The 71,735-nt window shown below is 49.4% G+C and overlaps 1 long non-coding RNA gene and 1 pseudogene across 1 annotated transcript; one reads left to right on the forward strand and one right to left on the reverse strand.

The window, feature by feature from the left end:
* Nucleotides 1–3,824: 3,824 nt before the first annotated feature.
* LOC141975270 (gametocyte-specific factor 1-like) lies at nt 3,825–23,021 on the forward strand (annotated as a pseudogene).
* Nucleotides 23,022–57,321: 34,300 nt separating this feature from the next.
* Nucleotides 57,322–60,452, reverse strand: LOC141974848 (uncharacterized). Its single transcript, XR_012635825.1, has 3 exons — nt 60,403–60,452; nt 59,888–60,003; nt 57,322–57,467 (listed from the first exon to the last, which is right to left on the reverse strand). It is a non-coding gene; the product is annotated as an uncharacterized LOC141974848 (long non-coding RNA).
* Nucleotides 60,453–71,735: the final 11,283 nt, after the last annotated feature.

The following is a 71,735-nucleotide window of genomic DNA, read 5'->3' on the forward strand; positions in this document are numbered from 1 at the left end:
ATCCAGAAACACTCAGGTTTTTCTGCAGTTTCAATCTTGAGCTCTGAGCAGTCATACTGCTCCCTTACATACAGTGCAACTCTCCCACCTTTTCTGCCCTGCCTGTCCTTCCTGAACAGTTTATATCCATCCATGACAGTACTCCAGTCATGTTAGTTATCCCACCAAGTCTCTGTTATTCCAATCACATCATAATTCCTGATGTGGAACTCCCTCCTGCCCCCTATCTGCTGTTCACAAACTCATCCAATAGTGCCCCTGCACTGCGCAGATCTTTAGGCTTCCAGTCCACTAACCACATCCTAAGGTCTGGAGGGCAGATGTCATACAGCTGCCCCAACCCCACCAGGTTACACCCCTCCTCTGTGGTAGTGGCCCCTGTGCCCTTCCCACACCTACAGGGATATTCCCCCAGCAGATTGGCGACCTCCTTGTGACACCTGGGGTCTTGCGTACACCCCGGAATCGTTTCCTGTACGCCTTGGGGGTCAGTTCATACTTCAGCAGCAAAGCCTCTTTGAACACGTCATAGTCCCCCATCTCAATACCATCCATTTGGCTGAATGGCTCTATGGCCTTGGGACCCAGTAGGGGGGTCAGACAGTGTCATAACCATACAGCTAAGGGTAGCCTAGAATTCCTCCTTATCTATTGTTGGCCCATTCCCAGCTTCTGGCAAACAGAGGCTAGGTACACTTCAGAGCTTGGGTTTGCATCCCTGCTCATCCTGACTAATTCATGAATTAATCTAGTTCTTTTTTTAAACCCTGTTATAGTCTTGGCCTTCACAACTTCCTCTGGCAAGGAGTTCCACAGGTTGACTGTGCATTGTGTGAAGAAATACTTCCTTTTGTTTGTTTTAAGCCTGTTGCCTATTAATTTCATTTGGTGACCTCTGGTTCTTGTGTTATGAGAAGCAGAAATAGCACTTCCTTATTTAGTTTCTCCACACCAGTCATGATTTTATAGACCTCAATCATATCCCCCCTTAGTCGTTTCTTTTCCAAGCTGAAAAGTCCTAGTCTTCTCTCCCCTTATAAGGAAGCTGTTCCATACCCCTAATCATTTTTGTTGCCCCTTTCTGTATCTTTTCCATTTTCAATATATCTTTTTGAGATGGGGCGACCACATCTGCACACAGTATTCAAGATATGGATGTAGTGTGGATTTATATAGCGGCAATATGATATTAATTCTGTTAATGTTGCATTTGTTTAATCACTATACAGTGCCTAGCACAACAGATCTTTGTCCATGACTAGGGCTCCTGGGCACTATGCTAATACAAATAAATAATAACAATGATGATGCAGAATAGACCTGAGCTCTCCCTCTAGCTGGGCTGGCTCTGCTGAGTTAAAACGAGCAAAATGCAACAAATCCTCCCCCTTCTCATTTTTGTCACTACCGTCACAGCTCTGATTCCAATATACACACACACACCCACACCCCCCCAGGCCAGCTAAGGAGATGCCATTTTTAGCCAGTCACGTTTCAGAGCAAAAGCACATCATGGTACTGAAGTGACAACTTCCAGAGGCCCCAGCATGGGCCGGGCAGCTTAGTCTAAGCAGGGCAGCCCATAGCTCATGAGCAGACACCCCTCCCTACTTGCCCACACTCCCAGCATACATAGGGTTGCCAGGTGTCTGGTTTTTGACTGGAACGCCCAGTTGGAAAGGGACCCTGAAAAGGGTCCCGTTAAAAGTCCAGTCGGCGGTGCTGCAGGGCTAAGGCAGGCTGGTCCCAACCTGTCCTGGCACTGCGTTGCGCCCCAGAAGCGGCCAGCAGGTCCAGCTCCTAGGCGCGAGAGCCATGGGGCTCTGTGTGCTGCCCCCACCCTGAGCACCAGCTCCACACTCCCATTGGTTGGGAACTGCAGCCAATGGGAGCGGGGGGGGAGTTTGTCAGTGCTTGTGGGTGAGAGCAGCGCACCGAGCCTCCTGGCCCCCAGCCTAGGAGTTGGACCTGCTGCTGGCCACTTCCAAGTCAAGCGCAGAGCCAGGACAGGTAGGGAGCCTGCCTTAGCCCCGCTGACTGAGGTAAGCATGTGCCCCAACCCCCTGCTCCAGCCCTGAGCCACTCCCCCAAACCCAGAGCTCCGTCCTGCACCCCCAGCCCCACCCCAGAGCCTGCACCGCCAGCTGGAGTCCATACCCAATCCTGCACCCCAACCCCCTGCCTCAACCCACAGCCCCCTCCCGTACTCTGAATTCCTCAGCCCCAGCCTGGAGCCCCTCCTGCACCCCAAACCCCTCATCCCTGGCCACACCCCAGAGACTTCAGCCCCAGCCCTCACTCTCTCCCACACCCCAACCCCTTGCCTGAACCCACAGCCTCCTCCCACACTCTGAATCCCTCGGCCTCACCCCCCAGCCTGGAGCCCCCTCCTACAGCCCAAACCCCTCATCCCTAGCCCCACCCCAGAGCCCGCACTCCAGCTGGAACCCTCACCTCCTCCCGCACTCCAGCTCCCTGCCCCAGCCCAGAGCTCCCTCCTGCCTGAACCCCTCATTTCTGGCCCCACCCAGAGTCTGCACCCCCAGTTAGAGCCCTCCCATACTCCAATCCCCTGCCCCAGCCCAGCGAAAGTGATTGAGGGCAGGGGAGAGAGAGCCACCGAGGGAGGGGGAATGTAGTGAGAGGGGGGCAGGGTGTTTGGTTTTGTGCAATTAGAAAGTTGGTAACCCTAAGCATAAACAGCTCCCAGACCCTCAAGCTGCACTCCCAGAGTGCACTGCTCCCCTCTCAGCTGATGTCCCAGCATACACTGCTCCACCCCTGACCCACATTCCCAGCATGCACTGCTCCTGCCCTCGGCTGCTGTCCCACCCTGCACTGCTCCACCTCTGACCCACGTTCCCAGGATGCACTGCTCCTGCCCTCGGCTGCTGTCCCACCCTGCACTGCTCCACCTCTGACCCACGTTCCCAGGATGCACTGCTCTACCATCCAGGCTGTGCTCCATCCCCTGCCACCACTGCTGTCCCAGCCTGCACCATGGCCCCTTAGCCGCACTCCCCCATTCGCCCCGCCCTCCCAACACGGCCTGCTCCAATCCAAGCCCGACCCTGGGGGGCGCCAGCTAAACCCTGCGCCGAGTGCCCAGGCCCCTCCCGCCCCGCCCCTTCCGCGGGTGGGCTGACTTGAGCAGCCTCACTGGGGTGCCCGAGGGGAGTGGGGGTTGGAGCCTCGCTAGGGTGCCCGAGGTGAGGGGGGGTTGGAGCCTCGCTAGGGTGCCCGAGGTGAGGGGGGGTTGGAGCCTCGCTGTGGTGCCCGAGGGGGAGCGGGTGGGTTGGAGCCTCGCTGGGGTGCCCGAGGGGAGGGGGGGGTTGGAGCCTCGCTGTGGTCTCACGGCGCAGGACGCGGGAGCTTCGCGGTGCCTGCTCCGGAGCTCCAGGAGCCGCCTTCGCACTGAGACCGCGTGCCCCCGGTTCGGCGCAAAGTCTGCTGGGTAACGCCTCCTGCCGGGTTCCCCTCCCCTTCCCCGGGCCGGTAACCTATTCCCTCTTCCCTCCCCCTGGCCGGGTAGCCCTTCCCCCTCCCTCCCCCTCCCCCTTTCCCCAGCTGGGCCGGCGGGGTAGCAAACATATTTTCTGATGGGCAACCAAATCTGAGATTCAGGTTGTCTCTAGACTGTGCAGTCCTTTAAATTCTGTCTTATTTAGACTTATAATCTTGGGGGGAAGGATTTTTTTTTAGAGGACCGATGCATTCAAATTGTGTGAATTGCAGTGAAGACAGGAGAGAATCTAACTCTTTGTGTTGTTTGTTTTTGTTTTGTTTTAACTAAAATATCAGGAACCAAGTTCTTCATACAGATCATGAGCCACAAGGTAGGTGTAAAAGTGTTGACCTCTCAGGCAGGTGGAGGGGCTCAAGTGTGTTTTACTTTAAGTGTGTATAAGAAAAGATAACTGAGCTCCGCAAATACGTGGCTTAATTTTTCTTGGGAACTGGTTCTTTGAATCCTCTTAAATGTATTGGGAAAAGAGGATGTTTCCGACAAAAATCTGTGGATTTTAGCATCTTGGAGGAAACCTTTTCTCTGTGGAGCACAAGAATACGTGGTTCCCGGTACCCTACATTATACGTGGGCCCCCAAGAATAAGCTTGTATCCTATGCCTGCACAGCGTAGCTGTAAAGTCTACCACTTGCTGTAGTGCAGTTGATCTTTGACACTTAATAGCTGTGATGGATAAATTGAAATGACTTTAAAATTATTTCCAGTGCCTGGAAGTTGAAGCTAGAAAAATGCAGAATGGAAATAAGGTTTATTTTTAACAGTGAGGATAATTAACCATTGGAAAAATTACCAACTGTTGTAGATTCTCCATCAAATTTTCGAAAGACATCCAATTTTGATTTCAAAAAGATCTGCTCTAGGTCAAATGGGAATTAATTCCTGGCAGTCCTATGCCTTGTGTTCTACAGAAGGTCAGCCTAGATCAGTAGTTTTCAACTTTTTTTCATTTGAGGACTCCTAAAAAATTTTGAATGGAGGAGCAGGACCCCTTTGGAAATCCTAGACATAATCTGTGAACCCCCCGGGGTCTGCCGGTGGCAGGTTAAAAACCACTCCTAGATTATCATAATTCTCTTCTGGCCTTAGAAATCTGTGAATCTCCTCATTTTTCGTCTGTAGGGTTGATATTTTTAGGAGGAGAGTGACACTCAGAGACTGGCTCAAAGCGTCCTCCAACAAAGCTTCAGTTCTTTCAGCATCAGTCAAATGGATTTAGAAGGCAACTATGGTAAGTGTTTCTTTGCTGGCTTCTAATATTCATGCAGGGAACTGGCCTAGATGACCTCTCGAGGTCCCTTCCAGTCCTGTAATTCTCTGTTTCTATTCATGGTTCCTGCAAAGATACAGTGAGAGATCGCTTAGATCTTTGAAAGTATCTTAAACTTGGTTAAAGGAGGGAGTGGAGTAACTTTCCACTATAGGCATTAAGTTTGGTGAATATATGCTTCTGTGTATTAGAGCAGCAGTTCACAACTTCTTTCATTCTGGGACCCAAAACCAGGTGCAGCGGTGGTCTTGCAATTCAAAACCACACAAACGTTAGAGGCAATAAAGGATGATGTGGGTCAATATCACAGCAAGAAACAATACCTAGGTTTTTCAAGGGGGGTGTGAGACCGGCTGGGTAATATGTAGTTGTTGGGTCGGGGCCTGGGTGTTCTGAGACAAATGCTTCTAGGCAGTGTATTGGGTGCAGATACTCTACATCATGCCCCAACCTTTGTGAGCCAGGAAGGCTGGAGTGGGGGCGTAACTCAGCTGTGTGTGGTTCGTTTTATTAATTTAGTGTATGCAATCCGGCCAAGCCGCAGCGTTCTTATCAGTGATGTTCAAGGCATGAAGAGCTCCAGGAAGTTGCCATTTTGCAGTCCTCCACAGTGTGCATCATGGTTTGTGAGTTCCCACACTGACCTAGTGGACTATGTCCCCCAGCTGCAGCATGTCTGTGGTCTGGAGAAATGGATGATCCAACTAGCAGATCAAATTTGCTGTGTGGGGTACAAACTGGTTATAAAGCTACAGTCATGTCTTGTGCAGCCAGGGCCTAAATCAATTTCCTGGGGATCATCCCAGTGAAGTGACTGTTCTTATTAAGGCCCTGTCCTTGCCATAATTCATAATAGACTTTATTACCAGTGGCTGGCTCCAAAATGCGTTTTGCTACAGACGCAACATGGTTAATATCCTGTTAGTACTAGGGCTGTCAAGCAATTGAAAAATGTAATCGCGCACTTAAAAATAATAGAATACCATTTAAACATTTGTGGATGTTTTCTACATTTTCAAATATATTTATTTCAATTACAACACAGAATACAGAGTGTACAGTGCTCACTTATATTTATTTTTCATTACAAATATTTATACTGTACAAAAAACCAAAAGAAATAGTGTTTTTCACTTGACCTAATACAAGTAATATAGTGCAATCTCTTTATCATGAAAGTTGAACTCGCAAATGTAGAATTATGTACAAAAAAAATTGTTTTGTTTGAGAATGCAATGTAAAACTTTAGAGCCTACAAGTACACTCAGTCTTGCTTCTTGTTCAGCCAATTGCTAAGACAAACAAGTTTGTTTACATTTGCAGGAGAAAATGTGTCCATGCTGATGATGAGTTCTGCTCAATAACGATCCAAAGCAGTGTGGCCCACACATGTTCACTTTCATCATCTGAGTTAGATGCCACCAGCAGAAGGCTGATTTTCTCTTTTGGTGGTTTAGATCTGTAGTTTCCACATTGGAGTATTGCTCTTTTAAGACTTCTGAAAGCATGCTCCACACCTCGTCCCTCTCAGATTTTGGAAGGCACTTCAGATTCTTAAACCTTGGGTCGAGTATTGTAGCTATCTTTAGAAATCTCAGATTGGTACCTTCTTTGTGTTTGGTCATATCTGCAGTGAAAGTGTTCTTAAAATGAACATCATTTGCTGGGTATTCATCTGCGACTGCTATAACAGAAAATCTGTGGCAGCATGTGGGTGAAACAGTGCAGGGGGCGCACCGCTCTCCCCCAAGGAATTCAGTCACACGTTATTTAACCCATTATTTTTTTAACAAGTGTCATCCGCATGGAAGCATGTCCTCTGGAACAGTGGCCGAGGCATGAAGGGGCATACGAATGTTCAATACCTCTGGCATGTAAACACCTTGCAATGCCGGCTACAAAAGTGCCATACAAACGCCTGTTCTCACTTTCAGGTGACATTGTGAATAAGAAGTGGGCAGCATATCTCCCATAAATGTCAACAGACTTGTTTCTCTCAGTGACTGACTGAACAAGAGGTAGGAGTGAGGAGACTTGTAAGGTCTAAAGTTTTACATTGGGTTTGTTTTTGAGTGCAGTTATGTAACAGAAAAATCTATATTTGTAAGATGCACTTTCACGATAAAGAGATTGCACTTCAGTACTTGTATGAGGTGAATTGAAAAATGTGATTTCTTTTGTTTATCATTTTTACAGTGCAAATATTTGTAATAAATAGAATAGAGTGAGCACTGTACATTTTGTATTCTGTGTTGTAATGGAAATCAATATATTTGAAAATGTAGAATACACCCGAAAATGTTTAATACACACACACAATAGAATACCAATTGAAATGTAACTGTGCGATTCATTTTTTTTTTTTTTAATTTTTTTTTGAGTTAATCGCGTGAGTTAACTGTGATTAATCGACAGCCCTAATTAGTACCATGGTCAGGTAAGGGTGCTGCCCTCTCCAGAGGCCTAGCCAGGTATATGGTGTTGGTTTGATGCATTGGGGACTTTTTTCCCCCCATAGTAGTAGTTCATGGATGCATGGGCTTGGTGCTCTGGAACCATTGAATGAAGTTCAGGGCTTGTTTACGCTTCTGCTTAAGTTGATGTAACTTGTGTCGGTCATGGATATGAAAAAGCCACCCCCCTGAGCTGTCCGCACCAGCACTAAGTCAGTGGGACACACTCTCATTCTGTCAGAGCTTCCACCTTTCACTGAGGTGGAGTAATTATGCTGACAGGAAAGCGCTCTCTGGTCTTCATAGTGCGTTTACACTACTGCCCTACATTAGCGCAGCTGCAGTGAGTCTGGTGAAGACTAGCCCCCAGACCAGGACCCTCTTGCAGTGTGACTGCCCCTTGGGGCACACTCTCACTAGGACAAGCCTCCTGGGCTTCAGCTCCTCCTTGATCTGACCTCGGAGCATTCAGCATCCCTGTCGCATGCCATAAGCTCCCTGAAGTGAGCCACCTGAATAGGACAGCTGGGGAAACCTTACACACCCTCCAAAGGGGCCATGCACCCCCGACTTCAGCAGTCAGGAGTGACTCTCAGCCAGTGGTGTAAAACAGAAGGGTTTATTAGTCGTCTGGAACACAGCACAGAGCAGAATCTTGTTAGCACAGAAAGCAGGAAGTTACAGCAAAGTTCATCTTGAGGAGACCCAGAGCCATGGGTCTCTCCTCCTGAGTCCCAAACCAGGAGTCTGACCAGCCTCCAGCAGTCCACCTACAGTCACACCCAGTTGCCCCTCCTCCATCTTGTATGCTGTTCCCCAGGCAAACCGGTCACCTGGCCTCCACCTCCCTTTGTTCTCCAATTCCTCCAACTGGCTTGTGCAGAGGATGGGGCCCAGCAATCAGTTGCCAGGATACAACTATTGTCTGGGCCCAGGGAGCTAGACGGCACTTGCACCTTCCCTCTCGGGGTATCTGCAAAGGTCCCACACCCTTATCCCCCCACCTAGATACTTGTGCAACGCATAGGGAAAACTGAGGCGCGCACAGTATTCATACAAACACTAGGACATTTTCCACTTCGTCACAAGTAGCCATTTGTCCTAAGTACCTGTGTCAGTCTTTCTCAATGGCCTGTCCCTCAGATCCCCCTGACACTGTTTAGAAAGGCTGCAAGCTTTGGATTCACCAAGGGCAAGTGATGCCTGACCAACCTGATTGCCTTCCGTGATGAGATAACTGGTTCTGTGGATATGGGGAAAGCAGTGCATGTGATATATCTTGACTTTAGCAGAGCTTTTGATACGGTCTCCCACAGTATTCTTGCCAGCAAGTTAAAGTAGCGTGGATTGGATGAATGGTCTATAAGGTGGATAGAAAGCTGGCTAGATTGTCGGGCTCAACGGGTAGTGATCAATGGCTCCATGTCTAGTTGGCAGTTGGTATCAAGCGGAGTGCCCCAGGGGTCAGTCCTGGGGCTGGTTTTGTTCAACATCTTTATTAATGATCTGGATGATGGGATTAATTGCATCCTCAGCAAGTTTGCAGATGACACTAAACTGGGAGGAGAAGTAGATATGCTGGAAGGTAGGGAAGGGTCCAGAGTGACCTAGACAAATTGGAGGATTGGGCCAAGAGAAATCTGATAAGGTTCAACAAGGACAAGTGCAGAACTCTGCACTTGGGAAGGAAGGAAGGAAATCCCATGCTCTGCTCCAGTGTAGAAAAGGACCTGAGGATTAGAGTGGATGAGAAGCTGGATATGAGTCAGCAGTGTGCCCTTGTTGTCAAGAAGGCCAATGGTATATTGGGCTGTATTAGTAGGAGCATTGCCAGCAGATCGAGGGAAGTGGTTATTCCCCTCCATTTGGCACTGGTGAGGCCACACCTGGAGCTTTGCGTCCAGTTTTGGTCCCCCCACTACAGAAGGGATGTGGACAAATTGGAGGGAGTCCAGCGGAGGGCAACGAAAATTATTAAGGAGCTGGGGCACATGACTTACAAGGAGAGGCTGAGGGAACTGGGGTTATTTAGTCTGCAGAAGTGAAGAGTGAGGGGGAATTTGATAGCAGTCTTTAACTACCTGAAGGGGGGTTCCAAAGAGGATAGAGCAAGGCTGTTTTCAGTGGTGGCAGATGACAGAACAAGAAGCAATGGTCTCAAGTTGCAGTGGGGGAGGTCTAGGTTGGATATTAGGAAACACTATTTCACTAGGAGGGTGGTGAAGCACTGGAATGGGTTACCTATGGAGATGGTGGAAACTCCATCCTTAGAGGTTTTCAAGGCCCGGCTTGAGAAAGCCTTGGCTTGGATGATTTAGTTGGTGTTGGTCTTGCTTTGAGCAGGGGGTTGGACTAGATGGCCTCCTGAGGTCCCTTCCAACCCTGATATTCTATGATTCTAAGCTGGTCCCTGGTATCAAAAAGGTTGAAAAACACTGATTTATGTAATCAATCTGGCCCGTCCCCCTTACTTCCAGCTATCTAGAAAACCTCCCACAGTCCGTTGGCCCATGTTCCTTTTTGTGCATGCCCTCTGTACTCTGATACAAACGTGGATAAATAGCATGGAAGGTGTGAGGGGAGACACATTTGTGATGGCAAGAAAGCTGCTGCATGGACACAAACTGAATCCTGAAGAAGAGGTCTATGTGTGCTTGAAAGCTTGTGTGTCTCACTATCAGAAGTTGGTCCTCCCCTACCTTGTCCCTTCTGTGTAACTGTTAAGTGATTAAGGTGATTCATGCCTGTCTCTGGGTCATAGTATGGACTAGGAGGGAACATTTTCAAAAAGTGCCTGTGACTTAGGCCCTCACTATGTTCAGTGAGTGTTGGGCTCTTAAGCACCTGCCAACCTCTTCACTTTACAGGGCCAAGTGCACTGTAGTGCAAATTGCATCCTTTACTCCAGACATGTTTGTTTCAGTTTGATTTTTTTCTTAATCCAGCAGAGATGGCCTTGGAGTATGAAGGTAAATGCAAAAGGATTTACTTCAGAATGCCATGCTTCTGCCAATCCTTAGCATGTCACTACTGTACAACTAGCTAATTTGGTAGCTTCAAGGGTTTTTATAGTAATGTTTATTTCCAGCTCACTGTTCTGCATAAGTATAGTCATTAATATGTAGTGGCCACTCTGCACTACTGATTGCGCTTTCCTCATTTTTAATTGAATATTCCACTCACCCAAAATCCGAAGTGAATTTGGTTGGGTACACACAGTGATTGCCAACTTAGCAGTTTAGCATTTTTGTCTCGGCTATTAAAAATTGATGGCTTAACCCCGTTAGAGGGCAGCTCCAGTACCTAGTATGTTTCCACTCTTGTTAATTGTGTTGATGATGAACTTAAATCTTGTTTTACAGAATGTTTTTTCTTTTGTCTTTTTATTCCTTCTCTTCCAGTTGATGCTTTGGATCCAGAGAGGTTAATACAATGTCCCTATGATAAATATCATCAAATCAGGGCTTGTCGGTTTCCCTATCATCTTATAAAGTGCAGGAAGGTAGGATGGGATGTTAAGGTCTCTAATGCACTTGGGAAATCATATTTTGCAAATGCTAATGCATGGTGAGCTCAGTATGCTGTGCTGCCTTTTGCTAGAAGGATGCATTCACTTGCTATTAGGCTGGAAGAAGCCGTCTTTATTTCATATTTATATCGCTCATCCATTTACCACTTCGTAAAAGCATCCAGTTCATATTTAGTAATGCCCTTCAGATCAGTGCATTTACCCTGAAGAAAGGCGAAACAGGTTCTTCAGAATACCTAGAATTCCTATTCTCTTCCAACAGTTCACTCATGGGACCAGGGTATTTACTTCCCACTTCAGGCCATGGAGCAAATGCAGCCAGTGTTATATGGATGCCTTCTGGCTGGCCAAAGCAGAAGTGATCTGATGTTGCAGTTAATTCTTTACTTTGCAATCAGAGCAGTAGAGCTGCTAAGCTATCTTTTTTTTTATATTGCTAATAACTCTATTCAGTGTACATCTGTCTGCAAGTCCCTCTTCGCAGTCTTCTATCCTGGGCGAGAATGCTGTATATTTAAGAGGAGAATCTGCTCCTTTCTTTTGTCCTCTCAGTCTAGTATCTTATTTTAAGCTCTCCAGTGCTAGTGTATATTAGTTGTACTGGTATAAGCACACTTATACCGGTATAACTGCATCCACGTGTAAAGATGATGTCCTGGTCTGATTGTATTGGTGAGGAATCACGCCCCTAGCCAACATAGCTCTAGTAATATAAAAGCCATGCAGAGCAAGCCTGAGCAGTGGGTTCGTCCTCTTTGTATTCTTGCTCTTTTCTAAGGGTAAAGGCTCTTCATTCAGTGGGGGCCAGTAGTGCTCTTCTATGTCCGTACTAGTTTACCTATCCTGGCAAAATGCTCCCAACATAGATGTGGCCTCAGCTGGAACATTGAGTAACTTCCCTCCTGTTTCAGGAGGGTTAAATTAACTGCAAAGACTTCAGCTCTAGCGCAGGCAGAGACTTATCATAGAATATCGGGGTTGGAAGGGACCTCAGGAGGTCATCTAGTCCAACCCCCTGCTCAAAGCAGGACCAATCCCCAACTAAATCATCCCAGCCAGGGCTTTGCCAAGCCTGACCTTAAAAACTTCTAAGGAAGGAGATTCCACCACCTCCCTAGGTAACCCATTCCAGTGCTTCACCACCCTCCTAGTGAAAAATTTTTTCCTAATATCCAACCTAAACCTCCCCCACTGCGACTTGAGACCATTACTCCTCGTTCTGTCATCAGCTACCACTGAGAACAGTCTATATCCATCCTCTTTGGAACCCCCCTTTCAGGTATTGGAAAGCAGCTATCAAATCCCCCCCTCCTTCTTCTCTTCCGCAGACTAAACAATCCCTGTTCCCTCAGTTTCTCCTCATAAGTCATGTGTTCCAGTGCCCTAATCATTCTTGTTGCCCTCCGCTGGACGTTTTCCAATTTTTTCACATCCTTCTTGTAGAGTGGGGCCCAAAACTGGACACAGTACTCTAGATGAGGCCTCGCCAATGTCGAGTAGAGGGCAACGATCACGTCCCTAGCTCTGCTGGCAATGCCCCTACTTATACATCCCAAAATGCCATTGGCCTTCTTGGCAACAAGGGCACACTGTTGACTCATATCCAGCTTCTCGTCCACTGTCACCCCTAGGTCCTTTTCTGCAGAACTGTTGCCGAGCCATTCGGTCCCTAGTCTGTAGCGGTGCATGGGATTCTTCGCTCCTAAGTGCAGGACTCTGCACTTGTCCCTGTTGAACCTCATCAGATTTCTTTTGGCACAATCCTGCAACTTGTCTAGGTCCCTCTGTATCCTATCCCTACCCTCCAGTGTATCTACCTCTCCTCCCAGTTTAGTGTCATCTGCAAACTTGCTGAGGGTGCAATCCACGCCATCCTCCAGATTATTTATGAAGACATTGAACAAAACCGGCCCCAGGACCGACCCTTGGGGCACTCCACTTGATACCGGCTGCCAGCTAGACATGGAGCCATTGATCGCTACCCGTTGAGCCCGACAATCTAACCAGCTTTCTATCCACCTTATAGTTCATTCATCCAGTCCATACTTCTTTTAACTTGCTGGCAAGAATACTGTGGGAGACCATGTCAAAAGCTTTGCTAAAGTCAAGGAATAACACGTCCACTGCTTTCCTTTCATCCACAGAACCAGTTTTCTTGTCATAGAAGGCAATTAGATTAGTCAGGCATGACTTGCCCTGGGTGAATCCATGCTGACTGTTCCTGATCACTTTCCTCTCCTGTAAGTGCTTCGGAATTGATTCCTTGAGGACCTGCTCCATGATTTTTCCAGGGACTGAGGTGAGGCTGACTGGCCTGTAGTTCCCTGGATCCTCCTTCTTTCCTTTTTTAAAGATGGGCACTACATTAGCCTTTTTCCAGTCATCCGGGACCTCCCCCGATCACCATGAGTTTTCAAAGAGAATGGCCAGTGGCTCTGCAGTTGTATCCGCCAACTCCTTTAGGACTCTCGGATGCAGCACATCCAGCCCCATGGACTTGTGCTCGTCCAGCTTTTCTAAATAGTCCCGAACCACTTCTTTCTCCACAGAGGGCTGGTCACCTCCTCCGCACGCTGTGCTGCCCAGTGCAGTAGTCTGGGAGCTGACCTTGTTCGTGAAGACAGAGGCAAAAAAAGTACATTAGCTTTTTCCACATCCTCTGTCACTAGGTTGCCTCCATCATTCACACTTTCCTTGACTTTCTTCTTGTTCTCTAGTTTGTCGCTTACTTAATTTAAAAATAAAGTGGCTGAATTATTTAGGGTTTCAAAGCACTTACTCCCCAGGTCGGCTTCTTAGGGCAATTTCATCTGTGCATTGAAGCATGCCAGTGCTGACACTGCAACAGTTTCACTGTGCTTGTTCTGGGGCTGATCTTCAGTCAGATAAATTCAGGGCGTAGTTTAAATGTAAAAATAAACAAACATAGGCTGTATCATAAAGGATGCGTATGCTTTGCTGTTTTTCCACTGCTTTTGTGCTCAGGACCTGAACTAAGTTTGACTTTCCTTGTTTTAATTTTTTCAACCTATTTCAGGATGCAGATTGCACAAACCCTTCACTGGTGATTAGAAAACACAAGGGTTTGGGTGAATTCAGTGAGATAGCACATGCTTTTTCTGTTTCTCTAGAACCACCCTGAAATTGCAAAGCAGCTAGCCACATGCCCCTTTAATGCCCGCCATCAGGTTCCCAGAGCTGAGATCAGCCATCATATATCAAGCTGTGATGACAAAAGCTGCATTGAGGAAGACATTGGTGAGAAAATAGTAGACTCCTTTGGCTCTGTAAACTCACTTTGGGAACTCTTGGGCTAACGGAGTTCTAACGTAACTTTTGCTGTTAATGTTAGATTGTTTTAATGCTCTATTATTCCATAAGCAACCCTTTACCCGTAGTGCTTCATGATCCTGAAGCAGCAGGAGTCCTTGAAGGCTTGAGTTTCATTCATTCTGTGCCCATGGAAATTCTCCTAAGCATCTGAGAGGCAACTGGCTTGCATTACATGTGTTATCTGCCAGAGATTTTAGCATTAAAATGGGAACTGTGCATTATGCCATAAACTGTGTGTGTTGAATGAGATCTAGCTGGGAATCTGGATGGCTTAGAGAGGAAAGATAGTGGCCATGAGAGAGGTGGGTCTCCAGTGCAGATCTGACCTGATAGTGACCAAAAATCTTTATAGCCTGTCTAGTGGCATATGTGAAATAAATTGGTCTCAGTCCAGTTCTTAATGGACAAGTGTCTAGATCATAACAATCCTCACTTCTGTTACATCCTACTTGACTATCTTAGCGGAAAAGCCATGACTGAGCCAGGGAGGCTGAATAACTTTCCCAACAGGAGTTAGGTTCCTCCAGTTCAGAGTGGGGCAAGTTGGGGAGGGGACTATGGAGAAGCTTCCCTACCACTGCCCATGCTGTCTGCTCTGTGATGAGGAGTTCACTATCCAGGTCTGTCAGCCCAGCACCTAAATCACTTGGTTATGTGGGTCGTGTTCCAGTTCTTCCCCCCACTGATATCTATATGGCTATCACTACACTGGAAAACGTACCTATTCTCTGGCAAATGTAGAGTTGTACTGAAGATAGCAATGATGTGCATGTTAATGTAGACAGGGCTTAGAGCATGACAGTAGTGAAAAAACCCTGAGAAGATTTTTGTGACATGACAGTAGAAACACACCTGAACCCTCTCCCAATTCGTATGTTGGAGCAGCTGCACCATTGCTGGAAGGTGTGTGCAGAATTGTTTAGCTTTAGAAAAGGCCTAAAACAGGCATTGGCAAATGGGGGCCACATCCACCCTGCCAGATCATTTGATTTGGCTTGCCAAACATTCGGTGTTGTAGCAAACCTTTCTGAGTTAGACAATATATAGCCTCTTAAGGTATGGCCCACCAAAGGGTTCTCATGGATTTTGTATCCCTTTGCTACCTTCAAGATGCCCATCCCTGGCCTCAAGAGTTTTGCTCCTAAGACTAGGGGAGTACCTGATCAGCTTCCAGTGTATGCTGCTCCTCTCCAAGGCCTAGAGCTATTCTACAGCTAGGTCAAAAAATGATTAATGTACCTAAAATAGGATTTTATTTATCCAAAAAGATTTTCTCACTAAGACTCTTCTTTGCTTTAAGTGAGTCAGTCAAATAACTGCCAGGGAGAGAAGATGAACATTGTCAGCATGTGGCAGCCGCCTCCATGTGAAGAAGATTGGGATAGAGGTAAGGAAGTAGGTTGATGACACGGGCTGTCAGCGCCTGCTATTCCCTTCTTCTTGTCCCCAAAGAAGTCACATGGACTAGGAGAGAGAGGTCCCATAGATCCTTCTGCACAGATCATGTGTTGGGACACCCAATTATACTGTCCATGAACAAATTAAGTTCCCCTGCTTCACAGGCTCTTCCACATGCCTTCTATTCTTTACAGAACTTCTGTTGTTTTCCATATAGTCTGTTGCACCATCTGTGCTTTGATGAAAATGGAAATTGATGATAACCTTTACACTTTATATTTCTCAGTTAAATGTCTGCTCTGCTGTCACTTATGCCAAGCCGTAGAAAATTCTCATTCCGTTTTGTAAACCTAGCAGCGTCTCTGCCGTATTTCTTATTTGATGTTGCTATGACGCTTGCAGAAGTCACTCGGTACTGAGCCACAGTGATGTCTGTTTCCTTTTGGCAGATCTACAGGAGCAATCAAATTCTACTTTCGTCTGGGGCACGTTCAGTAGTGGCGTAAACAACAGGTAGCAAAAGGTGTATTTCTTGTGACAGTGCTTTCCATAAATGATGTGCTTTCAGACTACTTTGAACTCATGCTGCTGTGTTGTTGGGAAGATGCAATTTACTTTATGAATCCTATTTTTGGGGTGATGGTGGGGGCGTTCCCACTGGCATGACTCAACAGTCCTGTGCCCCTGGGTCAATGTTTCCTGTCTCCTTTTAGTGGCAGATCCATATGAGAGTATAAGAACATACTGTTGCTACCAGATAATGGTTACTCCTCTAGTTCTACTGTAGTACTATTAGTGCTGATGGCCCTGGGTTCAATCCCCACTGGTTCTGTATTTGTGGGGGGGGGTATTAAACACTAAACTGTTACGCTGGGCTTGATAGAAATGCAGACTGATGTCAGCTGTTAAGCAATTTAGGCTTAAACTTCTGACAGCTAATCTAATCTCTCATGGCCTGAGTTAGAAATAATCATTTTGTTGTTTGTGTAATCACAATGCGGGATTGGAAAATGAAGCATAATGTGTCTGGTCATTATCTCTGTCTCACCCCTGAACACCCAAATCATTGTACTGTGCCTTACCTGTCTAATCAGAGGTCATCAACATATGAACTTCTACAGCCTGTAACAGTGACATAGAATTGTAGGACTGAAGGGACCTCGAGGTCCTCTAGTCCAGTCCCATGCACTCATGGCAGGACTAAGTATTATCTAGACCAGTGGTTTTCAAACTGCGGGTCGTGACCCAGAACTGGGTTGCGGAATGAAGGGCACTGGGTCGCGGCGGCTCTCGTCAGCACTGCTGACTGTTAAAAGTCCCGTCGATGGTGCTGCCCAGCTAAGGCAGGCTAGTCCCTAGCTATTCCGACACTGCACTGTGCCCTGGAAGCGGCCAGCAGCAGGTCCAGCTCTTAGGTGGGGGGGGAGCCCCAGGGCTCCATGCGCTGCCCCCGCCCCGAGCACCGGCTCTGCACTCCCATTGGCCAGTTCCCGGCCAGTGGGAGCTGGGTGGGGCAGTGCCTGTGGGCGAGAGCCATGCGGAGCTACTTGCACCCCTGCGCCTAGGAGCCGGACATGCTGCTGGCCGCTTCCGGGGTGCAGCGTTGTCCGCGGTGCCAGGAAAGGCAGGAAGCCTGCCTCTGCACCCCAGCTGCACCGCTGACCAGGAGCCTCCCGAGATAACACCACACCCCTGCCCCAGCTCTGAACCCCCCCAACCCAGAGCCCCCTCCTGCAGCCCCAGCCCAGAGCCCTGACCCCCTCCCACACTCTGAGGCCCTCATTCCTGGCCGCAGCCCACACCCCAGACTCCTCATCCCCAGCTCCTTTGGATCGCGGGCATCAACAATTTTTTTTCAACTGGGTCACCAGAAAAAAAGTTTGAAAACCACTGATCTAGACCATCCCTCACAGCTGTCTGTCTAACTTGCTCTTAAAAATCTCCAGTGATGGAGATTCTGCAACCTCCCTAAGCAATTTATTCCAGTGCTCAACCACTTGGACAAAAGGAAAAACTTCCTGTCAAACCTAAACCGCCCTTGCTGAAATTTAAGCCCATTGTTTCTTGTCCTATTCTCAGTGGTTAAAGAGAACAGTTTTTCTCCCTTTTCCTTGTAGCAACCTTTTATCTACTTGAAAACCGTTATGTCCCTTCTCAGTCTTCTCTTCTCCAGGCTAAACAAACCCAATTTTTTTCAATCTTCCCCCATAGGTCATGTTTTCTAGACCTTTAATCAGTTTTGTTGCTCTTCTCTGAACTTCCTTCAATTTGTCCACATCTTTCCTGAAATGTGGCACCAATCATTGGACACAATACTCCAGATGACATTTAATCAGCATGGAGTAGAGCAGAAGAATTACTTCTCGCGTCTTGCTTACAACACTCCTGCTAATGCATCTCAGAATGATGTTGACTCCTATTTAGCTTGTGATCCAGTATGACCCTCAGATCCTTTTCTTCAGTACTCCATCCTAGGCAGTCATTTCCCATTTTGTATGTGTGCAACTGATAGTGGAGTACTCTGAATTTGTTCTTATTGAATTTCATCCTGTGACGGGTTCCCCCAGGGGTGCCACCTGGGACTGGGGTTCCACTGAGCCCACTGACTCACCAGCCTGGGCTCCCTCTCAGCACTGTGCTGCTGTCACAGGCTATAGACTGCTCCTGGACCTACACTCCCAGCAGCATTCACACAGGCAGGGACACACCCAGCTGCAGTTTCATGCAGGCTTTGGACAGCCACTGCATGATCCAGCAATAGAGAGGCTACAGCCAAAATAACCCCCAGTCTGGGACCCCAGAGCTGTACCATCCCGCCCTGATCAAAACCCCAATCAGTATGAATTTATTGCCCAGTTCGCCATTCCTTCAATGTGGAGAGGACAATGCATACTTGTGTTAACCAGGCTGAGATTTTTCCCCAGACACTTTGGTCACAGGCATACCAGTTTAGATAAAGCAAAAAAGTTTAACTACAAAAGAGAGATTATAAATGATTACCTCGTAAATAAACAGAACTGCAAACTATAAGCCGAAAATACTAGAAAGATTGGATATGAATTAACAAATTCTCACCCTGGCTGATGATAGTCAGGCTTGCAGATTCTTAAGGGACAAGCTGCATTTGTTTTGCAGCTTGGGATCTCCTACCCTGTTCCAAGACTTTTTCTTTTAGAGCTTCTCTCTGTGGAGTTGTGGGGAAGTGAAGAACAACCAACGATGTCACTCCTTGCCTTATATAGCTTTTTCATATGGCAGGAGCTCTGTTTCAAACTTGGTTCCCAGACCAGTTTGTGGAAAAATTCAGGTACCCCAAATGGAGTCCAGAAGCATGGTCTGGTCACGTGCCCTTGCAGAGTCATAGCAGCTATAACTTAGACTGGCCTTCCACAGGAAGGCTAAGCTATTCCACAGTCCATTGTCTTTGTTGATGAGCCATTAGCACTGTTTGGCTTCTTCACTGTTGTACCTGAAAGGCTGGCTGTGGGTGTTTTCCAGAGTAAGCCCCTTTGAAATACAGATACCTAGTCAATATTCATAACTTCAAATACAAAAATGATACATGCATACAAATAGGATAATCATATTCAGCAAATCATAATTTTTCCAATGACACCTTACATGACCGATCTTGTACAAAACATCATAATTATGCCATAATCAATGATCCTAATAATAACACTATGATGAATATGGAGTGTTGCACATCCTATTTACTTCAGACCATTTCTCCAGTTTGTCCAGATCATTTTGAATTTTAATCCTATCCCCCAAAGTACTTGTAACCCCTTGCAGCTTGGTATTGTCTGCAAACTTTATAAATGTGCTCTCTATGCCATTATCTAAATTGCTGATGAAGATACTGAACAGAAGCGGACCCAGAACTGATCCCTGTGGGACCCCACTCAGTATGCCCTTCCAGCTTGACTGTGAGCCACCTACTCTCTGGGAACGATTTTCCAACCAGTTATTCACCCACCTTGTAGGAGCTCCGTCTTGGTTGTATTTCCCTAGTTTGTTTATGAGGAGGTCATGCGAGACCATATCAAAAGACTTATTAAACTTAAGATACACCACATCTACCATTACCCTCCCCCATCCACAAGGCTTGTTACACTGTCAAAGAAAGCTATTAGGTTGGTTTTGCCACGATTTGTTCTTGGCAAATCCATGCTGACTGTTCCTTATCGCCTTATTATTTTCTAGGATTCGGCAATTTGATTGCTTAATTATTTGCTCCATTATCTTCTCGGGTACTGATGTTAAGCTGACTGGTCTGTAATTCCCCAAGTTGTCCTTATTCCCCTTTTTATAGATTTGGCGCTATATTTGCCCCTTTTCCAGTCCTCTGGAATCTCCTGTCTTCCATGACTTTTCAAAGATAATTGCTTATGGCTCAGATATCTCCTCGGACAGCACCTTGAATATTTTAGGATGTATTTCATCAGGCCCTGCTGACTTGAAGACATCTAACTTGTCTAAGTAATTTTTAACTTGTTCTTTCCCTATTTTAGCCTCTGATCCTATCTCATTTTCACTGGCATTCACTGTTAGACGTCTGCATGAAGTCTGCATGTATAGAGATGACTAGGGCATGTGTGCTGAGATGCCATTTACAGTTGAGGGCAGTGCAATACTGATAATCAAGCTTTAACTCTGGTTTTTCTTGCTGTCTTTGGCTTATTTCTTTCTTGTCTGGATGACTGATTCTGGGGATTTTAGTCAAAGTAGATGGCATCAACATGTTGCACACTTTTCTCTAGCCTTTGCGAGGAGAAGTAACTGTTCTGATTGCATGAAGGTTTGTTTAAATTAACATACTCTGTTGTCTTCAGTTTTAGAAAAATACTTGAATATTTATAGTAAAAGGTACTTGGCTAAAAGAAGTACACACGTGTAGGATAATTCGTATTTGATCTCTTTCAGCCATGGGTCCAGCGTAGTAATGGAACAGAAGAGTAACCTAATGTCAGGCATGAGAGCACCTAAGTCCTTACCATATAGCCTACCCTGGAAAAGCAGTAAGTACAACGGCTGGTGGTCTCCTCATGCTGTAAGCTGGGACCTACATGTTAGCTCAAAGTGGAACGGGATAACTTTTCTCTGTATTTTTATTCCGTGTGTCAGCATTCCCCTACATAAACTGAAATGCTTTTATTACCACCATCAGCAAGTGGAGATGGAGAGCTCTGTAACACAATCCTCCCTAGAAGCAGCTGCATTTCTGTAGTGGATGGAGTGTCTTCTGTATCCAGGTTTTATTTTGCTGTAGGTGGCATTGTGTCAAAGGTTGTCAGGCTCCATGTATTGCCCCCATTACTGTAGCATCTGACATTTAAATTGTTCACCGCTCTTGGTTGAACAAAAGTCGAGGCTTACAAACAGGGCTGAGTTTGGCACAGTGGAGCTCAGCACAGTTGTAGCTCTTCGGGTTCAGCTGCTACTGAAGTCAGTGGACGCTGTACACGTGTGCAGCAGCTGTAGCATTTGGTTGGTTTTGCAAAACTTGATTGAAATCTCAGAGCTAGGGTGTGTGTGTCCAGGAAAACCTACCAGTGTTACTTCCAAGGGGATGTAATCTAAACTAAAAAGGCCATTGTTTGGAATAAGTGTTCACGTAGGAAGTCACCCACTTAGTGGTGTAGTAATGTGTATTCCTGAGGGAATTCTGCATTAAAAAATTAAACATTCTGCACACAATATTTTAAAATTCTGTATATTTTATTTGTCAAAATAATAATATAATCACACCAGTTTCAATTATTTTGGTATCTTATTTCAAACTACCTGTCAGCCAGTATGTCTGTAACAATACAGACAGCAAAAAAGATTCCCCCAGGAGTAGAGAGTCAAAGAAACTCCTACAGCAACCCAGTTCCTGTTTCTCTGTTATGCTTTTGTTGGGCACCTGTCTGAGTGTGTCACACACATCAGCTGGGCCCATCTTGGGAGAAATCTCTGTCCCTCCAGTCTTAGGCATCCACACCCCCTACCCTCCCAGAGTCCAGCTGTGGGGGACTAAGGGGGTGCCCCAGACACCTGCACCCCCTACCACCCAGAACCCAGGGATCCAGAGGGAGAAACAGCCTGATGCTGGGTCCCAGGCTTGTACAGAGTTTCCTGCATGCCACTTTCTTCCTTCAGGACATGCTGGGAACTGCACCTGCATGGAAAAGTCCAGCTCCCCCTCCCCCTGGCAGTGTCATGTATTTGCAAGCTAGAGAGCCAGGCTCTGCTGGGTCCCGCATCTGCTACTGACAGCCAGCAGCTTTGCAGCACTAATTCTGCTCTGGGGGGAGGGGGGGAAATGAAATTATGTGCAAATTCTGCACTGTGTTGTGGCACAAAATTCCCCCTGGAGTAAATGTTGGTAATTTCCCCTATATACAAGCCTGGGTCTGTTCCCAATGGTGTCTATGGATGAGTCTATTGTAGTTGTTGGGGAGTGTGGGCTCAAGACTTGGCATTTTTCTCAGTCATCTGATGAGCTGAAATGGCTGTTATCCCTCCCAAAGTCAGATCCTGAGCTTCAGCTCCATGCCTTACTCTGAATGCCCTGTCTCAGCCCTTTGCTGCATGGCTGCCGTGCTTTCCTGTCCACCACATGTCCTGCTAGTGGAGGGGACGTGGATCTCCGATCCGCAGATGTCAGGCTGTGGGGACTGGAAACGGCTCAGAAAAGAGAAGCAAAAATTACCCAGGGTCTGGAATGGCTTCCATACAAGGAGAGACTAAAAAGATGACTAAGCGGGATGTGATAGAGGCCTATAAAATCATGATTGTTGTAGAAAAAGTGAATAGAGAAGCATTATTTACCATTTCACACAATACAAAAACCAGGGGGTCACCTGATCAAATGAATAGGCAGTAGGTTTAATACAAACAAAAGGAAGTACTTTTTCACACCGTGCACAACTAACCTGTGGAACTCATTGACATGGGATGTTGTGGTGACCAAAAGTGTAACTGGGCTTAAGCAAGAATTGGATAAGTTCATGGAGGATAGCTCCATCAATAGCTATTAGCCAAGATGATAAGGGATGTTACCCCATGCTTTAGGTGACTCTAAATCTGTAACTGCTTGAAGCTGGGAGTGGAAGAGAGGGGTGGATCACTCCATAATTGCTCTGTTGTGTTTACTCCCCTTGAAGCTCTGGTAGGGGCTACTGTTGGAGACAGGATACTGAGCAAGATGGAATATGATCTGACCCAGTATTGCAGCTCTTATGAGCTCTTGCCACATATGACTCTTCACAAGGTTTTGTTCTTTAAAAACTGATTCAGTTGCCCAGTGTCCCAAGAGCCCGATTCCCAAAGCATTGAGTTCAGGGTAACTATTATTAAACAGCCTGGTGGTATTCCATGCCATTTGGATCTTAGGGAGGGAGTTTCATGTACTTACACTATACTTAATTGAAAATCTTTTACCCCTTAAACAGCAACAAGCATTAACTGGAAGGAGGTGTGACCCATTGAGCATTTTTCTTGGTCCCCTTGTCAAACTGTAGCCTTGACGGACTGGCCATAAAGCTGTCCTGTTCCGGGGATGCCTGTGGCTTGAAAGAAAGCAAGATTTTGCAAGAGAATTCCTTTGAAGTAGCCATTAGTTTAAACATTAGGGAGGATTATGGTCTTTTACTTCTGAGTATATGACAGAGTTTCTGTGATCTGAGCATCTGTTCCCAGTGTGAGCCCCACTTGCTACAGAGACTGTCTCCTTGATCTTGGGCAAGTTACTTAAGCTCCCCGTGCCTCAGTTTCCCCATCTACAGAATGGAGGGATGGTAATACTTACCCTGCAAGTTAAGTATTACTAGTTAGCTGAGAAGATAAACATGCAACTTATAACACATCCTCAGATGAAAGGTGATGGAGAAGCACAAAATAGCATTATTACGGTTTACACTTTGGGTAGGAATTTGCCAGTTTAAAAAAAAAGGCCTCCACTTTTGCAGGAGATCCCCATTGAAATACACACGTTACTTGACGCCTGCTGTAAATTGCCAGGCAAAAGCGTGAATGAACTGAGAATGCAGCATCGTGGACAGTTATTTGCAGTGCAAAACACACTCCACATAAATGGGGGCTTGGTGTGAAGCTTATTTCCGTAGTTTATTTTTATCACTGTATTTTGAGCTAGTAGGTCAGGATTCATGTAACTGTAACTCTGAGGTGCTGAGCGATGAATACGTTTCAAAAGCATAACGTCTAATAGTCTGCTTGTAATCTGATTTAAGAAAAATCTGAAAATTGTAATACACTATGCTAATTGACTCCTTCTTTGCACCAAGCAGGGTATTTTTTTTTACCCTTTAAGTGCAGTTGTCCTGTCAAAAGCAGCCTTACATAAAACACATGGGCGGGGGAACAAGAGAGATGATTAATTCCCAAGTTTTCCTCAGGTGTTAGGCCAGAAAATTCATGATGATATTATTTATATCGTTGTTACAACCAGGATCTCATGGTGCTAAGGGCTGTACAAACAGAGAACAAAAAGACAGTCCCTTCCCCAAAGAGCTTAGAATCCAAGTAAGAATCTGAAAGTCATGCTGGCTTGTGCATTGCCAAGAATTAGAGATTCTGCAGCTGGAACTCAGTTTGACTAATCTGGCTATACGCAAGCCAGCTCTCCCTCTCAGCTTTGCTGGCTTTGCAGTGCTAGCAGAAGTAGTTTGGTCAGTAAAGTAAGCAGAAAAATAACAAACAAATGCACATAAGTGGCAGGTCAGAGTAAAGGGAACTGTCTAATATCCTCGCTTTTCAAGCCAGAACTAAACTTTAAAAATGTTCCAGTACTTAGAGCAGCAGTGAAGCTTGCATTTTGCCTTCAAAACACCTCTTTTGGACTCCTTTTTAAGCAGACCAGTTACGTACAACCAGATGCTTAATCACCTCCCATGATTAAAAAGCCAGGCAGCCCAGGATATTGTACCAATTTCACAATAAAATCTGCTGGGTGCATGTGTCTAGGGAGTACAGGGTGCGTTGTCGGCAGCCCTCTGCTTTTTTTTTATGCTGAGGTGCATGGATGGGAAATTGGTACTTGAAAAATGACTGCTCATCAGCTTTTGTTACGGTCATCACTATGAGCTGGCTGGCTGTGGTATGGAATAGTCGACCATTTCCAGATGCTGGACAGTAGGTGTCCTGATTTCAGGTGGAGAGTCCACAAGTATCATTGGACAGGTACTGGAACATTTCACAGACAAAACCTGCAATCAGTCTTGTCGCTGTATGGGCAGGCCACTTTGGGATTGTGTGCACCTGTATCTGATTAGATTTTCTAGTACATTAATCTTGTGAGATGAGGTTTTCTAAGGAGGATACTTGGGTGAAAGGGGGAATGGCTTAGCTCAGTGCCTGAAGGTCACAGCATTGATAAACACACACTGGAGATGAGTTCAGGTGTGTCTGTGTACATTTGGATTGGTTGAGAGTGAGCTAAAGCAGAAGGACTTACTCCAAGTCTGTGGTAGCGACCCTTAACGTGCCCAAATAGAGCAGCTGGTCATATAAAGCTTTAGCCAGCTTTCTAGCCAAGGTGTGGTGAGGATCCAGTCTAGCAGGGCTTCCTGGAGACCTACAGAACGTACCTGTGCTTCATATTTGATCTTTCTTAATGAATCATTGCACTATGGGCTGATGCATGGCATCAGCCTTGTTCTGCTGGGTCAGCTCCCAAAGACACAGCAGTAAGGACGGTTGCTTGGTTTTCATTCCACTGAAGGTGTTGGAGCTCCAGCCAGACAGGCTGGGTCTATTTTTGGGAAGGAACTAATGCTGAGCTCTGGGCTCAGGTTGGGCACTAGTCCTGATCTTGCATGAGCACAGCCAAAGGGGCAGGAATAAGAGCATCGTCACCATACACTGGGACTCTATATAGAGCAGTCAGACATCTGCTTCTCCCAGTTAAGGAGCTTTTCCTGCATGTTGCTTGTAAACAGAGAACAGTTTGTCTAATAAACTGCCCCCTTCTCTGTGTATATGAAAGGGCCCCTAAGCCCTTATCCAGGCCTCCAGTCCCATTCCCCTACTCCCTGGTGTGCTGACCAAGGAGCAAAACGCTAGCTCCCTGTGCTAGTACAGGAGTTGCTTGTGCTCTGGTGGTGGTAGCGTGAGGAGTGCTGCGTCGCTGCTTTGGGGAGACCGCAAACTGCCTGGCTGTGAGCACGAGTGTGGAAGAACGGTCCAAGTGTCTGAGTTTCAACACAGTGATTGACTTTGGTGAGGGGGTAGCTTGTGGACCTAGACTGAGTCCAAAGCAGCTTGTCTGTTGCTTACAACTGGGGGATGATGATAGAGCTGCTATTGTTGATTATCTAAAATGTCTTGCTTTTTAATCTAATTGCAGGAGCCGGTAACTGAAGATCAGAGAAGAGGCTGCTATTGAGTGCTCATCATCTGTTTCCTTTAGAAATGTGAGGTGCTGGTTAGGAGACTCAGACTTATAAATTCCCTCTGTGTTGGCTAAGCACTCACAGCCCTAACCTTCCTGCAGAACTGTTCTTCACATATCGGCTGCTGCCCCGAAATTATCCCGACCAAGGTGATTAGACAGAATGCTGTTAACCCTTGATATCAGAGATCAAACCCTCAAAAACTAACTCCACACACGCTGATGCCAAGGAGCTAGCAGAGTTCAAACTGTCTGGATCAGCATGCTCTACAAGTTACCTCCTGTAGGGTGTTTGTGTAAATCATTGCTCAAGCCCTGCATGTCTTTGGATTTAAATGCGTTGCAGCTGTTTACCACTGCATGGTGCTGATGGTACGTCCCTCTCATAGGGATTGCTGTGCCAGGTCAGACCAATGCTCCATGTGAGCCCACACTGGGGGTAAGCTCTCGGTGGTACATCTCTCCCTGATGGGGAGTTAGGCACCTGAATGTTTGGTTCCCTCTGTTTCCCTCCAGAGACCTTGAATGTGTTTGTGTGTCCCAGGATCAGATCAGCTGTAGCTCTAAAGCCTGCCTGTTATGCGCACCCACCTAGATGTGAAAAAGGAGCTGCCATTCAGACTGTAGATGGTGTATGGGGGAGTCAAAGCAAAAAGTCTTAAAACAAAATATTCTCATTGCTGTTTAGATTAGGCCTAAAAGTTCATCTGTAAGAGAGCTGGGATGGGGGATTCTGCTGAAAAGTGGCTGCCTTATCAATAAAACAGTTGCACTGTTCCCTCCCACCGTGGCAGACCACACTTCACATATGTGATGCCCAGTGCATGCTGCTGCTTGAGCACCTCTGGCCTGGTGCCCCTCTCTAGTCTCGCTCAGACTCTCTTGGGCTGTGGGGACTTGCAAATGATTTTTGTACTCGGTCACAGAGAGTGCCATTTAGTTCTGAGCAGGGGCATGTGTGGGTGTCCTTGTGCTTCATGGAGAAGGTGAGGGAATGTTAATTGTTGTAAGAACAGGGCTGGGGTGGCAGGAACATTACGCATCCTGGAACATCCACCCAGTCTAACACCTGGTGTCACGTGATCTGGACAACATTAAAGCGTGAGAATATCCAGCCAGATCCTGGTCTGTAGCTCTGTCCCATCTGTGTCTGTCCAGCAGAGCAAAGGGAACAGAGGGCAGCCAGGAATTTCCCTGACATCAAGCTGGCATAACGAGTTTCATGCTACCTGCTCCCTTCTCCTGGGCAGAGAAGTGCTGGAGTGGGCCTCCCTAAAGCAACATACGCTCCAGCCATTCTTGGCCCAAAGAGCAGTCTCGGGAGAACTGTGGTAGTCAGCGTAGTTTCAAGTAGTCCTTAGCCGGCATTAATTACACTAGAAGATATTTCTATCCCCAGCTGGCTCCAGCATCTGCATGTCAGCCAGACATAGGATCTGGCCATCACATTCTCGTCAAACCTGTCTTGTCCTGTTCCCCTCCACCGCACAAAAGAGGAGATTTGATATTCTGAGTAAAGAGCAAAGGCCCCTCCTTGCTCTTAGCCGAGCATCACTGCTTGATCCTGTACAGGAAGAATAATCCTGCGCTTGACATCCGCTTGTCACCGTGGAAACAACTATAGGGCTGGCCCTTTGAGGGAGTGAAGTGTGTTTGGTCAGAAGGCAAGTGTAGCAAAATCTGCTTTTGCCACCCTGCCATTCTGACAAGAAATAAATATGTGCTCTGGTTAGTGAGCTCTTCATACACCCATTGTTGTATCCACGAGATACTCTCTTGGGAGGGATTTCAGAGTTCCACTCCTGGCATTGTGGTTTAGTAGGTCCCACTTGCAAACCTGATGAGAGAAATGTCTAAAAAGTTGGGATAACGGGTAAGTAGCACCTTCCCCTCCATTAGCAGTTATTTCTAACGCTTGTTGCGTAGTTTTTTTAAGTCTTTGCAACTTGAACATATTTCTCTTGAGGGCAGAGTTAAGTAGTCAGCTTCTTAGCAGCAAAGCAAACTATACATCTTTAGTTTGGCCATTAAAACTAGTCTGTGAAGATCCCAGTGTATGCAGAATAACTCTCCCTAACAATTGTACATAGTGGCAGCATGTCACTAACCTCCACACTCCAGATTGGCGCAGTCTGTAGCGCCTCCATAGAATACATTCTGCGTGTCCTGTTAGGTCAGCATGTTCTCCTCCAGAGGACAGATGTCATGGGACTTCTTTTAGGCTAGCTATTCTGATGCGTTGCCTCAAAGATTTGTGGAGGCAGGAAGGTGCACAGACCTCAGACACTGAGCGTGCCCATCAGCACCAGGGCAGGAACTGAAACAGCGTTGCGTGGAGCTACCTCTGGGATTTCCCAAAGGGCTTGGTGTTGGCCTTCAAGCTTGTCTACAGTGGGAAAAAAGAAAAGGAGTACTTGTGGCACCTTAGAGACTAACCAGTTTATTTGAGCATGAGCTTTCGTGAGCTACAGCTCACAGCTGTAGCTCACGAAAGCTCATGCTCAAATAAACTGGTTAGTCTCTAAGGTGCCACAAGTACTCCTTTTCTTTTTTCTTTTTACGAATACAGACTAACACGGCTGTTACTCTGAAACCTGTTACAGTGGGAAAGTTATTGAAATAGCTGTTCCGGATTAACTCCCTGTGTGGACATTTACTGCTGAATAAGAGTATCGTTTTCTAATTTAGTTTAAAACTTAATCCACCTCCAAAGTGGATTAAGCTAAATGAGAAAAAGGCACTCGTATTCTAGAACAGTATGTCTGCATGGGGCCTGAGACAGATGTCGCTATTCTGGGAGACTTCCGTGTGTAGAGACCCTGACTGCTCCTGGTGACGCTAGTGGAAGGCGCTGGCTTCAGTGGAGCAGTTAGGCCAAAGCTGCATGTGTCTCAAACTCCCACTCTCCAGTATTAAAGGGCAAGAAAATTCTCAGCTGGGTTTAGGGCAGAGTACCCCTTCCCCCCACTGTGTGATCATGGAAATAATCCCCTGTTGTCAGTCAATGCTGTGTCTTGTCCCAGCCTGTCACCTGCAGCACTCATACTGACAAGCTCTGACCTTACCCTGCCTGCCCCACCTTAGTAGGGCGTTAACAACATGTACATGTGACCTTACAGCTAACTTGTTATCAGAAGCTGGGTTGAGTTTTGATCTAAAAGATCCATGCAATAAATAACCAACATACACACACACACCTCCCCCTTTCAAACCCAAAAGGGGTCTAGCAGTTTGGGGGAGCCTAACTGCAATAGAAGCAAGCTGTTTATAACCTTTTATCTAGTAGATTGCAGATAAGGTACTGCAACTGCAAGGGGACATCTTAGAGAAAAGGAGACCTACTCTGATGTCCCCTCTGCTCTGGCAGAGTTAGGCAAAGCGCTCCTGAACTCTGCACTCAGCTGCTCTTGTCTCTTGAGGTTACAAGCTCTCTGCTGCTCTAACACCCGCACATTTTTCATTTGTGGGTTTGGATTGTGAGGAATCAATCCTATTGATTCTTTTCAACCCTCTCTCCATGTTAGTTATCCTGGGTTAGTTAGGATTAGTTAGGACCCACCAAAGGCACTTGTACCTGAGCTGGAAACCAGGGCTATGCTGTCAGAGACTGCCCAGCACCATCTGCCTTGTGTAGAAATATAGCCCTTTTCCAAAATCGGAGCCAGATCTGGTGTTTGGAGAGTGCCTCCTGCAGAGAGAGACGGGGCCCAGTTCCTTGGTGCCCTTGCACTTGTGGTAGCATGTCGCAGCAGCTTCGCGGTGGTGGGAGTGACTGTCTCAAGGCACAGGACAGCAGTGAGCTGGGGCAGAATGTCTGTATGCAGGATAAATCAGTGGTGGTCTTCCTTACAAGAAAGCTTCACCTGACCACCCAGCAACTTGATGCTCCTCCAGGGTTAGAAACAAGGGGAAGTTTGAGAAGCCCGTTGGCAAAAGTTACTCTCTGGTTTCCTTTATTGAAAAAAAAAAAAACAAGTGCATTGATTTAAAGTTTTATTTGTGGAAGTGTTCAGGATGGGCTAAAAACCTACAACTTGCTAGTCTGATTATGGGTACATAGGGCCATTAGCAACAGTGGTACTAGCTAATAGCTGCTGGGCCACCATTCCTGCGCTGGTTAGATGCACTTGTGAAAATGGGGTCCCACAACTTGGTAGCAGATTTTCAAGATTACCCAGGAGCGCCCCGAAGAAGAATGGAGGCTACCGGGAAACCTGGCCAAACGCGCTCAAATCAGCATTGTGGAGGGAGCTGCTTTGGCTGCACTTTAAGTGCTTTTGGGGACATCACTGTGCGTTTGTTTGCGCGTTGCACAGCGCCGTAATGTTACACTGCATAAAGCTAAAACAATGAGCCATGTAGAGAAAAGAGGCACAGTTAAGAGTTTAGTTCATTTCTCAGGGGTGAAAATAACCCGAGTTTGAGCTTTTGTTTTGTTCCCCATGTTTTGGAAATGCTGTTCCTAAAAGCTGTCCATGGCTGTAATTTTGTTCGTATTTCAATAAAACCTGCTTTTTGGATTGCTCACACTGCCTTGTCATCTTACACCACTTTAGCAGGCCATTTTATTTCCTTTTCCTTTGTCTTCCGACAAAAATGAAGAGAAAAATAACCTGTTTATAGCATCTCTCTAATCCTAGAGGCAGCCCTATCTGCTCTCAAGAATTCCATCGTCTCAGAATGGTAGATTACATTACCTCCAGCACCGACTGGTGAATTCTAGATTGTAGTGAGATTGGTGTGAATGAGCTGTGTATGCCTTTAACAAGGCGGTGCATTGAAGAATAAATCTGATTTTAAAGGAGGTAATTGATCCAGTCTAGCAAGAGGAAAATGAGCCCCCAGTAGTGGCAACCTAGAACAGCACAAATAGATTTTAGGCTGTAGGTAACATTTCCAGTGCTTAAATTACTTAAGAGCCTTTGGCCTTGTTGGTGTGGGAAAATATTTTTTGGTTTAAGTGAATGGTTAAAATTCAGACTTTCTAGCTGCATGGGTCTGATGCTCGTGGACATTGAGTTCAGTATCCAAAGGGCCTTGGTTTGGTTTATATCAATTGAGGAAGGGGTTTAAGCTAAACCACCCCCAGTAACCCACTCTTCTACTGGAATAAGAGTGCCCCTGCAGGCGGGTTACACCACTGGCATCACTATTCCCAAACAGCTGCATTGACCTGAGTTCCAGTCATGCCCATCACTCATTTCTCAGTTTCCAATGCAAACAATATTAGGAAATACAAAATTAAGATTTAAACATAAATTCCATTGTCTCATAAAACAGCAAGACTCCTAATTTATTCTGTCACAAAACCAACCCCACCCCCCCCCAGGCTTAGCTTGAACCAAATTACCAATTCTAATGAACGTAATGTTGAGTCTGAAGTGCACTAGCTACTGCATCTGTCAGTATCTTCCTCAGTTTGTATAACTTGTGGTAAAGTAATAACATAGACACTGACCTTACATGTCAACAAAATACCAATCACAATGACTAACCTAATCTTCAGCCTTGGCAGTCTGTAAAACATATCAGTCAGTTTCATGGGATTCCCTTGATAGCCAAGACCTAAATCCCATTTTCAAAAGTGAATGAGAAACTTGAGTCTAAGCTCATTGAAAATCAAAGGAGTTCACCATCCTAAGTCAGTTATTGAAAATATGAACCTGTTACCAGTTTAGTGTAAACAGAGATTGTTCCTTGAACACTTGTCTGTAATTCTTCACACTTTTCTTTTGGAAGCTATTTCTAAAATCTTTCATGAATGAAAGAAAAAATCCCCATAATTTTGAAGCCTGTGACACACAATTTAAAACAGAAGGACATCATCAGCTAGGGGAAACTGTCAGAACTCTACATTGGAGCGATGGCAATCTATGCCAGCAGCCAGCTGTGGCCCAGAGCTAACAAAGAAGGTGACTTAAACCTGGTTGTATAAAGGCTTATCTAAATGTGCTTCTCTGTAGTCACCTGTGGTCCCATTGAATACATTAAATACATGTTTGCAGGACCCAGGCTTACAAGTCAGCCATGCATGTCACACGAGTTTGGCTTTCAGAAGCAGAGAACTTTTACGTTGGGATAGGTTTGTTCTGTTGCTGTTTGGTGCTGTGCCCTTAGAACTTGAGCTGAAGCGAGAGCTCACCGTTTGAATAGTCCCTAGGACAATTCCGCTTTGGGAAGGTTCTTTAAGAAAGTGTTAAGTTCCCTGGTGCTGCGGTGCATCAGCTCTGCTACCTTTGCTTTGATCACATTTTTTAGCTATCAGTTTAAAATAGTCTCAAAATTGTGTTTTGGGTCCTGCAAAAGGAAACAAACACTTCAAGCACCTGCCAGAATTAATCCAGGTAAAAATGTCTGATTTGGGGAGGTGGGGGAATAAACTTTTAAATAACCCCTCCCAGGTCCCTGCAGAGCTGGGGTTCTCATAACGCGTGTGACTCCTTGTTTATCTTTGCTGCCTGTGACTACATTTTTTAAAGCACAAACGGCTCCAAGGCCTGCAGCTGTGCTTGTCAGACAGGAGTTTGAAATCCCCTTTATTTATGTGCGGAGCATTTAGAGCAGCCTAGAAGCTGAGCATCCATCCCACCAGGCTGGAGAAGCATCTCAAACACTGTTGACCCCTTTATGGCACCTTAAGAAGCAGCATATTTCTGTCAATAGCTTCAGTGAATTGTCTATTTCATGTTGGCTGTGAAATACAGACCGCCTAATGGAAACCTTATTTCAGAATGTCAATGCTGGGACTTTTGAAGGGCAGGCAGCGTTTGCAGCCCTTGCATTCACTCCTCTCACATGCGGCGGGCACCCCACGGGGCCGAGAGTTGCTTTTCTTTCTTTCCACGCTTTCCGAGGCGCTGTGTGGCTGGAAGGCTGCAATTGAGGCTTTGCCTGTGCAATCTCCTTCTGGGCTTTGCTTCCAGACTTGTTTAAGTCGGGTTCTTTGCAGACCTGCTTTTCTCAGCCTCATGTTTGTGTTTCAGCCTGAGAGGATAAAAGCATTTAGCCACTACCCACTCCACTGTGGAGTGAATAATCCCCATGAAGCCCTGCAGGCGTGGGGAGGGTGGCAGGTATACTTCTTAATTGCAAAAATAAAGCATCGACCCAACTGTTAATTTGGCATTTTATCTGTAACCAGCGAGCGCTGGGGCAGGCCTGTTCCTGAGGTAAGCTGCAGCTGATGGGGGAAGGGCAAGCTAGAGGCCTTATCCTGTTACTGCGGATACGACGAGCTGGGGGGGAACAGATTAAGCTCTGGGGTGGATGTTGCCCAGTGAGCTGAGCCAAGGTCGGATTCCAAGGCGGGGTGGCTGGCTGGAGTCACTAGGTTTGGGGATGGCAGGACGAGTTTTAGAGTGCCTGGTTTGTTTCTGGGTCCCTGGGGGACTCCCCATTCGCTTTGGCTTGGGAGGGCCGCGAGGTGGCAATTGCCCCTCAAGATGCTGTCCTGGTAGGCATGGCCCTGTGGCATTGTGGGAGACAGGACAGGAGTGACCTCTGGAGGGAGGGTTTGAGTCCGCCCCTTACACCAGCAACCCCTCCCCAGCCACGGCAGAGTGCAGCCCACCCTGTGGGCGTGAGGGGGAGCTGGGATCTGCGTGCCCCTGCGCAGCAGCCTCCCTCAGGGCAAAGCACCCCTGGCTCCTGACGAAATGGCCTGGCTCCTCAGCCTCAGGCACTGTGCAGCCTGTCCCACCCAGTCCTTGAACACCAGCCCTGGCTATTGGCCATGGTCCTTGCCCCAAGGACAGCACAGTCTGGCATGGCCAGGAGAGGGGGGAGGGGAGAAGAGGAAGAGCCCCCTGCTCTTCCTCCCCCCTCCCAGTCTCAGGGCTAGTCTACACTGGCACTGCTGTGGCAGCGCTTTAACGAGGCTTGTGTGGTCAGGGCACAGCGCTGGGGCTCCCAGCGCTCTAAAAAACCCACCTCCACGAGGGGAATAGCTCCCAGCCTGGGGCCTTGTCTACACGGGCACTTTGCAGCGCTGAAACTTGCTGTGCTCAGGGGGGTGTTTTTTCACACCCCCAGTGAGCAAGTTGCCGCGCTGTAAAGTGCCCGTGTAGACCAGCCCTCACCCTCTTCTGCCAAGCAGCAGGGCCCCGTGCCAGCTGAGCCTTTCTGGAAACCAGGAGGATGGTGGCGTAGTTCATCTTAACCTCTGAGGATGGGACAAAAAGCCATGGGCTTAAATTGCAGCAAGGGAGGTTTAAGTTGGACGTTAGGAAAAACTTCCTACCTGTCAGGGTGGTGAAGCACTGGAATAAATTGCCTAGGGAGGTGGTGGAATCTCCATCACTGGGGATTTTTAAGAGCAGGTTGGACAAACCCCTGTCAGGGATGGTCTAGATAATACTTAGTCCTGCCTTGAGAAAGATAAGAGACTCAAACATTTTGCCTCCAAAAAAGGCTACAATAAGTTATAATGCCATTTGTTTTGCAGAATCACTCTGTTTTAATATAAACACTTGTTTTGATTTTGTTCTTGTGTTTCATCAAAAAAATTTCATCTTGAAAATAAATGCTTAAGCCAGGGCCTCTGTAAAACAAACCGGGCTCCTGGGGCAGCAGATGGCGCTGGAGAGCTGGTATAGGGAATCCCTTTGTCAAGTCTCCCTTGCCTTCTTCATGGGTGGGAGGGCAGGTGGTCAAGTGGTTAGAGCAGAGGGACAGCGAATCAGGTCTCCAGGACTGTGTTCCCAACTCTGGGGTGGAAGTGGGGTCTAGTGATTACAGCAGGAAGGGGGAGGGGCTGAGAGCCAGGACTCCTGGGTTCTATTTCCTGGCTCTGTTGCCTGGGGAGGTGAACACGGCTTCCCACATCAATAACAACATGGCTCTACAGAGTGCACTGAGCACCCCACCACCAGCACCACGCTGGGACGGGTGCCCGAGGGATTGTCTGCCAGGCTCAGGGGGGCTCCATTCCCCAGTGCCCCACCACCACCAGAACCTGCATTTCCAGGTGCCAGGCATGCCTGGAAACCTAACTCTCCCTGGGCCAGGAGCCTCGGAAACTGCCAGCAAGTGATGGCACCCAGGCCAGCTGGGAGAGGCTGGAAAAACTGGCTGACTCAGAGAGGAGATGGATGAAATGGGACCTGCACTGACCCAGCCCCTACCTTGTTCTGCCCCCACCGCCATCCTGCTTTGGCAGGGCAGCACAGGGAATGGGGCTGGCAGTGCAAGGGGGCAGCAGTGGGTTGGGGGTAGCAGTAGCAGCGAGGAGGGGCTGCAGTGCAGCAGTGACTCCGGGACCAGCCCACGTCCTGGGCTGGCTCCCGATGGGGGTGGCTCTAAGGAGTTCTCTCCAGGCTGCAGGCCATGGGGCTGGGCATCCTGCTGGAGAGGGAGAGGGGGGTTCCCTTGGCATCGCTCAGGGTCTCTCCCAGCCCTGCAGGTCTGGGCCATTGTTAGGCAGGCAGCCCAGGGGACCCGCTCCCAGTGGCTGGGCTTTGGTGAAGCATGTAGGAGGGCAGGGCTGGGGGCTTTCTCTGGGGCAGAGCAGTCACATAAACACCTGCCCCAGGGGATGCTTGGAGGCTGCTATCTCCTCGGGGGAGTGGGAAGGGGCTGTCCCTGCCCCAGTGCCCTGGAGCTGCTAGTCACTACAGCTATTACTGATCCCCTAGAGATGAGGTGGGAGCCCATCCCCCACAAGCTGCAGACTTAACTAAAAACTGCTTAAGAAGTGCTCCTGTCTCCAGCACTCAGATACCCAGCTCCCAATGGGGTCCAAACCCCAAATAAATCTGTTTTACCCTATATAAAGCTTATACAGGGTAAACTCATAAATTGTTCGCCTTCTATAACACTGATAGAGAGATACACACAGCTCTTTGCCCCCCAGGTATGAATACTTACTCTGGGTTAATAAGTAAAAAGTGATTCTATTAAATAAAAAAAGTAGGATTTAAGTGGTTCCAAGTAATAACAGGCAGAACAAAGTAAATTCCCAAGCAAAATAAAATGAAACATGCAAGTCTAAGCCTAATACAGTAGAAAACTGAATATAGATAAAATCTCACCCTCAGAGATGTTTCAATAAGCTTCTTTCACAGACTGGACGCCTTCCTAGTCTGGGCACAATCCTTTCCCCTGGTACAGCCCTTGTTCCAGCTCAGGTGGTAGCTAGGGGATTTCTCATGACTGCAGCCCCCTTTGTTCTGTTCCACCCCCTTATACATCTTTTGCACAAGGCAGGAATCCTCTGTCCCTTTCTGGGTTCCTAAATGGAAAAGCACCAGGTTAAAGATGGATTCCAGTTCAGGTGACGTGATCACATGTCACTGTAAGACTTCATTACCCACTTGCTAGCACACGTGTACAGGAAGACTTACAAGTAAACAGAGCCATTTACAACCAATTGTCCTGGTTAATGGGAGCCATCAAGATTCCAAGCCACCATTAATGGCCCACACTTTGCGTAATTACAAATAGGACCTCAGAGTTATATTTCATATTTCTAGTTTCAGATACAAGAATGATACATTTATACACATTGGATGAACACACACGGTAGATTATAAGCTTTGTAATGATACCTTACAAGAGACCTTTTGCATGAAGCATATTCCAGTTACATCATATTCATGCTCATTCGCATATTTTCATAACATCATATGAGTGCACCGTCACAGTTAGCAAATGGTGGAAGGGGCCAGGCGCGGTAGAGTGGCCTGTTAACATAGGACAAAAAGGGGGGCTAGTGGTTAAGGCTCAATTCCTAACGGCTAGACACCGAAAATCATGGGCTGAACAGACACTGGCTCTCCGACTTATTACAACCACCTGTAACCCACCAGCCCCCTTGTTCTCCTGCCCCTGCAGCGGTGTTAACACACCACCACACCTCACAGGTCACTTACAACATGTGCTGACTCCTTACGCTGAGCAATCTGTGCACTTGCCCCTTGCTGTGAGCTGGGAGAACTTCACACCCGAAGAAGGGCTTGGTGTGGCTCTGAAGCTCTCTCTCTCCAGCAGAAGTTGGTCCAATGAAAGAGATTCCCCCTGCCCCCCCTCTGTATGCTGGGCCCCACTTGGCTACAGCTACACTGCCAACACTAAGACCCCCGGGCATAGACAGCTGCCCCTTGCCCACTGGCTGTCTGTGAGGGCGCCATGGGGGGAGAGGTAGTCTCCTCCCACCCATTGGGTTCCACTGCACCATGCACCTATCTGGCCTGGACTGGGGACATCAGCTGTAAGTTCAGCCCTGTGCTTCCCCAGCCAAGCTGGTTGCAGCACCATGGAGGCAGGTAGCTTGGTACTGCCAACCCAGTCACCTCTACTGCCCACCTCATTCTTCCACACAAGCCCACAGCACCAACTGCCTACAAGACAATCCTTGAGCAACACCGTGAAGACAACCTCTCTCCTCGACTACAACCCCCAGCTTTGTAGCTCCACTACAGCCGAGCATCCCTCCCAGCTCAGCCCAGCCCAGCCCTCTGTTGCCCCCCACCATCCCTCGCAGCCCGACCCTCCATCACCCTCCCAGCATCCTCCCAGCTCAGCCCAGCCCGACCCTCCATCACCCTCCCAGCATCCTCCCAGCTCAGCCCAGCCCAACCCTCCATCACCCCCCAACCATCCCTCCCAGCCCGACCCTCCATCACCCTCCCAGCATCCTCCCAGCTCAGCCCAGCCCGACCCTCCATCACCCTCCCAGCATCCTCCCAGCTCAGCCCAGCCCGACCTTCCATCACCCTCCCAGCATCCTCCCAGCTCAGCCCAGCCCGACCCTCCATCACCCCCCAACCATCCTCCCAGCTCAGCCCAGCCCGACCCTCCATCACCCTCCCAGCATCCTCCCAGCTCAGCCCAGCCTGACCCTCCATTACCCCCCAACCATCCTCCCAGCTCAGCCCAGCCCGACCCTCCATTACCCCCCAACCATCCTCCCAGCTCAGCCCAGCCCGACCCTCCATCACCCCCCAACCATCCTCCCAGCTCAGCCCAGCCCGACCCTCCATCACCCCCCAACCATCCTCCCAGCTCAGCCCAGCCCGACCCTCCATCACCCTCCCAGCATCCTCCCAGCTCAGCCCAGTCCAACCCTCCAACACCCCCCAACCATCCCTCCCAGCTCAGCCCAGCCCGACCCTCCATTACCCCCCAGCATCCTCCCAGCTCAGCCCAACCCTCCAACACCCCCCAACCATCCCTCCCAGCCCGACCCTCCATCACCCTCCCAGCATCCTCCCAGCTCAGCCCAGCCCAACCCTCTGTCACCCCCCCACCATCCCTCCCAGCTCAGCCCAGCCCAACCCTCTGTTGCCCCCCACCATCCCTCGCAGCACGACCCTCCAAGCATCCTCCCAGCTCAGCCCAGCCTGACCCTCCATCACCCTCCCAGCATCCTCCCAGCTCAGCCCAGCCCGACCCTCCATCACCCCCCAACCATCCCTCCCAGCCTCACCCTCCATCACCCTCCCAGCATCCTCCCAGCTCAGCCCAGGCTGACCCCCTGTAGCCCCCGCAGCATCCCTCCCAGGCTGACCCCTCCACAGCCTGCCTACAAGCCCCACTCACAGGGCATCTGAATGCAGGAGGTGGCTTGAGAGCAGAGAGGTGCCTCCCCACTGGCACAGGCGCTGATCCCCCCAGGGGCTGCCCCCCCCCAGCCCAGTGCCCCTGGGGCCAAGGTGTCACTCAAAGCTGAGCAAAGTGCCAGGCCCAGATTCAGATTGTGCCTCCCCTGACCCAAACAGCTTCCCAGGGGGAAGGGCAGAGGGGCGACCCTGCCCCAGTGGAGAGTGACCCCGTTCCCCACAATCTGCTATCATGGCCACAGGCCGCGGCTCCTTCTCCCCATGGCTGTGGCTCTGCCCTTCTCGCCGTGACCCCGGGGCTCCCTGCTAACGCAGGGTCCTGGGGTGTCTGTCGTAGGAAAGGGGCACACAGGCCTTTCTGCGCCGGCAGTTTCAGGCCTCAGTAGCCCAGAGCCCAGTGGCGCTGGTGCCCCAGCACAGACAGGCAGAGCTGCCCCAAGTTGCAGCTGGCACTGGGCCACGCCCCGCCAGCTGCAAAGGGCAGGTCCCCTCGGCACACCTAGCTCAGCTGTGCACCAGGGAGTGGGCGGGTTGTTTTCCTGCACGGTGATGCCAGGGCGGTGCATTGAACTGGATAAAACCCACAGCGACAACAGTCAGCTTGTGGGCTCCGGGGAGGAAGGCAGAGGTGGCTCTTTGAGCCCTGCTGTAGGGCGCACCCAAACCCAGCACCACTCCCATCCTGCCAGCTCTGGGTAAGGTGGCCCCCATACCTCCAGTGCCTGGGCCCCTCAGGGGCTTCAGTGCCTTTATCCTCACAACACTCCCCCAACTGCAGGGCCACTACCCTCATCATGTGAGGGAAACTGGGGCACGGGAAACTAAGGGCTGGATTTAGGCACTAAAGTCCCACTGAACCCCAGCAGTTAGGCACCTACATACCTGTGGAAGCCTGGCCTGAAGGGCAGTGCCAGGGCACGGCTCCCCAGGGCCTGCACAGAGCTCAGCAGGGACAAGTTTCTCCCTGCCCCGTGGACTCACCAGCAAAGCTTTGGGGCAGGCTCTTGTATCTGCACTGGCCAGGTGAGCCCCATGGCTCCCTGATGGGGCAGGACCCCTGTGCAGCCAGCAGGAGGCAGTGCAGCACCTGAGGGCTGCACGTGGCTCTGTGGGCAGGGCCTGTGCGCTGCACGGGGGAACAATCCCCTCTGCAGCCAGCCAGAGCAGCCAGCGGCCTGGGCAGGGGGTATTCTGCACCCCTGGGGGCGGAGGGGCAGCTCATGGAGGGGGGGTAATCCGGGGGAAGGGGGGGGCTCTGGAGCCATGTTTGGCCCAGACAATGCCTCAGTAAGGAGATGAACTTGAGGGTTCCCCAGGCTAAACCGAGCCCTGCCATAGCTGTACCCTGTGACCCCCCCCGCCCCTCCCCCCCACCTGCAGATGGGGCTGGCTGGTGCAGAAGGGCCAATCTCTCCTGGAGGGTGACACAGCATCAGTGATCTCCAGCGGCTGCCTCTCAGGGCCCCAGCACGGTGCCTGCTGCTCCCATCCCGGCCAGCTCCTGACGGCTGTCACAGGGTGAATCACGCCCTGAGCCTGCAGCCAGTGGAAGTGACTCTGAGGAAACAGAACAGCGGCCTCCAGCTTCCGGCCCATCAGCTCCCCACTCCCCCAGGCCACGTGTCCCACGTCCAGGCTGCCACACGGCCACGCTGCCCATGCTGGCGCCAAGGGGTCAACCCGCCCCACCAGGTCTGTCCCCCCAGCCCCAGCCAGCCCCGACAGGCAGGGTGCAGGGGCATGGCGCTCTTTGGCCTGAGACCCGAGCTAACCCTGTGGAGGGCCAGAGCTCAGGCCTGGTGCCATTCAGCCGCCTGGGCTGGCTCTAAGCACGTTCACTAGCCCGTGCCTCAGTTTCCCCTGTTGTTAAATGGGGGTGACAATCCTGACTCCAGTCCTGTGTGAGAAGGACTGTTACGCACACAATACTTCGTTACTCACACACTCTAGGGGCACCAACCCGTACCCAGTTCCTAGGGCTCAGGCGTAACCTCACGCTCTAGGGCATCCACCATTACCCTTCCGTGGGCTCAGGGCGTAACCTCACACTCTGCAGGTTTGTGGGGTCTTTTACCAGTGAAAGAGCCTTACACAGGAATACCCTTAACCTCTATTTATTGACAGTCACCAAAACAGAATGCACCCGCTCCGCATACAATGCTCACCGCTCACCACTCCCAATAAGGCAGCTGACCTTTTCTTGATTGCCAGCCAGGGTCAGGTCATCTGGGGGACTCCAGCTTCCGCACGGTGTGATTGGCGGGTGTTGAGGTCTGGCAGCTCTGACCTTGGGTCTGTGTCCTGGAGTTGGTTCCAAAGAACTTCCTTTTGGACCCACCTTTACGTAGTGAAACTTGAGTCTTGCTTAGCTCGACCTTAAACATCATTTTACTAAAATATTACAAAACAATTTTCTAATTAATCCTAGCACATTGCAAAACAATTCTTTAACCAGTCATACCCCAGCACCTTAATTGATTGACACCATCGCTCGCTCTCCCCCACTCTTACTCACTTTCACCAGGCCGGGGCAGAGGGTTGGGGGGCGGGGGTTAGGGCTCCAGTTGGGGGTGCGGCCTTTGGGGTGGGACTGGGGATGAGGGGTTCAGGGGCTCTGGGCTGGGGCCAAGGGGTTCGGAGGACGGGACGGGGCTCAGAGCTAGGGCAGGGGGTTGGTGTGCGGGGTGTGTGTGCGCGGGCAGTGCTTACCTCAGGCAGCTCCTGGAAGTGGCCGGCATGTTCCTGCGGCTCCTAGATGGAAGTGTGGCCAGGCAGCTCTACAGACTGTCCCCAGCTGCAGGATCTGCCCCCACCGCTCCCATTGGCCACCGTTCCCGGCCAATGGGAGCTATGGAGCTGATGCTCAGGGTGGGGGCAGTGCACAGAGACCCCTTGGCTGCCCCTGTGCCTAGGAGCTGGACATGCTGGCCGCTTCCCAAGATCCACACGGAGCCAGGGCAGGTAGGGAGCCTGCCTTAGCCCTGCTGTGCTGCTGACCGGACTTTTAGTGGCCCAGTCAGCAATGCTGACCGGTGCCGCCAGGGTCCCTTTTCGACCGGGAGTTCAGGTTGCAAACCGGACACCTGGCAACCCTAGTTCCGTCCTGGCTCTGGGAGGGGAGCAGGGTCTGGGGGTTACAGCACGGGGGCTGGGCATCAGGACTCCTGGGTTCTCTCACCAGCTCTGCCGTCCCCCAGCTGACTCACTCAGCTTCCAGGGGGCAAGGGCCTCTGAGGTGTGGCCCAGAAGACACAGAGGTGAGGTGGTCTCAGCCCAGTTCCCCGCAGCACAGGGCTGACAGCGCAGACATCCCCCACCCCCAGCAGAGCCAGAGGGCACAGAAATGCAGCCAGAGCAGAGCTCCGAGCTTCTCCCTCGCCCTGGCACCTGGCGCCCCTGCGCCAGCTGGGGCACTCACTGGCTCCTCTTGCAGCTTGTTCAATGGCCTGGTCACCTGGCGGGTGGGGGGTCCTCGATAGGGATGCAGTACACAGAGGCGGGGGGGAATGATTCACTGACTGACATGGAACAACTGACCCACACGCCTCCTCCCTGCACCCACCCCACTGATCCACTGCACTGACCCACACGCTTCCTCCTCCTTGACCCACATGCTTCCTCCCTGCGCCCATCCCACTGACCAACGCACCTCCTCCTCCCTGCCCCACCCTACTGACCCACACACCTCCTTGCCCCAACCACAGCCCCACTCCCCCCTTACTCTTCATGCCCCCCACCCACAACCGCAGTTCCACCCCCTCCTCACCCCTCATTTCCCCCACCCCACCTCCTTACCCCCTGCCCCCATCACACTGCCTCACCCTGCCCCCCCCCCCCACTTCTTCCAGTTTCTCAAGTCAGGTTAAAATGAAAAGCATATGGTGGAAAAAGGGAGGTCGCTGACAGGTGTGACTCCCTGGAGCTGGGGGGACAGGCCTGGGGTAGGGGGCTGATGCAGGGGGCAGACAGAGAAGGCAAACAGGGGACTCTTTACTGAGCTGTTCCCAGGACCTTCTGGGGGGCGCTCCAGGCTGGACACTTCAGGAGGGAGCTGCTGGTGCTAGGAGGGGCCTTTGTTTTGGGGGTTGAGGCTGGTGAAAGGTGCTGGGGTTGCAGCCTGTTCAAACTAGGGGCTGCAGCTGTCCTGCTGCATCCCCTTTGCCAGCCCACCCAGCGAGTGCCAAGGGGGTGGATGTTTGTCTCAGCACAGGTCTGGGAGCCAGGAGCACCGAACACTGGCTCAGGCACCCACTGGGCCAGCCCCTCACCTGCTCTGTGCCTCAGTTTCCCCCTCTGTGAAACAGGGGTGATGACACCCATCACATGGGGGAGCCATGTGCTAAGCATCATCTGGGTGGCCCAGCTACAGCGGCCTAGCGGGCAGTAGCCTGGGAGTCAGGACACCTGGGTTCTATGCCTGGCTCTGACCTGCTGCTGGGGGAGAGGGCCGAGGGGTTTGTAGTGTGGGAGGGGTCTCCAGGCTGGGGAAGGGGGTGAGGGCTCCGGCTGTGTGGGGGGGTGTGGGCTCTGGGGTGGGGCTGGGGATGAGGGGTTTGTGGTGCAGGCAGGGGCTATGGGCTGGGGCCAAAGCGTTTGAAGTGCTGGACTGGGCTCAGGGATGGGGCAGGAGGTGGGGTGCAGAAGGAGGGGGTGCGGTCACTCCCCTTCCCTGTGCCTGTTTCCCTCCCCCTTGGTCTAGGAGCTCGCCTCTGCAGCGGCACCCGAAGAAGGATGATAAGACCCACCCAGCTCATGGCACCTATCAGCCAGTGCAGTGTCGCTGATCACTCCTAGCCAGGGCTGGCTTTGATGCAGCAGCTTTACCAGCTTAGGTCAAAACTTCCCCAAGGTACAAAATATTCCACCCTTTGTCCTTGGATTGGCCGCTACCACCACCAAACAAATACTGGTTACTGGGGAAGAGCTGTTTCTTTCCCCCCAAAATACTTCCCAAAACCTTGCACCGCACTTTCTGGACAAGGTTTGGTAAAAAGCCTCACCAATTTGCCTAGGTGACTACAGACCCAGACCCTTGGACCCTAAGAACAATGAACAATCCTCCCAACACTTGCACCCCCCCTTTCCTGGGAAATGTTGGATAAAAAGCATCACCAATTTGCATAGGTGACCACAGACCCAAACCCTTGGATCTGGGAACAATGAAAAAGCATTCAGTTTTCTTACAAGAAGACTTTTAATAAAAATAGAAGTAATTAGAAATAAGAAATCCCCCCTGTAAAATCAGGATGGTAGATATCTTACAGGGTAATTAGATTCAAAACATAGAGAACCCCTCTAGGCAAAACCTTAAGTTACAAAAAAGATACACAGACAGAAATAGTTATTCTATTCAGCACAATTCTTTTCTCAGCCATTTAAAGAAATCATAATCTAACACGTACCTAGCTAGATTACTTACTAAAAGTTCTAAGACTCCATTCCTGGTCTATCCCCGGCAAAGACAGAATATAGACAGACACACAGACCCTTTGTTTCTCTCCCTCCTCCCAGCTTTTGAAAGTATCTTGTCTCCTCATTGGTCATTTTGGTCAGGTGCCAGCAAGGTTACCTGTAGCTTCTTAACCCTTTACAGGTGAGAGGAGCTTTCCCCTGGCCAGGAGGGATTTCAAAGGGGTTTACCCTTCCCTTTATTTTTATGACACCAGGGCTGGCTTTGATGCAGCAGCCTGGGGACGGTGCCCCATCCTAGCTGGGCAGGGCTCATGCCCTCCTGGCCTGGCCAATCCCATGGGGCTCCCCTTGAATATGTCCAGGATGCGATGGCTGCAGCCCTGCAGCCGCTGTACAGCCATGGGCACAGTAGGCCTGTGTGTGGGTGTTCGTCTGGCTCCAGGGCTGGGGAGGGAGGAGGAGACCCGGGAAAGAGCAGCAGCAAGCCGTTCGCTGAGTAGACGGGACTGGGCTGGCAGCTCCAGGCGCGCTCCCAGCTCCGCGGAGAGGGACGTCAAGGCTGGCTGGACTGGGTCTGCGCTTCCCTCCGAGCCAAGCTCCGGGCAAAGCGTTGGTGACTGGGAGACCCAGCGTGTGTGTGATTACCCCAAACCTTCCTGCAGGCGCCGGGGGACCGGGTGGCACCTGGAAAGACCGTGGAGGTGTTTCCTTTGGGCCAGCTCCAGCCTGGCCAGCCTCCAAGCTCAGCGCTCCCCTGCCAGCCTCGTGAAGGGTCCTGGAGGAGCCAGAACACAGGGCAGGGGAGGAGAACGTAACCCTGCCGTGGGGCTGGGGCTGCTTTGCAGCCGAGGGCGGTGGGGGGCTGCGTGGGTGCTCCCGCATGGGCACTGCTGCCCGCCAGGGGACGGACGGCTGGGCCTGCACAAGGGGGCCTGTGTTTATACCTGGTGCAGACGCAAGCGTTAGCGCCGCACAGCATCTCGTGAGGATCTGATGGGCTCCATCCCCAGCTGCGCCCTGACGTGGCCCAGCTCTGTGCCTCAGTTTCCCCCTCTGTAGAATGGGAGGATAGCGACACCAACCCTCCGGCTGTCCCGCTGCAGGACTCGGCCCTTGGTGGCATGGTTCTGGAGGATAGATCCATGCAGCCAGGGAAGGCTGGCATCAAGCTGTCTGTGTTTTCAAAGGCCCTCCAGCTCCCTCCCCTCCCCCTGCACTCTGGTGTGGATTACAGGGATCCCGGGGCGGTTGTTGATTGGGAACGCTTCCCAGCCGCTGCTCCAGGCCCAGAACACGGTGTGTTCGCTTTCAAACCTCGCACTACGTCTGTTAGCCTTTTACAAGGCCAAGACGAGAGCTGGGGACGCAGCCAGGGCTGGAGCTCTTCTCCATGTTCCTTTCCCGGTGTGCCAACCAGACGGCTGCACCGTGCCACAGCCAGCAAGTTCCTTTCCCTTAACGCTCAGTGGAAACCCTTCCTGCTGCCCCTTGCCAGCCACGCCAGCGTCACACCCACAGACCCTGGTCGTCGGCGGGTGGGGATCCAACCTGGGGCCTCTGGAGCTTAGTGCATGAGCCTCTATTGCATGAGCTAAAAGCCCCCTGGCTGGTAGCGACGGCTGCAGAGCAGACTCATCTTCTCTCTCTCTCGAATGGTCTTGGTGCCACTCGATGGGACACAACACCACACCCAGAAGGCGCGTGGGTTATGTCAGCTGGCGGAGGATTAACTTCATATCGAGCTTCAGATCCCCGTCTTGGGCTTTGATTGATTGGGGAGGGGAGTCCCCAGGCATGCTGGGGTGGCTGGGAGGAAATCGAAAGGAGCTGTTTGTGCTGAATTGCTCCCCCCCTCCCCGTCACCCCACATTCTCCATCACAAACCCCAGGGCAGCAGCAGCTTCCAGTATACTGGGCTCCCCACAGCTCCCATCGGGGCAGACCTCAGCTGGGGCAGTTTGTCCCAGTCCTGTTCAGGGGCACAGCACATTCTCCAGCCCCGTTCCTGGAGCCGTGGTCACTGACATGAGCAGTGGATCTGCCCCAGTGACTTCAGTGCAGCTGTGGGACTCAGCACTGCAGAACAGGAGGCCCTAGGTCACTAGCAGCTGAAGCGCCAGGATGAGAACCCTGGGCCCGAAAGCCTCCCTGTATGACGTCCCCATCCGCTGTCCAGAGGAGAGCGCTTGCCCTGGCTCTGGGACTAGGGCTTTTAATCCGCTCCGGGTGGCTCCGTTCCCCAGTGGCGCAGGCTCGTTCCTACCAGAGGGGTTTATTGCAGTCTCTGTTTGCCTCCCGTTAACAGCAGGCGGGAGGGAGGCAGAAGCTAGGAATTGCACACCCGCCCCTCAAGGCAGGTCAGTCTTTCCCAGAGGCTTGAGGAGTGGCTCTGCTTTCACTTTGGCCCGTTCGCTCCATCTGACGCTGTTGTGGGCCGGATGTAAACCAAGCTGGCTGGGTTTCAGCCCAACACTCATTGCAGGGCCTCTTGGCGAGGCACCAAGTCCCAGGGTTAAACAGGGCGCCCTGGGGCTCCCAGCTCCCTGCACAAACAGCAAAATCTCATACCCAGTGTGACGAAGTGGGACTGTTCTTAATGTTTCCTCTGAATAGTGTGGGGGTGCCTTGGTTTCCCCTAGGCAGTTCTTAAGGATCTAGGTGGTGGGGTAAGGGTGTATGATCATTGCAGATCCCTAGAGGGCAGGTGTGTGCAGGAGTCTGGACACAGAGAATGGCCGACACCCTGTTTCCTGGCAACTGATGGCCTGGGCCCTTCCCCCCTGCAAGGTGAGAGCTAAAGGGTTGGAGAACAAAGGAATCAGGTGCCCTCCTGGCCGGGGAAAGGGACAAAGCCCAGAGGAGGAGGGGCTGGAGGGAGTTTCAGTTTGGGGCTGTCTGGGACATGGAGTGAAGGGCAGATGTGGTTGTCTGGCTCACTGCCCCCCAAAATGGACCCCCCCCAGCTGATTGTCCAGTTCTCTGCACCTATAAGCTCTGTATTAGACCATGTTCCTGTCGTCTAATAAACCTTCTGTTTTACTGCGGGAAGCAGCGCGGGGCGAGGGATGTGCTGGCCACGGCTTCCTGCAGCCCCCATTGGCCTGCAGTGGGGAACCGCGGCCAGTGGGATCCACGATCGGCCAAACCTGCGGACGCGGCAGGTAAAAAAACTGGCCCGGCCCGCCACGGGGCTAACCCTGGGGGGCTGCGTGCCAAACGTTGCTGACCCCGGTGCTACAGCAATCTCCCGTACAGCAATGGCTGTTACAAGACAGCGTAATTTAGAACAACCCAAAGTCTATAGCTCAGGTGTATTTGAGGATCTGGGCCAGTGCTTGGCTGTTTCTATAGTAATGACCCCTGAGCAAGCAGTGTAATGTACGTGCTTATCACTGAGCGTGTCCAGAGGCTGCACATCCATCAGAATGACTAGATGTCCTGATGTGTAATAAAAACACTTCGAGTCATAAAAAATCAACCCAGCCTACTTTACAGGGCCTGATCCTTCTCTCCCTTACAGCATCTGAGCAGTAGGAGAATGGCTAATACGGGCCAGCGTTATGGTTGTTGTATTCTATTTATAAAAGTATAATACTGGCCAGTATTCTAGTTGCTGTATTGTGTTATAAAACAACAACAAAAAATAGAAAAATAAAAAATACAAATTAATGTTTTGAATTAATTTAGGGAAAAGAATTTACAGCACAGTACAAGAATTTAAAACATTTAAAACATTCCTTTCTTTCTCTCCAGTATTATAGTCTCTCTTGTTCCAATTTTGGGTAGCGGGAGCGAGTAGTATAAGGGCCCTACCATCAATCGAACGTTAACCCCACCCCTTGGCCCCGTAAGCCCTGCACACGGGTCACTGGAAGTCCCACCTCATGGGAGTATTACTTCCAGGGTCAAGGCGGACTCATGTCCGGAAGCAAGGTGTGTCATGTGACCCCTGTAAGAACTCCTCCCACTGTCCTCTGCTGATCAGGATGGATTTTGCCCCCACAGGAACGCCTCGAGAGAAGATTTGACCAATCAGGGGGAGTTCTGGGGTTTGTGTGACCCCCTCTAAGAACTCCTCCCACTGCCCTCTACCAATCAGGAGGGTTTTCAGCCGCTGGGGACCACCCCGAGAGGAGATTTGTCCAATTGGGGGGAATTCTGGGGCGGGGTGACCCGTCAGGAAGTGGCTCGTGTGACCCCTCTAAGAACTCCTCCCACCACCCTCTACCAATCACGATGGGTTTTGGCCACAGAGGACAGCCCCGAAAGGAGATTCGACCAAAATAGGGTGGGTTCTGGGACGGGGTCAACCGCCCAGAAGAGGGTCGTGTGACCCCTCTAAGGACTCCTTCCAACACCCTCTGCCAATCAGAGTGCAGCACCATCACCTCATAAGTCCCAGCGCTGGGAAGAGGAGGCTATCTCTTACCAAGAAGACGTGGTTTAGAAATTGTGGAAAGGCTGAGAGGAAACGTGGACTCCTTTACCACCCCTGTGAGAACTTCAGACTTTGTTTTAGCCCCGAGGACTTTTGGAGTTGTGTGGAGAAAGCGCTACAGCAGCGACAGTTCTGAAGAGGATAAGAGAGAAGCCGAGGGGATTCCTTTGGCCCAGCCATTGATGGACATGCCAGAATCCGACCCTGAAGCCCAACCGCTCATGAGACACCCCGATGAGCATGGTGGCCTCTCGTCATCCGCCACCCTGGAGGAGGAAGGCGATCATGGCTTGGGGGAGGCACTGGCAGACAAGGTGAATGGAAAAGACGTAGCTCAGGTAAATGAATGATTAAGAAGCGACGGTCGATGATTGGGTGTAATGGGGTTAGGAACCAGGGGTTGTGTAAATCTAAAAACAAGCAGTGGGCACTTACGCTTGTTTCTTGTCTGAAAATCTCTCGACAGCTTGACGATGCCTTTCTAGAGGACCCGGAGGCCCTGGACGGCGTTGCATCAAGCAGGAAAGGTGAACCAGGCCCGTCTTGTTTTTGCTCAACGCCGCTAGAAATTGTTGAAGATGACTCCGAGGAGGACGGCTAGGAGGAGTTTAGGAGGAGGCCTGGCATGGAACTCGCTGAGCCAGTGCCACGTCACGAGCGTAAAAATGTTATGCAGACTATTGTACGCGTTGCTGTTTATGCTGTTCTTCATCACTGTCTTAGGGAAAAGCTTTTTGAAAATTGTGAGGGCTGTGTCATAGATGCCCCAGCCCAATGGCACCATGACTGTGACTTGGACTTCAATGGCTAGAAACTGCAAGTTCTGGGGCCTGTGTGCTGAGCTGTGTTTGGAAAGCTTATTGAACACTATTATTGCCATAAGTTATGTTATGCAACGTCTGTGCCTAACCCAAGAACATTTAGCGCAAGGGGTGACCTTGAGAAATGCTGTGCAATTCAGCGGAGACCCTGACCGTGTTTTAAAGAAAATGTCCAAACCGGAAGATGCCTGCTTACAGCGTTACATTGACCGCCTGGTCCACACAGAAAGTGACAGAACCCTGCTTAAGAAAAAGAAATATTCTTACAAATAGTAAGAAATCTAAAAGGATTAATTGAGAGAATGATGAGGGGACAAACATGCAATATAAAACTTGGTCGCTGTACATTTTAAAAAATTGAATGAAAAGGGCTTTGTGATTATCTGTGTTTCTGTTAGAAGGTCTCTGGCCCTTAAGTGAGCTAAAAGTTTTAATGGAGCATCTGGGTTTGTTTTCAAGAAGCTGTATGATTTTTAAATTTAAAAAAATGGTTTGTGAGAACCTAGGTCTTGTGTCTTTGTGTAAAAGCAAAAAGCTGTGAAGTGGGAGGGGAACAAATCCTAAAAATGTGTCTACAGTGTAACCCTTCTGCCCATCAGAGTTGGCCACAACAGGGGCTGGATTCAGTATTTAGGAGATCCAGTCCAGTAACACGATGCAAAACCGGGTCAAGCCCCCACCAGTGGGGCACTGAAGCTCCCCTACAACAAGTTGAAATCACTGAATACTGTGTTAAGTAGTAGGGGGGCCTCAGAGCTGGGGCACCTTGAACCCAAACTCCTAATAGAATCAAAATTACCTCTGACATTACACAATGGAGAGAAAGTGCAATTGGTGTTTGGAGTCCTCAGAAGAGAGCTCACACCACTAGGCACAAACCTCCAAACTCTCTCAATTCACTGGCTTTTGGAATCCTTGTCCCTTGCCTAGCGAGTGCTACTTAGTTGATGGCGAGTCCCTCCGTCATAAAAGGCCAAGGACAGTTCCACTGTCCTTGATTCACATCATCAGGATAACAACACTTTATTCTTCCTGCCCCAAGAACAGAGAAACTGGGGATCCCACAGCAGCCAAAGTGACCATTTGGGCTGCTGTGGGCTCATGCTAGGTGGGGTGAGTGTCCTGTGCAAACGAGATCAGCTCCTGAAGTCCTTTTCCACAACTCACCAACAGATGTCAGGGTAGGGCTCATCCTGCCTCTGCTTACAACACGAAAACAAAACAGGGATGGTTCAGACATGTGTTTGAGTACAACAGAGTTGACTCATCCTGTTGAACTGAATGGTTTTAACCACACCCCCACTGAATAGCGAAGGTAACTGTGATTACTTACCCTTGTTGCTATAGGGATAAATTTGATGGGTGTGCACCCATAGTAAGGGAGGTGGGTGGGTGAGTTCGGATTAATATGAAATGAAATAAAACCTCAGGAATTGGCAGATGCTATTGGGCAGTTTAAATATAATCCCTGGAGTTGGTAGAGCACTATTGGACAGTGAAAATGACCCAGGAACTGGCAGAACTCTACTGGACAGTTTAAATATGACCCAGGAGTTGTTTGAATGCTATGGGTCACTCTTTCTAGCAATTCAAAGCAATTAAAAGTTTAAAATACTATATTTACCCAAAAAACCCAAAACAACCAACCAAAAAATCCCACCACACACACACACAAACACACACACACGGGTCTAACCCCAAACTGAAATGTTTGAAGGGTTCACAAATCTTCACCATGCTTTAGAACAATCATTTGCTCGAAAGACAAATTTTTAAAAGCTGTGGGTGCTTATTATGGTTGTGATACAACCATTTTATTTCAACCCCCCACCCCAAACTTTAAGCATGAAAGAAACATGTTTAAAAAACAAGCCCCAAAGACATTTACTGAGATCTGCAAAGGGTCCCCACTTGGAAATGGGTACAGTTACATTACGGATTGGTGATTTACTGTTTAATACTGTAAGAAGGCCCTACAGAAAAATGTATTTTAACTAAAAGGAAAAAAATGTGGCCAAAAGCAGCTCGGTTGTGCAGACAGCTTAATTTGTTGGATCATACTAAAGAAGTTCTGTATTAAAATCACAAATGAGTTTGATTCCCCATAGTTTAAATTCCAGGGTATTACTAATTAAGAGGTCTCTTGGGTTTTGGGACTGTTTCTCTCCCTCGCCGTGTGAAAGTTGCAAGCTGCTAATTGTGTTAGTACATCCTAGACAGAGTCTGTTCTCAAAGCAATACTTTGTAACAACAGAAACAGCACACAGAGACTCCCCGCCCTTTTGTTGTATTTATCTGGCTTTGTTAACGATTGTGCTTTAAAATAGAGATAGAGGATGTATGTGGATGGATGCTTGGTGTGGATAATAACTGAACGATCAGGGAGGTGCCAGCCTAAGAATCCAGTGTCCCTTGGCCGAAGAAGACGTCAACCAGAGGACCCCCGGAGGGCAGACTGGAATCCACCCAACAACTTCAAGGATGGGAGAACCGAAGAACAAGACGGAGCCGTCAGGAATGTGCCATCTGCTGATTGATTCAGCAACAGCATAATGAAGCAATTCCCATAGGCTGGCATAGGAATACATTCCTATAAAAATGGACTCTAGAAACGGAAAACTTTGGGGTCTGATTCTGCAAACCAACTTCCAGGAGTGTCAGATGTGCATCTGACAAGGCCCTGCTCCCTCCTCGTCTCCAGGCCACCTGGCCAGTGGCTTGGCATGAGCAACTCTAAGGCTGGTAACTATGATAACAACCTTGCAGAACCTCTGTGTGTGTGTGTGTGTGTGTGTGTGTGTGTATAAATATGAAAATGAATGGAATGTTATACCTATAACTAACTGCTTACTATGATTCTTTCTGTATTCACAATAAAAGTGGCTTTTGCCTTTTCCCTTTTAATAAGATCCTGCTGGCTTTTATTTTATTGGTATAACAAATTCCCCCACCCCAGATCACAAAAGGGAATGTTAGGGAGGGGTGCATAACGTCCTTAGGTGGCTATTATTTGAGAGTTGTAGCGATCAAATCAACCTGCTAGCTCCTATTTTGAAGTCTGTTTGAAACAAAGGCTTAGGATGGTGTAAAAACCTCAGGTATTTTGGAGACTCTTTCAACAGAAACTCTCTTGACTGGCTGCTGGACTGCAAAAGGAGCCATGCTCCCTGTTTTTAACTCTGAAAATATATATTCTATTCTATCACTCGTCGGCCATGCTGTCTTAGTAAATAATGGTGCCTATGTTTCTTGCAGTGTGATCTGTTTAGCATGGAACCAGTCACTTTAAACTGCATTTCATCACCGGGCCAAGGTAAAAACCATTTTAACTGGAGTTTTGCTTAATAACTTCAGGTATTACACAGGTTGGATAGGGATTTGGGGGTAATACTAACTAACATTTTTGCTTGTTCTTTAATCCAAAGGCCCAAACACACATGGGGGTGGGGTGGGGGGGGCGTAACTTTCTGCAATTGGCTTTTAAATGCATGTGGGTTTATTGAAAAGTATTTTGTTGCAAACTGTGTTTTAAACTCTCTCTCTCTCTCTGTAAAAAAATAGGTGGGTTTTTTTTTAAAGTATATGGCTGCAAACTGATGGTAATGGTGTGTTTCAAACTAACGGGGTGTTTTTTTACTGTGCAAAATGTGTTTTAAACTGGATTTTAAAAGTTGATTTTAAAAGCAGTTTGGTTTTTATTTTGCAAAATGAGGTCTATTTAAAAAAATGTTTGCGGGTTTGTTGTTTTTTGTTTTAAAGTGGTAGAAATAAACTCAAAACTCCTCTTTGTTGTACAGCCTGAAATGGATTATTTTGTTTTAAAGCTCTGACTTTTTAAATAGACAAACACCCTAATGAATATTTTATTTTTAAGTTTACAAGACAGTTTCATGTGATTTATAATAATCATAATCATAATCATAATAATATTGTCTGCTCCAGAGTACGGTCAAAACATGAGAGACCCTTCGACCAGAGGGTAAACAAGCTTAAAAGAAAAAGAAAAGAGACAGGTGAAAAGAAAAATTCACCAGATGGATGGATGAAGCCCAGTCAATATACTGTGTTTGTGAGGTTATGAGGTTTTGTATTTTAAGTAAATACATCGGTGTGGGTGAGAAAGATGGTAAAGTTAAGTTTTGTTATATGTTCCTTCCCCCCTAATCGGGTATGTGCAGTTCTCCTGACAATGCTGTAGTCAGAGCTACAGGGACACCTCCACCAGACCAGCCAAAGAACCAGAAATCTGCTTTGAGACCTTTAACAACTCAAAACAGCACAAGAGTGCAGATGAAGCATCAGGGCAGTCCAAACCTCAAATACGTCAAACCCAAGGACAAAACCAAAGACTCTGGTAAAAACCAACCATGCAAACACAACTCCAGTTCCTCAGCGGCCACCTCCACACCAAGCCCTGAGAAAACCGTGAGTGAAAACGCCCACCTACGATGCTTCCTTCAGAAGACTGAGGGACGCTGTATCCTCGGGGGTTCTAAAAGAACGGTATTCTAAAAAGGTTTGGGGAAAATATGATGCTTCGTTCAGAATACCGGTGAACGGTGTATCTTCAGGGGGTCTAAAAGAAAGGAGGGCTGGAAAGCACATCAACAAAGCAAAAGCTTTGGTGGGTGACTTTTTGAAAAATACTTCAATTTTTGGCTCTGCGCAGGCGTGACTAGTCGTGGAAAGGGGCCTGGGCAAAAGGGGCACCCTCAAGGATACACATCAGCTCAGGTGTAAACAAAAGGGGGGACAAACAAATGGCTGCCAAAAAGTTCCAGGCCAGGGTCGCTGTAAAAATTTTAAAAAGGGCTAAAGAGGTAATGGAGAGGGGGGACAAAAAGAGATGCCCTCGACTGGAGGCTCTCAAACTGGCATGTCTGAAAATGGGGAGGTGGAATCAGACTCTCACACAGAGTCTGGTTTAGAAAATTCCCCAGAGGGCTCTCTAGAATGATGGGTCCCCATCTCCTCCCGATGACCCTCACGGAAGCGCCTCACAGTCTGACTCTCAAATAGCATCTGATATAGATGGTCCCGTAGAGGAACCCCCAAGTAACCCTGAAAATGCAGAGGTGTGTATGGAGAGAGTGAGAAGTTGGCAACGTGAATTACCTAGATTTGGCGGGGTCGGTGTATTGTGAGGAATTTCATTTTGTCAAGCTTGAGCGAATAAATTCAGCTCAGCAGGTTGTTGAAGCCATACACAGGGGGATACAGTTAGTTCTCCATGACGTTAATGGTAGGGTAGGCCCTGATGATTATGTTCAGTTACATTTAGAGAGCCGTAATTTAACTAACCCGTTGTTTTCAGTCTGAAGAACTAGGGATGAGCTGTCTGCTGAGGATTTCTTCAATCAGACCTCAAAGCTGCCACAGAGCAATAGAGTTGCATGTCAATGGGACATTGCACCTCGTTGTGACAGTTGTAAAAAAACAGGGGTGGGGGCCGCTCGTAGAGTTTTAAATGCTATCCTCAGTAATCAAATCCTCCATAAAAAAGAGACAATGTTTAGTAGACCTGACTTACACGGCTACCAATCTGTGTTTTGCGCGTGGGCTCTTGGCCGTCATGTCCGACCATAAACCTACGGACGCGGAATCGTTAGCAGGGGCGAGAAAGTTGCATGAGAAACTGGGCTGGTCAGATCAAAAAAAGATTATGCTCAGTGACGTAGCAATGTCTGAACAGCATTTAGGAGTCAACATACAGGTGGTGCTGTATGCGGCAAAAGGGGCTTTTTTTAAACGGGGGGGGGGCAGTTTACCCCAAGACTTATTTCATCCTATTGCACGATGAGCATTACTATGGGGTTCTGGTTGTGAAAAAGTTGTTCGGAGCAAAAAATTATGGTGAGTTTTGCCCCATGGTGCACAGTCGCGGCCTCTCTTGCAGGTCCAGCTGCTGCCTCTGCTTGAGCGTAACATGCTCAGACAGCGTGGACGTGCAGCTGAGGTGTCCTCGCCGTAGACTGTATTGTCAGTCCAGAGAGCATTTAGACAGACACATCGACTGGGCATCGACAGAACAAGCTGAATGCCTGTCTAAAACGTTGTGCGATAAGGGTCAGTCTTACGTGGACAGGCGGCACAGGTGTAAAGGGAGGCGCTGTAAGCAGGGTCAGGGTTTGATCGCTGGTGATGTAGACGGTCACCTCGGTTTTATGGACAGCCTTAGAAAGCCCGAATCCTCAGAAAAGTGTATTTGTTATGATTCCGAACACACACAGGAGACTGGGTTGCACACTCCCAATTACATTTTTGCTATGTCCCTCAAGCCGGAAAAGTCCTGGGAATTTAAGGGTGATGAGTGTCTTTCTGTGTTTGTTCAGACCTTTATTGGCAAAGAGTTCCGGGTCTACACGTTCCAGGCGCACAATTCCAAAGGTTACGATGCATACTTCATCATTAGACAGTTACTGAAGGAAAAGATGTGCCTAGAACTGATCACTCAGGGTAGTAAACTAATGTGTGTGGAAGTTAAGGCCCTGGGCATTCGTTTTATAGACTCTTTAAACTCCTTGCCCATGAAGCTTGGTAAGCTCCCGCAGGTGATGGGGTTTGAAGGGTGCAAAGGGTATTTTCCACATTTTTTGAACACTTTCGAAAATCAAAATGACGTGCGGCCTATGCCCGGTGTGGAGCACTATGGTGTAGAAAGCATGATGCCCAGGGAAAAAGCAGAGTTTCTCGACTGGTAGCAGGCGCACAGGAAGGAGACGTTTGACTTGCAGAAAGAGCTCACGTATTACTGTCAGCAGGATGTCAAAATTTTGAGACAGCCTTGTATCCTATACAGAAAAGAGATTATGAAAATGATGGAGAAGGGAGATCTAGTAGAGAGAGAACCTGGTAAATTCACTGAGATAAAACTGTGTATAGATCCATTCTGGTACATAACACTGGCATCTGTCTGCATGGCTATGTACAGGTTTCCATTTTTGGAGCCTAACATGGTAGCTCTTCTCCCTCCAGACAATGATCACAGGCAGAAAAAGATATTCGACCCCATCTGTTCAGTGGCTGTTGAATACCTCTCACAAAGAAACTATACAAATACGGCATGCTTTACAGGGTGGGGAACTACAGGTAGGCCTCTACTCTTTAGAGGGTTATGCCAGTGTTGACAGGGTACACACAGCCTTAGAGTTTAACGGGTGTTCTTTTCCACGCTTGTGCCACCTCTCATTGTGAAAAAGCACAAAACCCTATGACGGGGACAACTTTTGGGTTTCTTTATTACAAGACGCAGCTCAAGACCGACTATCTGAAACAACTTGGTTTTGTAGTGAGGACTCTTTGGGAGCAAGAGTGGGAAGTGATGAAAGAAACAGACAGGGAGCTTGCAGGTATTTAAAATGAGCCCAGTTGCCCTAGCCTCTCGTGCCTAGGGATGCTCTTTTTGGGGGGAGGACAAACGCTATCCGCCTATATTACAAACTTAACTCCGGGGAAGAAATCCACTATTATGATTTTACCAGCTTCTACCCTTTTGTAAAGAAAACCAAAGAATACCCTATCGGACACCCCGATATAGTTTATGACAAATTTGGACCCCTTGCAAATTATTTTGGAATTGCAAAAGTTAAAGTGTACCCCACACAAGGCTTCTTTTTCCCATTGTTACCAGCTAAGGAATTGCCCAGTACTCAAGTTCACACATCCCTCTAGAGGGTAAACCCAAAATTGTTCCGTCATGCACTGCAGAGATAACTGTACAGCATAAGCTCGTGAAATTCACCCCCTCCCTCAGTGTGGAGAGGGCTATACACAGCTTTCTGCCCCAAGTTATGATTTCCACACACTACTTTTAGACAAAATAAATTTATTAACTACAAAAGATAGATTTTAAGTGATTATAAGGGATAGCAAACAGATCCAAGCAGATTATCTAGCAAATAAAACAAAAACACAATCTAAGTTTAATATACTAACATAATTGGATATGAGCAGCAAATTCTCACCCTAAAGGCAGTTTACAGAGAGTCTTGAAGACATGCTGCCCTTGCTTGCAGCTTAAAATTAATAGAATCATAGAAGATTAGGGTTGGAAGAGACCTCAGGATTTCATCTAGTCCAATCCCCTGCTCAAAGCAGGACCAACACCAACTAAATCCAACTAAATTCCAGATATTCCAGACACAGGGAAGGCAACACTCTAGCCTGGGTTCAGCCCTTCCCCCTAGTTCAGTCCTTTTGTTTCTCAGGTGTTTCCAGCAGTCTTCTTTCTTGGGCGGGGAGTCAGTGAAGAACGAACAACGATGATGTCACCCCCCTGCCTTAAATAGTTTTTGCATATGGCAGGGACCCTTTGTCTCCCAGTTTGATTCCCACTCCTGGTCAGTGGAAAAACAGTAGTATTATCATGAAGTCCAGTACCAAGTGACTTGGTCACATGTCCCTGCAGCCATAACTCAGAGACTGTTTGCAGCGTCCCCAGGAAGGCTTCTCAGGAAGGCTCCCTGGCGGGTGACTAGCATCTTCTAAGACGTATTGTTCTCCCTAATGGCCCTTCCCAGCCATCCATCTAGACTGATTGCATTCTGACTAGTGGGTGTTCCCCAGGTGTAAACACATTTGTAATAGATGCATAGACAATATTCCAAACTTCAGATACAAAAAAGATACATGCATACTAGTACGATAATCATATTCAGTATATCATAACTTTTCCAATGATCTCTCACATGCCTTATCTTGCATAAAATACATCATAATTATGCCATACTCACATCACAGTAATATTACTGTAAAGAATATGGGGCGTCATGCCACAATGAACTTCCCCACCTCTTCTTAGGGAGGCTGAACAGCTTCTCCCCAGCTCAAGAACAAAGGACTGGAGAGGTAAGAGGTGTAGGTTAAGGGTGGGCTGCGGGAAGCAGTCGGGACACACATCTGGGAGTCGAACAAAGGGGGTCAGACAGACATAAGAACATCCATACTGGGCCAGACCAAAGGTCCATCTAGCCCACTATCCTGTCAATGCAGGTGCCCCAGAGGGACTGAACAGAACAGGTAATAATCAAGTGATCCATCCCATCGCCCATTCCCAGCTCCTGGCAAACAGAGGCTAGAAACACCATCCCATAATAGCCATTGATGGACCCATCCTCCATGAATTTATCTAGTTTTTTTTTTTTTTGAACCCTGTTGTAGTTTTGGCATTCACAACATCCTCCGGCAAAGAGTTCCACAGCTTGTGCGTTGTGTGAAGAAATACTTCCTTTTGTTTCTTTTAAACCTGCTGCCTATTAATTTCATTTGGTGACCCTAGTTCTTGTGTTATGAGAAGGAGTAAATAACACTTCCTTATTGACTTTCTCCAAGCCAGTCATGATTTTATAGACCTCTATCATATCCCCCCTTAATCGTCTCTTTTCCAAGCTGAATAATTCCAGTCTTATTAATCTCTCCTCATACGGCAGCTGTTCCATGTCTCTAATCATTTTTGTTGCCCTTCTCTGAACCTTTTCCAAGCCCAATCTATCTTTTTTGAGATGGGGAGACCACATCTGCCCGCAGTATTCAAGATGTGGGCGTACCATGGATTTATATAGAGGCAGTAGGATATTTTCGGTCTTATTATCTGTCCATTTCCTAAGAATTCCCAACATTCTGTTCTCTTTTTTGACTGCCGCTGCACATTGAGTATCCACTTTTCAGAGAACTATCCACAATGACTCCAAGGTCTCTTTCTTGAGTGGTAACACCTAATTTAGAGCCCATCATTTTATATGTATAGTGGGATTCTGCTTTCTGCCTTTTCTGTATTAGGATTGATTATTCTACTATTTCCCTGTAGTAATGGTCTGGATCAGGGTTCACTTCCCAATGTTTAGTCCTCTCTGCACAGCTCTATAATATGCCTCTCAAGAAACTGGTTACATGCCACCTCCCCCACTGTTTTCTGGAACTAAGCTTGTTTCTACTGTTGCGGTCACTTCTTGCAAAACTTTGCTGTTGCATTCAGCGCCTCAGCACTCCCGCCAGCTGTCGCGGATTTACAGGTTGCTCTGACCCAGCCATTACAGTCGCTCTGGGACTTCTCCCTTCGTTGTTCTAGGCCTGAGGCCTCCACATTTTGCAAGGGGGAGTGCCATGGCCCCACAACTCTGAGATGGAGGCCTGGGCCTCCAGCCCCTCTGCTTCTCGCTGGGGCTCCCCAGTGAGTCCAGCTGAGTGTAGACCCCTGTGAGAGACTTGACACCTTTGGCAACGATGCAGCCAGCAGGGATTGGCAGTGACACCACACGGCCTGTTCAGACCACGCCCTCTTCACTGGGCACCTGGACTCCAGGACCAACGGGGGCAGGTTTGTCTGGGAAAGCCAAACCGAGCTCAGAGCCTGTGTTGGCAGAATCCCCTGCCCCTCTGCTCCAAAATCCCTGGATTTCAGCTCTCTCTGACACCCCACACACCCACTTGGTCCCTTTCTCTCAGGTGCCGTCCTGCTGAGCACACACGTTCTCCTCTCCTTGACAGTTCATTCAAACCAACCCAGACCTGCCTGCTTATGACCCACACTCCTTGTCTCACCTTGTCCCAGAGGAAATATTAACCCCTTTACACCCAGGCTGTGGCAATACACAGTGAGTGGGGAAACGGAGTCATGCATATTGTTCATAAAAACATTACAAAAATGTCCACATTCTTCACAACAGGTGACTGAGAAGGGAAGTCAAAGGAACCACTGAAATATCAATGGCCAATACGGTTAATGACAATAATAACATCGAGGAAAAAAAAAACACACCTTGTGATGGTACAAGTCCTTTGCTAGACGTAGACGGTTCAGTGTCAGGACCCCTGAGCTCTGCGGCTGACTGGCTGGGTGACCTGGGGTAAATCCCACGGTGCCTCTGAACCCCACTTCAAAATAACCAGAGTTAAAGGCACAACTCCTATCAGAGCCTTGCCAAACAGATTTCACCGGACCAAATCACAGCCAGTTCTCTTCTCCACTTCCCAGCCCTCCAGAGACTGACGGGCTGTGGCCACAGACAGAGCAGGAGGGACCGAGATGCCACCAAGGCCTCAGGCCCCTGCAGTGGCAGAGAATTGTTTGGGTGAGACAGGTTCAGATGATCCTAGCAGGATCCCTGCTCCATGCTGGAGAGGAAGCCGAACCCCAACTTCCCCTGCCCCCCAAGGTCCCTGCCAGTCTGACTTGGGGCAAAATACCTTCCTGACCCCAAAACTGGCAATCAGTGTGACCCTGAGCCTGGGAGCAAGAATCACCAACTGGGCATCTAGGAACAAAGCACTTACTGTAACACCTCAGGGCCCTGGTCCATATCGTCCTGTGTCCTTCCTCCAGCTGTGGCCAATCCCTGATGCTTCAGCGGAAGGCGAAAGAAAACCAAAATGCACCGGGCCAATTGTGCATCTGCAGGGAAAGTACTCCTCCCTGACCCCTGCAGGTGACAAATTGAAGCCCTGAAGCATGAGCATGGATTGTAGAAATTGTCTAAGTGCAAAGCTGTGAGTGTTCTCAGCATGGTGAGGGCCATGCAGCGCTTCCTCTGCTCTCCAAGCCAGAGCAAAGAGTATGGTATTTTATCCTGGTGCTGGAGCCAGAGATACAGGACAGGGGTGGGGTTATTATAAATGATGTGAACAGTGCCTTGAATGTGCTCTGCGCTTACACCACACAAATCGGACAAGGCCTTGCCCAAAGAGCTCGCAGACTGAATGAGGTAAGAGAGACAAGCAGGACAAATCCATCCCACCTTCTTCACTGCATTGGGTGAGAGCACAACGCGCTCCCTGCACTGGCCCTGTGGGGCTGCCAGGCTTGGTTGCCGGGCTCCCATCTCTTTCTCTTGCCCTCTCTGGCTGCATGTGGAAGCAGGATGCTTGTGCACTAGGAGACCTGTGGGAACAGATTTCCTTCTGAGAGCAGTAATGCTAATCCCCGCTAGGATGTTGCTCTGCCACCCGAGTCTGTCCCCTAGCAACAGGAGAGACAGCAGTGGACATTGGGACAATCCCCGACATCAGGCCCCCCATGGCATCACCATGGCAGTCCCCACCCCTCCAATTGCTTCTGCCTGCAGGCATTGCTGAATTTCAGCTGCTCTCTCTCCCTCAACCATGCTATGGGTCTGTTTGCCCCGAGCCCTGTTAGGAGCCAGTCCGTCTCCTCCCCTCTACAATGAGTCTGTTCTGATTCCATTACAGAGCCACTGACCTTGGGGCCTGAACGCCCCGCCCGGGTCGGGATTTTACACTTGGCAGAAAAGCTTTGAGCCAGGATGTTCCAGTTACTTCAAAGGCAAAAGTGGCTCCAGAGTGGCAGGGTCAATGGAACAAGGTCTCCCCTGCTCTGAGCACATTCTAGGGTCACTCGACACATCTCTCCTTTATCTTTATCCCCAACCTCCTAACCCTTATCACCTCAGACCTGTTGGGCCCAAACAACAGAGCCCTGGGCCCCAAAGCCCCACATCTATCAGAGATTTCAAACCCAGACTGGGATCTGGGTCCCAATTGACGCCATCTTCACTATGAGGTGAACCACAGCCCCAGACCCCGGCAATTTGGGCTGTTAGAGATGGAGCCCAGATCTGAATTCGGTATCTTGGCCCATCTCTTACAGTGACCCATAGCACAGGGTGGGACTAAGGGGACCTTATGGCCTCTTCTTTCATGCACACACACACACACACACACAGAGGGAGCCAGGGAGAGCTGGAGAATGGCCAGTCACCTCAATTTACCCCATCACGCTGTGTGGAGAGGCTCACAACTGTGAGTGGTGACCTCCAGGCAGCCTGTCAATAACAGGGCAGACACCCCATGCTGGTGCTGTGTTCTATCATTAGATTTCACCAAGCCAGTAACAACTGTGAACTCCTGGATCACTGTACCAGCCTTACCATGGAGTCACAGCCAGTCCCCTTAGACTCTCCAGTCTATCCTGCCACCCAGACAAACTGGACTTAGTGATAAATGGTCACCTACACCAAAAATCGCACCACATTCAGGTTGCTTCCAGTCCCAAGGCACCAGTCACTTATCCCAGATCAGTTGATACCTTCAATCTTCTACCAAACACAACGCCCGCAGCCAGTCCTATCTGAAAGTTTATTAACTAGGAAAAAGAAATAAATAAACAAATGAGTTGCGATCTAGATCCTAAGAGTGACAGAGTTGTAGTGATCTGTCAATTCAAAGTGTCTTTGAGGGCGGACTCAAAAGGCAGCCCCTGGTGATTTCTGACTTCAGTTTGGTGTCTCCAGCCCTGTCAGAGTTCAAACAGTGAATTAGGAACTGTTTAAGAACACTTTGCTAGATGCCCCAAAAGCCACAATAATGACAGATGAACATACGGGTTAAAAAAAAAAAGACCTGGTTTAGAGGGGAAGTGAAGGCAACTATACACATATATATCTCAAATAAATGGAAGAAATGGGGAAGTTGGTAGTAATGAATATAAATCAGAAGCTAGGAATTGTAGAAAATTGATAAGGGAAGCAAAGGGACACAAGGAGAAATCTTGTGGCCAGAAGAGTTAAGGACAATAAGGAGTTTTTTAAGTCTGTTAGGAACAAAGCGAATCCTAACAATGGTATTGGTCTATTACTAGGTGGAAATGGTAGAATTATCAATAATAACAGAGAAAAGGTAAAAAGAAAAGGAGTACTTGTGGCACCTTAGAGACTAGAAGTGTTCGATAAATATTTCTGTTCTATATTTGGGAAAAACATAAATGATGATTCATTTCATATGATAACACTCTTTCCATTCTACTAGTATCTCAGGAGGATGTTAACCAGTAGGGACTCATGTTTAATCAGTAGGTCTGGATAACTTGCAAACAAGAGTATTAAAAAAGCCTGCTGAAGAGCTTGCTTTAATGTTCATTTTCAATAAGTCATGGAACATGGAGAAAGTTCCAGAAGAGTCAAAGAAAGCTAACACTGTGCCAATATTTTAAAAAAGCAAACAGGATGACCCAGGTAATTATATACCTGTCAGTCTGAGATTGATCCCAGGCAAGATAACAGAGCAGCTGATACTGGAATTAAAGAACAGTAATATAATTAATGTCAATCAACATGGGTTTATGGAAAACAGCTCCTGTCAAAGTAACTTGATATCTTTTTTGTTGAGTCTATAAGTTTGCTTGATAGCAGCAGTAGTGTTGATTTAATATACTTTAATATTCTGAAAGGCATTTGACTTGGTACCGCATTCAAACTAGAACGATATAAAATTAACATGATGATACACATTAAATGGACTAAAGCTGAATGGACTAACTGAAAGTTACATTTTGAGACTATATATGGTGAATCATCATCAAACAGGTGTTTCCAGCAGTGCACCGCAGGGGTCCGGTTTTGGCCCCACATTATTTAACGTTTTTTTCAATGACTGGGAAGAAAACATAAAGTCACTGACGAAGTTTGCAGACGACCCAATGAGTAGGGGATATTTATAGCGAACTACATTCAAAAAGTGACATAAAAAGAATTAGCTGCAAATGCGAGCACTAAACAGGCAATGGTTAATTAAGGTTACCCCCGCAACTTTAATTTGGCCCTTGTGCATATGCATTATGATACGGCTTTTAATGCCATGATCGCTCACTATTACCCACAGGACCCTGGCCCCAATACTGGCATTTCCACACTTTTGAGTACATGGCATTGCAATCTGAAAAAAAACAAAATACCACCAAGTGGAGCCAAAATAACCCTCCTCGTGGGACCACAGGAGAGTTGACACATTTCAATATACAGCATGGACCTCTGCCACTGGAGCTAACGGAGGAACTGGTAGAAGTGGTCGACTCTTATCCTCTCGCTGCACCAGCCTCTAGAGAGGGATGGGACACACGTTTTGCCAGTGGGTTCACAGCTATTTGCCTGACAGCGGAGCAATGCTGAGAGGCAGGGCTTGTCTAAGATGGCGGATTAGTCCACCCTAATGAGAATGAGTGTGGCTTGAAAATGCCTGCGTACACACAACACAAACCCTTAAAGCGCGCTAACTCAGGAATCCTGGGCTCTGTGCCAGCTTTGGGAAGGGCATCTGTTCTGGGGGCTATTGACTCTGCTACCTCCTGCCCCACCCCACCCCTTCTGCCCCTGCCCCTAACATCTCCCTCCTCTTCCCCCTCTCCCCTCTGCGCCTATGCACCTAGCCCTTATCCTTTTCCCCGACTACTCTCCCCTACTTCTCAGACCCACAAACAGCCAGCCCCGTTGTGCTCCCTTCTCCCTTCTTTCTCACCCCTATGGTTAGGCTGTTTCCTCCGTCTCCGGCGGAGCATTGAGTGCACAGGAGAGACAGTCTGGGGCCCAGCACCACAGAATCCCCCAGCAGCCAGGAGGAGCCATTATAGGAAAAGCCCTGCTCATCCCTGTAGCCTGTTTCTGGTGATTTCTGGGCCCGTTTTGCTGTGCTGCCCTGCCCTGCTCTTTGCACATAGAATCATAGAATCATAGAATATCAGGGTTGGAAGGGACCTCAGGAGGTCATCTAGTCCAACCCCCTGCTCAAAGCATCTGAAGAGGTAAAGTATTGCAGCTAACTCCATAGCTTCACCCCACTGCTTCTCTCCCTCGCTTTGGGCCAAACAAAGTCCATGCTGCAGTGCTGGTCATTTTCGGGAACCGCCAAGGTCAGCACCGCCTGGCTGGAACCCGCACCCACTCCTACACTCAAACTCCCTCCCAGAGCCCGCCCCTTTATCCCCTCCTGCACCCCAAACACCTGATGCCCCAGCCCTGAGCCTGCACCCCACACCCCAACTCCCTCCCAGAGCTCTCACCCCTCATCCCCTCCTGCACCCCAAACCTCTGCTGCCTCTGCCCTGATTCCCCCCCACAACCAAAGTCCCTCCCAGAGCCCACACCCCCTCCCACACCCAAACTCTCTCCCAGAGCCCGCACCCTTTATCCCCTCCTGCACCCCAAACACCTGATGCCCCAGCCTTGAGCCTGCACCCCACACCCTAACTCCCTCCCAGAGCTCTCACCCCTCATCCCCTCCCGCACCCCAAACCTCTGCGGCCTCTGTCCTGAGTCCCCACCCCACAGCCGAACTCCCGCCCAGAGCCCGCACCCAAACTCCCTCCCAGAGCCAAAACCCCCTCCCACACCCAAACTCCCTCCCAGAGCCCACCCCCCACACACACCCAAACTCCCTCCCAGAGCCTGCACCCTGCACCCACTCCCGCACCCAAACTCCCTCCCAGAGCCCACACCCCCTCCCACACCCAAACTCCCGCCCAGAGCCCACACCCCCTCCCGCACCCAAACTCCCTCCCAGAACCCGCACCCCCTCCCGCACCCAAACTCCCTCCCATAACCTGCACCCCCTCCTGCACCCCAACCCCCTGCCCCAGCCTGGTGAAAGTGAGTGGGGTGGGGGATGGTATCAGGGCCCGCATCTCAGACAGCCTTCCCGGGCCCTGATACCATCCCCCACCCCACACACTTTCCCTCTCTGCCCCGATCCCATCTCCCGACCCCACACACTTTCCCTCCCCATCCCTGATCCCATCCCGCACCCCACACACATGCCCTCTCCACCCCTGAACCCATCCCCGCCCACACATTTGCCCTTCTCCCAAATCCTATCCGTGTGACCCCAGGGACCTCTTGGTGCCAACTGGCAGAGGGGACAAAGTGGATGCACAGGGTTAACATGGATCCCCTGGGTCAGGAATAAGTATAATAATTCACCAAAGGTGACATGAAAGGTCTCTACCGAAAGCCAGTAGCTCACTGGTCATCACAATCACTGTGAAACGTATGTACGGATAATAGTTAAGAAGTTATGTATAGATGCTGAAAAATATGTGGTTTAAGTTGGGGGCTTCTTACCAGAAGGTGATTGTGACAGGGCGCTTGCCCCGCACTGGCCCTAAGAGGGTTAAAATCCACCTAGGGAGGCTGAGGGGCAGGCAGCCAAAGGAGGGGCTGCTGGGGAAACAGCCAATTAGGGCAGTGGCTGCAGAAAATTAGGGTGGCAGCTGGAGCAGCCAATCAGGGTCCAGCCGGCCTACATAAAAGGAAGCTGCAGACCAGAGCACATAGTCTGCTGCAGGGAGTCCCAGGGAGAAGACTGGCTTCCTAGAGGGCTACAGAGAGACCAGCACTGGGGGAAGGGCAGGTGCTAACAGGGACCAGGAGAGCTCCTGACAGGCTGCCAGGACTTACAGGCTTGAGGCCCTGGGAAAAGGAGCTGGAGCCAGAGGCAGGAGCAGAAGGAACCGAGGCTGTGGGGAAGTGGCCCAGGGAATAGAGACAGTGAGCTGGAAGGAAGGGGCAGCCTGGCTGTGGACTGCCAAGCTGCTGAGAGGAGTGGCTGGACGCTTGTTGGAGGAGTCCCCCGGAAGTGGGGAACCGGATGGTGACATGGCTGGAGGGCTGTGCCACAAAGCAGATGAGAGAAAGGAGCTGTAATGGGTCTGCAGGCAGAGGTGAGAACGGGAGAGCCACCACCCGAGAACGCACCTGCTGGACTGAGCTAATTCCTGAAATGACCTGCAGGTGGTGCCAGTGTGGTGAGTGATGCCGTGACAGGGATAAGCAGGTTCCTTTCAAGCAGGAGGTGAGAGATGCTTCTCTCTCCGTCTGAGCCGGTGTGTGCTGTAAGACTCACACTGGATGCCTATTTGCTTTATGGAGCCTGAGCCTAATCAAGAGTTTGCAAAGTCTACAAGAAAGATGCAGACAGGAGAAAGCATCCAGCAGGGGGCATCCTGTTTACGAGCAAAGACAATGGATGTGGGAGGATGGGTATAACTGGGAGTACTGGGGTACACATATGAGCCTAAAACTAGGGGACAGGCTACCAGCATGCATGTCTTACGAAAGGAGGCTCCCAGCTGTTAAGTGCTGAGAGAAAGACTTTGGGTGAGCTAAGCTTTGTTAGACAGGGAAGTATCTCCGGTTAGTTAAGTTTAGGCTCTAGAAACCATGTTATGATTTTATTTGACAGGTAACCATTTGTTTCCAATATTTGTTACTTGCTGCTTCTCAAACCTCTATTCTTAATTGAACTGATACTTGGCTTCACTATATAAACATGTCTAAGCGCTGTCTTTCAAGTGGAGCTGTGTTCTGAGGTGTAGCTGCTAAGCTGCAGTGTCTGGTTCCTTTGGGAGCAGTGTAGCCAAAGGCATGGTGAGTGTTCCCCTGGAGAGGCCAGCCCCTGTGCCATGGGACACTCACTCACAGGGCTTGGGTTGGAGTGCATTTATTGCTAACCCTCACAATTCCTCTGTCCCCTTTTCCCTTCCCAACATCCCTGTCCCTCCTTCCCTCCTCCACCCCACTAGTAGGGTTGCCAACTTTCTAAACCCTGAAAACCAAACACTCCTGCCCCACCTCTTCCTCTGAGGCTCTGCCCCACCTCTCCCCCACTCCATCACTTGCTCTCCACCCCAGCCCCCATGACTCATGCCCCTAGGACTTACCTGCTGCCTTGTCACCATGCCTCAGTGGGTCACAACTGAATACCAAATTCAGACCAAACTGATGAGAAATAGGGCAGATACACCCCAAAACTGGTGGTGGTTATTCCATAAAATATACCAAATCAGCAACAAAAGCAAACTTCTGTCTCACCACACTGGGTAACAAGAAGTCAGAAATTCAGCCTCCTTAGATATTCCAGTCCTGGATTCAACATCCAGGCACTAGACTTAATGATTATTTAAAACCAATTTCATCAAACAAAGGGCTCTTCTGGTCCCAAAGGAGCAGCCACATACCCAGATCAATATATAACTCAGATCTTACCCAATAATCACGCTGTTGTCAGTCCTTTAGTATCTCATATCTAAAGGTTTATTTATAGAAAGCAAGAGGTGAGACTTAAAATTGGTTAAAGGAATCAAATACATATAATAATTGCAAAGTTCTTGGTTCAGGCTTGAAGCAGGGATGCACTAAACTGCTGGCTTGTTAAATCTCTGGTTGCTTCCAAATGACTTGGAAGGTCCTCAGTCCTTTGGTTAGAATGCTTCCATAGTCCAGAGATTACAGCAGGAACGAGGCAAAATGGAGATGTTTCTTGGGCCTGTTATAGCTTCTGCTGTGTGGAGGGAAACCCATTGTTCTAAGCAAAGCCCTCAGCACAGTTTGTGGAAAAGTACAGGCACACAAGATGGAGTTTAGTGTCCCATGATCTAGTCACATGCCCACGCATGCTTCGATGAGTCATAACAGAGGCCATGACCCATATTCTTGCTGGAAAGCCCATCAGGTAGGGATAAGCCTTTTCTATGGTCCAGTGTGAGTTAAGTGTTCTTTGATGGGCCATTCCACTTGTATAATCCCTTCACAATGTGCTGGCCAGACTAGAAGTAAGATGTCTTGTGGGTGTGACCACAGGAGCAAACACATTTGAAATGCAGGTATACAATCAATATTCATAACGTTAGATATAAAAAGATAGGATAATCCTATTCAGCAAACCATAACTTTTGGGGGGCACAGTGGGGTGGGGGGGGGTCCCTGGAGTGAGGGGCTGGGGAGGGGAAATCAGAGCACAGCAGAGTGAGGGAGGTTGGCCCCTGGAGTGAGGGGCTGGGGAAATCGGGGCGGGAGGCAGACAGGTTACCCCCCACCCCCCCGGACGGCACTGGTATCTACTTTGGAGACCAATCCAGGAGCCAATCAGTTCTGTCTGTCAGGCCTGGAGGGGCGGGAAGAGCAGCAGCTGCTGAGCGGAGCCGCTTCTCCAGCAACAGCTGCTGCTCTTCCCGCTCCCCGGTGGCAGAGGCGGGTTACTGCACGTAACTGGACTTTTAGTGTCCGGTCAGCTGTGCTGACTGGACCCTGCTAGTTTCCCTTTTCGACCGGACGTTCTAGTCAAAAACTGGACACCTGGCAACCCTACCCACTAGTCCCTGAGCTCCCCACATCGCTGGGGCGCCCCCAGGGGTGAAAGTAAGTTAGAGGACTTACCGGTACGCCGGAGTCCTGAGCAGGGGGTGTGGCCTCAACTGGAAGAGGCAGGGCCTTAACTCCCCAGGCCAGGGCTCCAGCTGCGGTAGTGGCGGCTGGGAGCCCGGGGCCCTTTAAATCACACCCGAGCTACCAGCTGCAGAGGCGGCTGGGAGGCTCGGGAGCGATTTAAAGGGCCCAGGGCTCCAGCTACCGCAGCTGAGCCCTGGGCCTTTTAAATCACTGAGGAGCCCTGGGGGCTCCCGGCTGTCACTACTACCCCGGGACTCTGGGCTCTGGCAGAGCTTTAAAGGGCCTGGGGCTTCGCTGTGGTAGCAGCTGCCAGAGCCCCGAGCCCTTTAAATCCCCACCTGAGCCCTGCTGCCCGAGCCCTGGGGTAGCGGTGGCCGGGCTCCATTGGGGATTTAAAGGGCTCCAGCTGCCGCTACCGCCCCGGCCCTTTAAATGCCCGCCGGAGCCCCACCGCCAGACACCTAGTGAAAGACGCTCCCTGCCGCAAAGAGCTTACAATCCAACAGACAAAACCAAGGGTGAGAGGGGAAACTAAGGCATGGTGACTTGTGCCAGGTCACACAGAAGGTCAGTGGCAGAGCAGCGAGTAGGACCCAGCTGTCCTGGCTCCCAGGCTTGTCCTGCACCACTAGACCAGGCTGGCTCCCCTCCCAAAGGACCTGCTGAGGGAGCTGCGGCTCTGGATGGATGTGGAAGCACCATGTGGACATGGAGGCTAGGCAGGAAACATCAGGGAGCTCCCAAGTGACCATGATCTCATGGATCCCAGTCCTCCACCAGATGCTGTGTGTCCTTTCCGCATCACTCCTTACAATCAGGGGTCTCTCTCGACTCCCGCAAAGGTTTGCTTCCCAGGGAGCTTCCCTGGAGCTGTCAGGCTGACTTGCCTGAGGGTCCCCAGCAGCCTGACTGGCGCTTGGGATGAATTGTGCAGTAACTCTTGGGAGCTGGGGGAGTGCCCGAAGTCTGTGTTCTGGGAAGCGGTTTGCTACTCGGTCCTGTGCCAATAGATGGTGCTCAAGTATATGTAGCATGGTCCCTGGGTTTTGTAGGGCCAAGACAATTTCGTGTGCACTGCAAATGGCTACCTCAGAGCGGCCATACTGGGTCAGGCCAATGGCCCATCTAACCCAGTGTCCTGTCTTGCGACAGTGGCCAGGGCCAGGTGCTTCAGAGGGCGTGAACAGAACAGGGCAATTATTGAGTAATCCATCCCTTGTTATCCACTCCCAGCTTCTGGCAGTCAGAGGCTTAGGGACACCCAGAGCATGGGGTTACATCCCTGACCATCTTGGCTAATAGCCATTGATGGACCTGTCCTCCAGGATCTCATCTCATTCTTTTTTGACCCTAGTTATACTTTTGGCCTCCACAACATCCCCTGGCAGTGAGTTCCTCAGACTGACTTTGTGCTGTGTGAAGAAATACCTCCTTAGGTTTGGTTTAAACCTGCTGCCTATTAATTTCATCAGGTGACGCCTAGTTCTTGTGTTCTGTGAAGGGTCAATAACACTTCTTTATTCACTGTCTCCGCACCCGTCCTGGTTTTATAGCCTCTGTCACATCCCCCCTTAGCCGTCCCTTTTCCAAGCTGAACAGTCCCACTCTTTTTAATCTCTCCTCATCTGGAAGCTGTTCCAGCCCCCTGATCATTTTTGTTGCCCTTCTTGTGCACATCTTTACACCGGTGCATAATGTATTTCCTAGGCACTGAGCAGAGAAACATCAGCTACTATCCTGTCCCCAGGCATCTCTCTCATGCCAAGAGCCTCCCAATTGCTGGGAGACCATCTCCACCCCCTGTCCGGGCTGTGTGGCTGGACTCAGTGAGCCTGACTTACCTGCTTTTGTGGGTTATCAAGAATAATCAGCTCGGCACCTTGGTCTTTGCAGGCCTGCTTGGCATAGGACCAGTGTTTACGCACTGTGGAGAAGTAGTAGCAGGTCCCTGAATTCAGCAGCCAGCCAGCTGGACAAATGCTGCAGGCAGAGTCTGCAATGCGAGACAAGCAGAGGTCACTCTCAGCGCTGGACTGCAACGGACAATAATAGCGTCTGCCTAGTGCCCTTTAGCCAATGACCTCAACGCGCGTAGCCAAGGTGGGGAAGCGTCACCCTTAATTTGCAGAGGGGGGGAAACTGAGACAGAGAGAGGTGCAGTAACTTGCTCAAGACCATTCCCAAGCTGGGAAGAGAACTCGGGAGACCTGATTTCCGGCCTCACCTGCTCTAACCACTAGCCCAGTGGTTTTCAACCTTTTTTCGTTTACGGCCCTTTAAAACATTTCTAATGGTGGTGCAGACCCCTTTGGAAATCTTAGACATAGTCTGCAGACCCCCAGGGATCCGTGTACCACAGGTTGAAAGCCACTGCACTGGACAACATTGACCTCAAGGAGCTGGGAATAGAAGCCAGGAGTCCCAGTGGCCAGCCCTCTGCTCTAACCACTAGACTTCATATACCTTCCAGAGATGGGAATAGAACCCAGGTGTCCTGCATTCCAGTCCCCTGCTCTAACTATTAGACAAAACTGACTCCTTGACAAACTAGGGGAAATCCCAGCTAGCCCCCTGAACATTATCACTGCTTGTGGGGGAAAAGGAGCAGGAATCCTAACTGCACGAGGTGCCATGGTCCAGGCCCCCATTTGCTGGGTG

The sequence above is a fragment of the Natator depressus genome, chromosome 20, assembly GCF_965152275.1.
Source record: "Natator depressus isolate rNatDep1 chromosome 20, rNatDep2.hap1, whole genome shotgun sequence".
Lineage (NCBI taxonomy): Eukaryota > Metazoa > Chordata > Testudines > Cheloniidae > Natator > Natator depressus.